Here is a 72,089-nt window from a genome sequence, read left to right as displayed (position 1 = left end):
CATGTCCAATCCCTTCACCAAGTTCGGTGCAAATCGGATCAGTAGTTTTTGTGTAATCATGCTGACAAACAAACAAACAGGTGATCCTTCTTGGTGGAGGTAACAACGTCAATGAATTTGTCATTATCTTGACATAGCCTATTTTCCATATGGAACACACACACACTGTTTCTTTTTTTTTGTTTGTTTGGGTTTTTTTTTTTTGCCATTTTCTTGTTCTTTTTATCTATTTTCTTTACTCAATAAATTACTTTTTTTTTTCTTTTTTCATGGTTGAGATGTATTATCCTTGACACTTTGCTAATATTGTTCATCTGACATTCATGCCAATATAGAATTGTGAATTGAAAAATCGAAAAATTGAGTGAGGGGCAGTACAATGCAGGTTCCACATAGAGATTGTATAATAATCATAATCATAATAATAATAATCATCATATTAATTGTAGCAGTGGGTGTTGAGCAGGATCATGGGTGCAGCAGGTGGTTTGCAGTCACAGATCCAGACTCTGCAGCACCAGGAGCAGAAATATCGGCAGAAAGCGACAGGAAGAGAGAGGAGAGAGACGAGAAAGCACCAATCTACAGCAGAGATAAGATGCAGAGTTAGTAACAAGCAATAATGGGATATAAATGCATACGGATGGAGAGAGAGAGGAGGACAGAGGAGCTCAGTGCATCATGGGAAGTCCCCCGGCAGTCTAGGCCTATAGCAGCATAACTAGGGGATAGTTCAAGACGAGCCTAAGCCAGCCTAACTATAAGCTTTATCAAAAAGGAAGGTTTTAAGCCTACTTTTAAATGTGGAGAGGGTGTTTGCCTCTCAGACTCAGACTGGAAGATGGTTCCACAGTAGAGGAGCCTGACAGCTGAGGGCTCTGCCTCCCATTCTATGTCCAGGAGAGTTCACTGTCTTCTGTCCACTTTGATTTTTGAATAAACTCCAGCCTCAGATGACCCTGAACTCCACTTAGCAGGTATAGAAAATGATTAAATAAGCATGTCAGGGGGCCTTTTTATAAAAGCACAATTATGTGCTATTGTTGTCAATAATGACAGCTGAAATGCAATAAGATTTGCACAGGAAGTCTCTGCAAGAGGTTAAGCCTTAGAATTCCACCTTTCCCATCAAAACCATGTCCTGTTTCTCTATTTTATCGTCTGTGTTTGACAGAAAATTCTACAGGTAGTCCAGAGGCAATGCTTGCAGGACACAGGAACTACAGGCAGCTTTACTCTGACTCTCTCCTAACCTCTGTTACTGTCTCACGGGACGAGTACATCTGATTGCTGCTGGTTGGTTGATACTGGATATACATTGGCTAGGCAGATAGAGTTTATTTCTTTTTTTCTTTTTTTGCTGTGGATTTATAATCTTTAAAAGTTTTTTTTCCATCTATCTCTGCTATGCAAAACTTTGTAGGTCTTGCAGGAGACATTTTTAGCTCCTGGAAATTCTCCCCATGATTGTTCTGGAAAATCAAACCATTTTTTATGCTGAATATTCTATTTTTGGATTGATTATTCGTGTACGCCCCACTGATATGCTTATTACTGCATGCACCAAGACTTCCTCAGCTAAGAATAAAAAATGTGGGAAGTTTTCTGATGTGCATTTCTAAAAATAATGGCTCTACATGCAGCTGTATTTTCATTAACCCTGTAAATTTAACATACAGAATGTGATTCAATATGTGACTTGAAATAAGAAAATATCAAAGCCCTTATAACCTATATGTACTGTATAAATGCCTGCCTTAGCTAAATGCTGCAGGTTAATGATGCAAACACCAGCACTAAACAACAACCATATGGAGTTGCAGTGTGTGTGTATTATTACCCTTATGTCTGTATTTCTTTGCCACACTGAGACAAACTGTATTATCGAATCTTGTAAAATTTTTCATTAGTGCTGATGTTGCTGCATACATAAATGGATCATTAGTTATTGTTTGTGTTTTTATCATTATCTCTCAGCACCATTTGCCTGAAGGAAATGTAAATACAGTACATAAACACTTTATCTTTAGTTGGAATGTATTTAAATGTGTTTAATTTGAAGTCTCAAGAAATACTCTTAATTAAGTGTTTCTCTGTTTTATCAATTGTTAATATTGACATTGAAATCTATATAAAAATTAGTATACAACTTAACAAATCTTAATGTGCTTTAAAATCAACTTAACCACACATGAAACATGTGAACTCCAATAGAGTAAAAAGCTGAGACAGGTGTTAATCTGCTGAGCTGAGCTAGTACTGTACCTTGTAGCGGTAACTAGTGAAGTGCTTTTTTCTTCATCACAACTAGATTTAGCTGCTGCCTCGTTTAGGTAAGTTGAATGGCAAACTGAATTATCAAGATGCTGATTAATCAGAATTATTATTTCTCCATAACAGAGAACTAGGGAGGAAAAAAAAACAAAGTAAATTAAAGTTAGCTATAAATCAACTGTCTAGCTCTCACTTGAGTGAACAGTTCTAATGTTAGCTGTTTAGTTGACTGTTTCTTTGCGTCGGAGAGTACAGCAAGTGCAACGGCTTGGTTTTTTAGCTAGCTTGTTGTCACTCCATTTTCACATGCTGTTGTCACAAAAGTTACATATTTTTTTGGCAAATTTTCCATGGTAAATACAGATGCCAAAATCTGATTCTGGCCTTAAGTCAATTTTGATCAAATATGTACTATATGTAATATCAATAATAGTCAGTCATATCAGAGAGGAAAATCACAGGACAAACATAAAAGAAAAGAGTACACAGTATACATGTGTCTCATCTCACCTGAGCACATCAAACACGCTGGTTCAAATTCATTTTCCTGCTCATTTTCCTCTTTAGGTAATATATGAAAACACCAGAATAAATCTGAATAGTTGCTGGTCCCAGTCCAATTTCCACAACAGTAAAGGTAAGCAAAATAGATGTAACCACAGGATGACTACCTGGCACATAGACCTGAAAAAATATCAATTCAGTTAGTACAAATTGCGGATGGAGCTTATTTCCTGGACCATTTACAACTTAAAAGTGTGCCATAAAATATTCATAATGCTTGTTTTTCAGAAAGAAAATCTCTCTCCTCAGTTACAGAAGCATTTTTTATGCATGAAATTTGCAAACAAGTTTACCATATATAGCTGCTACATTGGGATGCCATAATTTAGTCCCATTCATCATCCCAACCAGCTAGATGACACGGATGTGGGTGCCGTCATGTCGGGGACATGAACCACTGAGAAAAACTGTTCAAGGTTACTAACGCTTCCTCTGCTCTATTTACTGAGTGACATTTACACAATGTTCTGCCAAGAGGTGAGTTGAAGTGAGCTGCTGAGATGCATCATGCCGTGGTTCAGGTGTCATACTGAGCTACATTATACTGTACTCACTGTATGAGGTACAGCTCAGACATGAATCAATACATAACATTACTTTTTCCTATCAAAATAAAACCTCAGATGATATTTAATTTTTCAGATTCAACTTGTTATTTGGCACACGTCTCTTTCTATGACCTTGTCGTCGGATGCTTTAACAGGAAGTGTTCACTGCTACATCACACTGTTGAAAATCAGTAATAGCATGTTAGCGCACTCCTCTGCTAATATGATGGATAGTCTTCTTAGTCAGATAGGGAAATAGTGCACATAGTTGGATTTTCTTTGGAAAATGTATTGTTTAGTTATGTCCTTCTGAATAAATTAAAAAGACATTGGGCAAAATTGGGTGGCAATTCTCTGTAGGTTCCTTACTATGATCGCCCCCTTTCTCATTATGCATAGTCATTTGATCCATAGTTCATGTAAAAATATTGATTAGTGCAGCTTAAAGTAAAACTCTAAGTTTCGTTGCTAAGATCGCTAATATTGCTGCCATTATACATTTTAATCTATATCAAGTCAAACTGTGACAGATATTTGAACAATCCTCTCTCTCTGTTTGTCTCAAACAAAACTGGCATCCCACTGATACAAGCTGGGAAACACTGCCTTCCTGCATCACATGAAATTCAGAAAGTAAGATGGTGTCCAAATGCTGTTTTGCTTTGACTCACAGAGATTCGACAGAGTCCAGTGTTTTAGTTTTTGTTCCAGAAGTTTTTCAAACCTGCAGGGCAAGAATTAATTTTTGACTTTTACTTTATCCTCCCCGTGGGTAAATTCCGTAAGCACTTTTAGTCAGATTGCTATCAGCTGTCGAGTGAATGGTGTATTAGGCAAGAAATCAGGCAAGTATTAATAGGTTGTGGTGGCAGGTGCATAACTGCACCACAGAAAAGATAATGTTTAAAACCTTGTACACAAACAGACTAGTGTGTTTGTTGATAAGGCTATTTGACAGGAGCCTTATGTTTCAGTTTTATTAAGTTTTGCAAATTAGCTGTTGGTGGTTCACTTACTTACTAGTTAGTATCGAGATGCTCACTGGACAGAGCTATAGAAAGCAGACAGGGGTGATTTCAGGGCTAACTCTCTCATCACATATAAGGTGAACAAAGGTTCAAACTCAAAATATTGCAGGTCCTTAAGCTTGGACATACTTGGAGGAGAAGAGATGAGGAGTTGGAGGTCATGAAAAATGAATCACTTGAGGCTGAGAGGTGTTGATGAAACACAAGGCTCACAGTGATTGGATATTTGAAAACTGAACGTCTCCCTGCAGGGAAAAATTAGGGCAGCTCATGCGTAATGGAGGTGCATCACATGAGGGAAAGTCGATCAGTCACTAGCATGAATCTCTTCCCCTGATTCTGAAAACTCACCAGGTTGAGATTTTACATAATCAAACACAATATCAATAAGCGAGGGGGATAAAAAACAGTGTAAGATAAAGGGACTACTGTGCAAAATCTCTACAAAAATGTCCCTGCAAATGGGTTAAAATGTAATACAAAAGTAGGTAGTAAAGCACCTCACAGTTTCATTAACTGCCCGTTATTTTCCTTAAAAGGGTTGTGACATCAAGTGACTAATGTTTGAGTTATATAGTGATGGAAATTTGGAGGTACTTTTTTGGGTTAATTTTATGGTACTTTATATTTGTACTTTGCTACAATTTATTTGACAGTTTTAGTTCGTAGTTACTTGGTAGAATAACAAATCTGATTCAAACAAACTGTATGATCAGCTTGTAACACATGACGCATTGTCATAGATTAAGTTTAAGGGTTTTTTTTCTGATAATGAATCTGTAAATATGCCTTATCATGATGTCATGGCTAACAGTAACAAACAGTTGCCTATTTACGCATCCAAAAGACAAGGAGCAACATTAAAATTTATTTGAAGTCATATTTTTGGCCACCTGACGAATATAAGTCCAGTATTTACTCTTGTTTTAGCTCTGTTTTGGTCTCCAACAACTCCTAAGAAAAACTGGCTCTTTCACTGCTAATGTGCTCCACTATAATCACTACCTACTTGTTAACGTCGTTTTGGTGATAACAGTGGCCTGTTGGTGGTTGATGAGCGTGTTGAGGCTGAATCAAAACAGTAAAGATGCAGACTGGAAAACTAAAACAAGCTGAAAGACGCTAAAACCCTCTGGAGAACTGAAGGAAACTAAGGGGAAGATGAGATTTGTTTTTCTGCTGTTACTGTGACAACAAGAGACCTCTTTCATGTTACAGTTATTTAATCCTTTGTAAATATATGAAATATTGTTTTGTGTAGTTTTAATTAAAATTTTGAATGCTTAGCTTGCAACAGAGAATTTTTACATTTTAGAATTAACACTTTTGCTCAAATAAAGGATCGTCTTCCACCACTAATTCCTACATTAATAAACATAGTAACTAAAATAACTAAAAATACTGCAATAATATTAATCATCATAATTCCAGACATGATCAGGTCTGGATTGGAATTATATTATTAGTCAAAGATACATGACACCCCTATGAAAAATACCATAAATGACAGTAATAATGTGGTGATTGCATTTTCTAGCCATCCAAATGAGCATTTTATTGCAATCTGACTTGTCATTCAGTATCTAGCTGGTATCACTTAATTTCTAGTTACCGGGAGAGAAAGGGTGACAGCAGATGAGATACTTATAAGCCTGAGTGAGAGGATACCAACTCTGAGACAAGACAAAATCAACTCTAGCAGGCTCAGATTTCACTCCCCAGTCCTGCTGTAGAACTTCCCTTTGCCCCACACCCTGACTGGTGGTCTACTCTCCCTAGAAGTGGGCGCCCAGCTAAGATGACTCCAAAGTCACAATACGTAGTGTTCAGTGACGTAAAAAAGAAGCCCAGACCAACAACTAAATGATTAAAGTAATCATTAGAGCTAGTTAACATCTCTGTTCATTAGTCTAACCATTCGCAAATCATGGTGCATGGTTGCATGGAGGCTGGTGCCCATGGCAGGACATCACGGAGGAAGCAACTGCTCTCCAGACACTCTACAACGCTGCTAAGAAAACTTGCCTTGCCACTGTACCTGCAAGACTGCCCCAAATGTACTTACTGTTTAGTGCTAATTAGTAAATTTTAGTTTGCTAACACATTAGACTAATATGTTGACCTTGGTAAACTTTAAACAACAAACCTTAAACATCAGCCTTTAGCTCAATGCACCACTGTGCCCAAGAACAGCCTTACAGAGCGGCTCTTAGGAGATATTTAAGGGTTTTAGGCCATAAACAGTTAAAGTGGCAATCTCGAAGATTTCAGTTCTGGTTGATTTGGGGACAGCTGTAGTTACTGACTGATAACACCAAATGTAGTTTAATACTACAGAGCACAGAATTCTAGGGACAGCAAAAGAAGTTAGGCAACAATTGGCCTTTTCCCATCATTCTGTGAGCAATTGTGATCTGATTCTATGCTGCACATGGCGTGAGTCAGTGAACAGCATGGCACAGTGAAAGTAGTTGGTTATCTCGCTGAGAAGTTGGAGGTGTGTAGCCTGTCGCCTGCAGGTCTTCATCTAACAGCTCACTGTGGCTGCTCCTTCCATCGCTACCTGTAATGTTTCAAACTGATCTGCTGGAAAACAAAAATGCTGAAAATGACCATTGTCTTGTTTTGTAGATGCATTTGATGAACAACAGCAGTCAGTATTAAGCTCATTGACAAAGACATTACATTTCCTGTGACTGCTTCATAATAATAGTCAGCTTGTGTTTCGCCAGTTAAATGCTTTTAATGTGAAGCTGCAGCAGGAGGAAATTATCTATTTGCATTGACAGTAACTTAATATAGCATTTTTTCTAGGAATGTCGCCACAGTATCCCAGTTTGTAATACTACAAATATATAAATATTGCCATACTTTCATTAGTGGGCCATTGCCTCATTCACCGCAGTCGGTGATGGATAGTGACTTAAAATCTTCAAATTGCCACTATAAATTGCATTTGTCCTAATTTACCAAAGGTAAAATGGATGAAAAGCAGCACTGTTAAATATGACATTTAGTCTCATGCAGTATGGATTTTAAGATATTCCTTTTCAGAGGCACAAAATCTTGTCAGAGGGAATGGGAAATTTATACATAAAGCTGCTGCACCTGATTTATCATCAAAGACTGGCCACTTCAGCAGAGGAAACTGGGTGTGAAATCTAATGTCTGAGAAACGCATGCGTAAAATCTGCTTCACTGTTTTATCAGACCCAAATGAGGAGAGATGCTTAATTCACATTAAAACAGGTGAGATATTGTCACCCACTCACACAAAAAGCTAAGAGGATCATTCGACAACTGCTGTGAAAGTTACACTGAAAGTTTAACTACTTTCTTTTAATAATACTGGTTTTGCTGTCAGATGACTTTTCAGTACATGCCTTTACTTTGTCTTTTCAAAAAATATATTTGCTTCGATTTGAATATCTTCATTATTATGGCCCGATAATAAACAACCTTCCTACATTCAACATCCAGTGGTCATGTTCCTCCTGAGCCGTCAGCAGGTGCATATCGCTGTCTTATCATGTAATGCTTGGCCCTTGTGGAGATTATATTTACTCTCTGCTGCTGTAAGCACCTTTCCTGAAAGATTATATTAATTAAGACCTTATTATGGGCTCTGGTCAGGAGCTGCATGTACCGGTGATTTGTAATAAGGGCAGTGCTGAGGTGAGTCAGCAAAGACTGGCCTGATTACAGCAGCTGGAGCTCAGGAGGAAAACCCTTGGCTCATCCGCAGTAAACAAACACGAGAAGGACACTTCATTAGCTACTTTGTACTTTCTGGGTAGGAAACAGTTTGAGCTCAGAAAGGTGTAATTAGTTATGTAATCCAAGGCATGAGATAATTTGTGTATCTGTGAGATGTTGCAAGAAGAGAAAACACAGAAGAGCCAGTTTGGTTCATAGGAATTAATCTTAATTTTATATTCTTTTGTAGCAAAATGTTTTCACACAGAAACAGTTTTTTTTTCTTGTTTTTTTGCCTAGAACCTCAGGTGAGAATCATGACTATGTCGAGTCAAGTACACATTTAAATGGTGTTATTAGTTAGCAGAGTAGAATGGGATTGCTACATAATGCCACAAGTAGAGACAGCAAGTTAAAGGGCCCGTTCACCCAAATTAAAAAAAATAACATTTTTTTTTTCATTTACCTCTTGTGGAATCTAGCCATCAAGATAGTTTTGGTTTCATTTGTTCAGGTTTTGAGATATCTGTCTTTGTGATTGTCGCCTCCACCTAAGTACAACAGAGTTGGATGGATTTTTTTTTTTGCTCTCCCTTAAGCATTGAAAAATTCAATTTCAAAAATTCTGCAATGTGTCACAAACTACAGAAAAAATTACGGGGGAAATTCTTAGAGATATTAGAGTTAAGTTAGTTTTAAGTTTTGAATTTCTTTTCCCCCTTAACTACATTTCAAAAGTCTTATAAACAGGCGAGTTGAATCATAAACTCAAAATCCCCAATGGATTTTGTGGATACTTCTACCCCTACTGTACTCTGGTAGAGGGTTATATGGATAAAATCCTCACATGGTATAATACATTTTATATAGGAATCTCAATTGGCATTGTGATTTCTGGAAAATCAATTGAAAAGCTATTTATATATAACCAGACAGGGGTGTCTTTTTTGGCCTGTCCACCAAATTGAATACCAGACAAATTGAAGGATGAGGCTGGTGATATTCTGTATTCTTCTTATTAACTACAAATCTTATGAAAAAACCAAAAACAACGACAAAATAATAAAGGTTGCACTCATCCTCAGGTCCTGTAATTTCCTAAAAAAGATGGGCACTGTAGTTTTTAGCAAACATTACTCGAACAAGAGTAAATTGTGCTTTTTTTCGGAACTATTTTCAGCTGCAGTTTAATACACAATTTGTTATATAATACATCATTTTTGGTGTGTGCTGGATTGACTCAAAATAAAGTACAGTTTATGTGCTCATAAAAGTGAAGGAACATGTCACCCAGTGCAACAGTATGGCTCACTGATGTGTTTTTAATAGTTTTTGGACAACAATGGAGCTCTATGGCACAGAAGAATAAGATATATCAGGATACACAGTCAGTAATTGGTATTGGGATCAGTTCATTGGTCTTTTAATGGGATTTGTTGACAAAAAGAAAAATATATAATATTGCCATCCTTATTCTTTAACGTATTTAATTGCACTGATGTAAACATCATATAAATATCCAATATTGCCCTGCTGATTTGCAAAGTTGCCCACAAAGAACTAATACACCCAGACATATTAAAGTGATAGCTCCTATGGCATAAAACATTATGGCAAAATCTTTGATGTTTGAGAAACATTGTCTCATATTGTCAAACTGCACACCCTAACCACATTATATTGAAGTAAAGATAGAAATCTCATAGAGGCACATCTCAGAACCTGGGAAGATAGAACCAAGACTATCTACATGGTGAGTACAACTAGAGGTAAATCAGAAAATCTGCTTTTTTTATAATTTGGATGAATTAACCATTTAAAAACAGCCAGTCCTCCACTTCTCTCTACTTGCTGTATCATGTAAAATACCAATCCAGTGAGCCAACTAACAATGACCAACTTGGTACACCACAGTAAAGCACCTTCTTACTGTTTGCTTCACATGAAAATAAAAGTACTACTGCACGATTTCCCCCCCTTTACATTCTCACCCAGTTATTGTACAAAAAATGCGAATATACAGAACAGTACATCTACGGAATAAACCAATAATTAAAAAAGAATCATGACCACCCCACATTTGAAATGTAACAGAGACCGACAGGGTATTGAGGAAGGCATCAAAATGTGTGGGGGTGTCTTGGTCGATCATTAATCTGAATAGCCACTAATTCAAAGTATTGTACTGCAATGTACAGCCTGGTTAAAGAGAATGAAAGATAAATGATTGCTCTGATGAATCAATTCAGATAATACATTCACCAACAAAGGCTCTTTATTATGCAATCTAGTGAAATTGATTTCCAGAGAGTTCTCAGCTGTGTGGCCCGCAATAAGTTATCTTTCGCCCCTTTTTCTCCACTTCACATCCTCTCCTAAGCAGCATAATGACCTTTATCAGGCTAATAAATGTCTATTTGGACTCATTTTGCTATTTAACCTGGCTAAATGAGTAACTGATGTACTCTCTTGTTTGTGTTGCCTAAAGAGCATTTCAGCCAAATACTACATCCCGCTGTGAGTTTAAGCAAATGATTAAGTGGGCCTGAAGGATTTCAAAGACCATTCACGTTTGGCTACTGTAATATGTGCTGACTGCATCTGAAACCATACCCTGAGCGAACATTGTGTTAACATCAATGGCATTTTAGCCTACAGGGACCACTGTCGCCAGCGCTAACCAACGGGGAGAGTATCAAAACATTCAGAAAGACATTTTGTTGCAGCAGGATTCCAACCTGAGCTGGGAACGTACTGAATTTGATGGGTTAGAGACTAAATAATGATTTGAAGATTTTGCAAACAACTAACGAGTGTTGTGTTTTTTGTTTGTGATCCATCTTGTGCATTTGGATTTGTTGTATTTCCATTCACTTTCATATATAAATAACCTCATATGATACATAACCTGAGGTAGAAATACAAGACTGGCTTGTTATTGTTCAGTGTTACAGAGATCTGGAGAATAGGACTATTATTTGAAAGTGTGTCATGTTGTCAGTTTTTGATTGATTTAAATTTGGCCGAAAGTATTGTAAAATGATGTGAAATGGCCGTATGTGAAGGGACGCTGTAGCCTCTGTGTGTGTGCGTGTGTTCGGTCCTCACTGAAAACTACAACCTCATCACAGAGCTGTACCTCTGCCTACTGATGAATCACCTCAAATAATAAATAGTAAAAATGATAGAAAAACCCAGATGGAAATAAAAATGACTTTGTTTTAATTTTCTATTCACTCCTCTGGTCCTTCTCTCTACTGTTGCAGCATTCCCATTTCATGCTGAAGATCCATGACACTGTGATGCGCACCACAGTTGAGGCAAATCCTCTCGGCGTTCTTTTGTAAAGACGTAGTAAATCCATTTTGAATTTCTCATCTTACTTTTTCCTCCTTTTTCTTGGATATACTCTCACAAGCCCTTTGGATTGGGAATTATTCCATGCGGGCCATATATTTGCACAATCTGAGATTCTGTGTGTTTCAAATGGGAACAATTTTTCAGATAAAGTTAAAGACTGTCAGAGAGTTGAGATCATGGCCAGGAATCTATCGATATGAGTGTCTTTTTGCACATTATTACTGAGACAGTATTCACATGGATGAACTTCATGCAATACCCAAGGGTGGATTACCACCGGGACATCCCTCCCTCTGCACTCGTGTTCCTTTAGTTCCTGATATAGATTTATTGTTTGGCCATGGACCTCACAGTTAGCCCGGCTGTACTCAAACTGTGCTCTCCATCACCCACTCAGAGCTCTCAAAAGTCGGCTTCTCATCCTCACTGTCATCATACTGCAGCAGCATGCCATTAACAGACAGACTGCGTTTAGTCCAGATGTTACTAATCCTGCGAGGATAGGTGCTGCGACACTGTGTGGCCCCCACATGACCCATGTCAAATGAGTGACTCCTCTTGGGCTTACCCTCCTGGGGCAGCCCTAGGAGACGTCCCAGCATGGTGGTGGACTCAGCCCTTCCTAGCAGGGGTTCTTTATCAGATGGGGGAGGAGCCATAGCCACCGTCATCATAGCATTGGAAGTGGTGGAGGGGCCAGAAGTCCCTTGGTTGTCCCTTGCTACCCCTCGCAGCTCTAGTGATGTGAAGGCCCCTAAAAGGTGGTCCAGGTTTGGCCTTGCTTTGGCACCGTGACCGTGCCTCCTGAATTTGCTGCTGGGCAGGGTGCTGCATTCACTGCCCTGTATGCTGTAGCGGATGCCAGCCCCTCTTCCTGTCTGGCTGTCCAATGAATTAGAGGAGGAGGATGAGGAGAGGCTGCTCTGGAGGGATCCACATTTGAACTCTACCATTTCCTCACGCATGACCACCACTGTAGACTTGACCTGAGGTGGGGCACCGTTGAACCTGTTCAACCCCCCATTGGTCTGCGAATATGTGTTGCTCACAGTTGGTAATTTATTAGTCTGGATACCACTGGTCACCTTATAGCGCACCATGAGAATGATGATGAATACCATCAGTGTGGCAACGATGATGCCACCAATGACCAGGATCATGGTGCCCCCCAGGAATCCACTGTGAAGAGACTGGCACTGTGGGTAGTCCTCCCTGGTGATGAACTGGACACAGCCGACAATGTTGGTGGCAGTGAGGGTGGTGGCAGTATCATCCCAGATGGCCAAGACACACAGGTCATACTGCATCCCTGGGACAAGATTTGTGACTATGAAGGCTTTGTTGGTCACGGGAATCATCCTGTATCATGAAATAAAAAAAGAGACAGAAAGAAATAGCATTAAAAATACTGTGGGAGTAAAAGACAAGGTTAGAGAACTGTAGTGTTACAGGCAACACTGGCTTAGCCTGTTATGCTGAGGCAGATCAAAGAAATAGCCAAAACGAAGCATGCTAAGTAGCTATTTATATGCACAAAGTAATTCAGAAAGATTACTACATTGGTTCCAGTATATTCCATTTGACATGCATGAAGCAATAGTAATGAGATAAGTATAGAATGGCCACTTTTTGAATACTGTTTTGGCTAAATGTAATTTCTTGTAGATTCCATTTAATACTCATTAAGTTGTTTCAACTCTTTTATTGTACCATATCTTTAAATATGAGTGATTAATTAAGCCTTGTTGGTTTTGTCTGAAACTGAAAGTCAGTGCTGCAGTATGTTAGTTGTTCAAAATGTACTGCCAATCAATGAGATGCTGTAAGAACCTCTGTTTTTATTGTGTAAACATGCAGTGTTAGAAGCTTTTATCCATCAAACCCATCTGTTTAGAATGTGGCATCGCACAGAATAAGTACTGGAGTATTCACATTATGCTCTGAAAGAGATTTAAATACCCCTGACAGTATTTACACATTTCTTTCCCTATGGTTATGCTGTATGGAAGACCTTTCTAGTAAAAGCTATAGATGTCAATTGGAAAATACATGAAAAGAAGTCTTCTTATTTCTGTCATACTGTCCATATGTCATTACCAAAACACTACTGTTTTAGAACCTTGTACGTGACCTGGCAATGAAACATAATTAAGATATTTAAATTTTACTCTTCAAAACATGAATTTACTTAATTAATGTGTAGTTTCTTGACATGCCGTTTCTTGCAGTGCTTGACTAGTCAAACATACTGCAGTTACACTATGAAACCTTACACAAGCTGATTTGTAAATGCTGTGTTTTGAAGGAGTTAGATCAATACTGTCACCAGCTCTCTCTTAAGTGTAGTTAACTATACTGACCACTTCTTTTCTCAACAGAATGGAACATCATTGAGATGTCAAACTAAAGTTGGTGATTTGCAGACACTGTATGCACAGCCTAATAACCCTACGAATAAAGCTCATATTGGACAAATTCGAACCTTAGAGTTTTTGTTTACTGCCAATGCAGGAAGCATGTACAATACATGTGGTCAGGCAGAAAGTCAGGGTTTGGAGGTTGGGCTGGTGGTAGTGTAGCACGTCTGATTTTCATGTGGGCCGGAGTTTGTCATGTCACAGACCTATGACTAACACTTGCCTTTTCATTAACTGTGATCGAGATGTTTCCTTAAGTTTGAGCTGGATTTAAACTTCTGTGTTAAAAGGTTATGCCTTACCAACTGCAGCTACATGTGATACCTCCAAGGTTAAGCCACAGGCTACACCATAATTGACATGTACCTCCTCAAAAAAGAAACTTCGGGCTTATGGCAGCTACTAAGATAGCATGGGGACCTCAAGAACTGTGATTGGTCAGCATGGGCTGTCTGCATTTTCTCCTAGAAGTTTTCCGATTCAGATTGTTTAGAATGGAGACAACATTAAAGAAGTTGAAGAAAGACTGTCAGGTATCGCCTCTTTTTCAGCAAAACAGCAAAGCCATTACGCTGCAGACCATTGTTGACCGGGATCACCACTCTGTATGAATGAATGAATGTAAGCAAAATGACTACTTGCCTGTAGTCTCCTGCTCAGTAATGAGACATAGCATCATACGTGGATGTAACTGCAGTTTTATATGTACATGTGTAGCCAATTATCACTCTGTAAATCCAAGAATGTAAACACAGTTATTGTGGAGAATATAATTAAAGCATAAAACAGCCTGGTTATGTATGATAAAGCCTCTAGCGTTGCAGTAAGGATATCAACTAGTAAAAATCTGACGCTCAACCATGATTCGAAACCTACGCCATATCTATGGTGGGAGTCCTGTTAAGCCTTTTCCTCGTCTACAGATCCAACTTTAATTAACCACTTAACCAGAGTTTTAATTACTAAATGCAAACCATATCCAAACCTTAACCTACTGTTTTATTTGCCTAAATTGAAACATACCTTAGCCATAGTTTATTTAACTAAACCATACTGTTGTTGCCAAGTGCTGGTATTGTTGAAAGTTTTTTTTTTTTTTCTCATTTTCGTCTTGCAATGAAATTGTGTATGCATCAGTTTTCCTTTGATTGGACAAGGTTTTTTTGTTTTTTTTGTTTAACAGTATCAGTGCTTCCCAACCAGGGGTATTTGTACACCAGGGGGTATAACTGAATAAATGGTTGAAATGTTCAGCTTCTGCGATACCAAGCGGTAAAAGCTGGACTGCAAATGTGACCAAACCTAATGAAAAAATGACCCAGCCTAAGCATCTACGGTTTTCAGAATACTATGTCTTGTATGAAAAATAAATGTAACAACATTTGTTTTCATACAATCAATAGTTTTAAAATAAATAGAAAAAAACACATTGATGTCATGTTGGTATGAGTTAAAGGGCAACTTTAGTTTATCCGACAGGGCTTTAAGGGTACCTCTGCCAAAAAATGTTGAGAACCACTGCTATATGTATACTACTTAACCTGTAAGTCATGGGGTAACAATCAGTGTATACCGTACGGGATGCAAATGCCCCATGGTGAGTCATAACCTTATTGGTAGTTATCTAAATAGATATCTCAGTCATCCCCCCATTGTTTGCTTGCTGTTCTCCTACAGAACATGCATCCAAAGCTTTGATCCATCTGAAGCGCCTCCACAACAGAGCCCAGACACCACTGGGGCTGTAGTCCATTATTCATCCTTAATTGCCTTTTTCCATAAGCAGGAAGAGGCTGCGTTGCCTCACATGTTTCCTCCCCCACGTGACTGTGATTGATTTTTAATGATGCCATTGCTTGAGCACAGGCAGTGCCCTGGGAAACTGTGTCAGCCAACTACAGCACAGTAGGTGTGCATGTGCAGGCAATGAAGTCATATCAATATTAACTCAAAAACAGTAGTTGGGCTCCCTATGCATGTTATCTTTTCCTTCCAGCTCCTATTTTGTCTTATGACATGCAAAAGCACTGCACAGGCATTATTTTATAAGTTCATATAAATCTATTGCTTTAAGTCAGTTTCTACTGTCTATAAAATATATTCCATGTACCCTGATTATGAAGTAGAAACCATTTTATAGCATCATATCATATGAAAAGTTAAAAGTTAAAAGAGTTAAAAGAGTTAAAACTCAATGTTTTTAACTTAATAGTAACAGGCAAAGCATGAAAGGCAGGCTAAATTAATTATGGTGAGAAAATCACCATCATTAATCACTAATAAGGATGAAGAGGCTATTCACCAAATGAAAACATAACAAAATAATAGGTATTTGTAATAACAGGGATGAGTTTGACAACATCAGGACCGTCATTTAGAATTATCACTTTCCCAGGACATTAATTAGATTTTGCAAAGGCAGAAAAAAATGCAGTTTACCAAGTACACATCAGTGTTATGTTTGCAATTTCGTATGCAACAGAGACAATTCATGAAGCATTTACTCGAATCCAATGTTTCTGTCTCTGGGAAGAAAAAAGGTATTGAAAATTAATATTGTCCTCTTTTCTCTGGCAGGACAATCTGGCACAGAGTGTGCAAGCAAGGAAATCAGATAAACACCTTATTATTGAATTTGCAGGGATGGTGTGTTGGATTCACAATGTTTAAACAAAGTAATATCTTTCTTCATTTCTGTGTAAAGTTCTAATTTCATATTCCCAACTAATAACCAGCCATATTGCCTTCTTATATTCTGTCAATTATCTTTCATTAAATGGCTCTTTCTGGAATGCAGAGTACAGGTACATTGTGCAGGACTATTGCACAGAATAAATTACTAAACAAGTTAATGCTAATTCATGATGAGGTGCTGATACACCATTAATTGACATTGTTAGAGGGAGCACAAAGCTTATATAATACCATCTTTAGCATATTGAGGGTAGTAATTTTCTTAGGCATCCATCAATGTGTTTAGGTGCACTAAGCCGATGGAACCCAAGGGGATAGTGAATTCAAAAGAGGTTTGATATGATGTATAAACATTTACTAGAAATATAGTTGAGTCATCCAATGTTTCTGTCACTGGGAAGAAAAAAAGCTATTGAAAATTCATATTGTCCTCTTTTCTCTGGCATGACAAACTGGCAAAGGGTGTGCAAGCAAGGAAATCAGATAAACACCTTATTATTGAATTTGCAGGGATGGTGAGTTAGATTCACAGTGTTTGAACAAAATAATATGTTTCTTGATTACTGTGTACAGTTCTAATCTCATATTAGCAGCTAATAACCAGCCATATTGCCTTCCCATATTCTGTCAATTACCTTTCATTAAATGGCTCTTGCTGGAATGCAACGTACAGGTACATTACGCAAGACTATTGCGCTGAATAAATTACTGGACAAGTTGCTGCTAAATCATGATGGTAAACCATTAATTGTCATTGTTAGAGGGAACACAAAGCTGATATAACACCATCTTTAGCACATCGAGGGTATTAATTGTCTTAGGAATCCATCAATGTGTTTAGGTGCATTGAGCCAGAGCAACCCAAGGGGATACTGAATTAAAAAATAATGTGATATGATGAATATGGCAAATCCCATAAAATGTTTAAGAGCTGCCAAATAAAATGAATCATATTGATTCGTATACAGGACTCATTAAAAATACATGTGTTTGTTTGTTCTTACAACATAACCCAGTATATCTGGTCCTTTTTAATGTCCCCAATTGCTTTAATGTTAGAGGGCGAGGCTGTTTTCTATATTTCCAGCTCAATTATCTTGGTTTAATGTAACTGCCTTCACTGTCTCATTTGACATAGGAAATTGATTTCACAGAGCCCGAAGATCTCCAGCTGCAGTCTGCAAGCTTACACTTTATGGACTTGAGCAGCTTAAGAGGGATACATTAAAATGAGGGTCTATAATCCTTTTTCTTCTTGGATTTTTAATTAATGGTTCAGGGTGAGGATTTCACTTTGGGCTCATAAAAATGTGAAAGCAGCACCCCCACCAATTGACAATATAAGGAAAAAAGAAAATATTCAAGAAGGATTAGGAAAAATGAATGTTGATCTCCAAGTAACACTTCAAAGAAATTGACTGCCTCAAGTACTCACCCAGCAAACAATTAACAATCAGCTCAAGAAGCTAAGCAGTGGCTATTCTTAAAATTAAAGATTATACCTCTGGCTTAATTTACCACTTTGACCAGAAAGGTTTCAGCTCCTACTTGGATGTAATTGAGTTTCATTAATCATTCTTACCTGTAAATGAGGACTTCATCCTCGGAACAATTGTACTGAAGCTGAAACATTTTGACCTTTGGAGTTGATTTGCTAACAGTCCACTTGACCAGAGCAGAGACGGGAGTCACTTCTGATACAGACACCACTTTCTCTGGCAGAGTTTTAGGTTCCCCTTTACTGATCTTGGTAGAGCTAGTTATGTCCGAAAGCCCAGACTTGGACTGTGTGGTACGGTTTGTACCGTTACTCAGATGGGGGAGTTGAATGATTGATAGCTCAATGGAGGCTGTAGACTCCCCAGCAGCATTAGCAGCTATGCATGTAAAGGTACCATAATCCTTGGATGTGGTGATTGTAATGTCCAAGGTGCCATTTTCATATACCGTCGCTCGGGAGGAGTTGCTAATTAAACGGTCATCAGGAGTAACCCAATGCACAGTTGGCATTGGGTCGCCAACAGCTTTGCAGCGCAAGCTAGCTGTTTGGCCCTCCAGAACAAGCAGCTTGTGCGTATGTTGTGTGATCAAAGGCGGCTCACAAACAAACTCCTCCTCTCGAACAGACCAAAAGTAGCGCCCCTTTAGACTGGCAGGAGAAGCACAGGTTTCCATGTCATCCTCACGTTCGAGCCTTCGAAGCCAAAGCACCTCACAGTTGCAGTGCAATGGGTTTCCACCAAAGCTTAGAGAAAGCGGAGGTGTGTATGGAGTGCTCATCACAACACTGCTCTGGGAGCGTGCAAAGATGGGGTCAGGAGGCAGCTTCTGTAGACGGTTGGAAGTGAGGTCCAAACGAGCCAGTTTGTCCAGATCTGTAAAAGTCCCTTCAGAAATGAAAGAGATGAGATTATGATCCAGACTCATTTGATGGAGGTTGACCATCTTGCGGATGGCTTCCCAAGGCACGCTGCGCAAGTTATTATATGACAAATCCAGATCCTCCAGTGTCACTAACAAGTCATCAAAGGCTGCTTTGGAGATCCGACTCAATTGATTGTTGTTGAGGATTAAGTGCTGCAGATTGACGAGCCCTCGGAGGTCGTCCGGCCCCAGCTCAGTCAACCGGTTACTGTCCAGGTGCAGGGATCTCAGGGTTTCCAGGTCAATGAAAGAGAAAGGCTGGATGGTGCTGATGGTGTTGCGGGACAAGGTTAGATCCACCAGACCTGTCATGTTAGCAAAATCCTGAGTGGTGATCTTGAGGATGAAGTTGCCGCCCAGCCGGAGCTCCACAGTTCGCCGGTCGATGTCCGGTGGGACAAAGAGCAGGCCTTTGGAAGGGCACAGAGTCCCCAGAGACTCAGATAGGTTCTGGCAGACACAGTATTTGGGACATGCATGGACCATCGTAACTGTGGTTCCCAGAAGCAGGAGACTGATAACCACTTTGTCCATGTTAATTCATAGAAAGGGGACCTGCAAAAAAAAAAAGAAAAGAAAAAAAGGGTCCGTTTAAATTTATAAGATCAGTTCAGATTTTACCACTTAAAATATTCTTGGCTGCATGCTGATTTCAGATTCAGCCTCAGTTCAGTGCCTCAGTTCAGTCTTACATTAAAATAAGATAATCCTAACATCCAGAGAAATTTTCACATACTCATCTTATTTTCCCAGAAAATATTAAAAACACCTGTGTGTAGAAGCTCTCGTTAACACAGGTTAGATAAAATTTCATTGTAGTCCTTAGACCATGTAGGCAAAAATTGCCCACTTGATGAGATGTCTGATTATCATCCCTGAGGATGCTTCTCATTAATTTTCTCTATTATGACATTAATTTGCATGTATTTTGCAATGCAAAGAACAGTTAAGAAATCGCATGAGGGCTGTCTGAATGAAGCTAAGGATTAAACAGTGCTAAGAAGCTACTTTTAATGACACATGCTTATAAGCTGTCATTACAAATACACTAACATGCAGGCAGTGGACTGATTCAAGTGTATGGCACATGCATGTGTATGCAATAATTAATTGATGAGTTCTTCATTGGAATAAGACTTGCAAAATTAAAATGACTTCTCTTGGTTTGTATTTTCTATGTGTATTTACACTGTGTTCCTCTTTCTGTATCTTTGTGTACGTCTCCATCCTTTTGTCTGATTTGCTTCCTCTTCTCATTATCTCTGTACTGTTTTGGCAAAAGATAATGCAATTTGGAAAAAAAATATTCCACAAGCCGCAGGTGTTAGACTCATCAGCCTTGGCTGACAAAATCAGCATGCTTCTGTGAACGTCTTAACAGCCCTCACACCTGGCTAAGTCATATGAATGGATGGCCATGCTTGGCTTCATCCAACGAGCTTTTAATTCCCCCAGAGATTTGTATCATTAATTCCTAATACACTCAAAAGCTAAAAATCAATTTCAATCATCTTTTTTTTTTTTTTTTTTACACCGGCAACATTTATTAATGGAAGACTCTGCCTTGTAGTCTGGGTGGTTGTCACTAGAACCAAGGGGCGGGACAGTTGTAATGTTGTAAGGTCAGCCAAATGTTTGTGCTATCATTCATTATTATTCATAAATGTGTGAGATGCTGGTTGAAATGTGAGGACTTCTTATGTCCGACTTTCCTGTAACACCCCATCATGTGCAGACCCTGTTTTTCAATAACTTGTAATTACAAGAAGTAATATGTATAAATGACCTCTCTCCTTTTCACTACCAGTTTGCAATTACATCATGAAGTGGCACTGCATCTGGACTGTGTATTATACTGAGATAATTAGCAAGAAATGTCAGGCAGGGGGAAAAAAAGTAATTAATAGAGACTCTGCAATAATCATTAAAACTGTAGAATTTAATGAATAACGATGGAGAAATTGACATTTTCACAAAGATTATAATAATAAAAAGAGCAAAATTTACGATGGGACCAAATGTGTGCAGTAAACTGTACTATTGTATGGCTTTTTAACACCATTGAAATGCAGTAGTATAATACATTTTTAAAAAAGGGCTCATGTAATTCATTATTTGACATTTTAATGGGAACTAAAAAGAGGAATTATAAAAATAATTTACAAATGAAATATTAATCCATCAATAAAAACTTCAAAATAAAAAGGGGTTTACAAAAATAACATAAAACAGTCAATAAAAACATCATTTAAAAATACATTACTGAATTCATAAATAAAAATGGAATTTAGAAAATCTATTTGAAATCAAATCTCTGATTGACTATCATCAATCGGAGATCTTGACATGCCTATTTTTATGTATAATTAATTATTAATTAATAACATGTTTTATTACTATTTCTGTGACTCTCTTGGACCCCCATACTAGGCCAAATGCAAATATGAAATGAAAGCTATCTAAAAAGCAAAAAGGAACATTTGACAAATATGTAAGTAAGTAAGCAAGTCATACAACAAGTACTTAGAGGCACTAAATTTACCCAGGGAGTTATTTGGCTGAATTTAGCCCTTACAATTCCCAGCTTAAAAGCAAGAATATGTAACTTTCGCTCAACAGCGGTACATTCAAGACATTCTTCAACAAAGCGTAACAGTAGCACAGGTAGAGAGGAGTGACAAACTGCAAATTGATTCAGAAATGTCCTTTACACAGCAGTATCTATGTAAAGTTTGCTACCATTAGCTAACACTTAACACCATTAAGGATTGAGCAGGTTGTAGCTATAAAACCCCTTAGTGTATTGAACTGATAAGGGAGCATTTTACAGCTTATGAATTGTACTTTTCACATTTTGGAGGAACTGTCATGCTTTTAGGTTTATATTCCACTCAGAAAGTGGGAGCTAGGAAGCTTGGCTAACTAGCCTCTAGATCAGCATGCTAATTAGCCTAGCCTTACATTAGCGGTGATATCAAAGACGTCACTTGACATTCATGTAATTATGTAAACACCTACTGGATAATCAGCAGTTCCTTCACAGTCAGTGTTGTCCCACTTTATACAAAGGAGGGGGTCTAGCTAGCTATCTCTCTTTCATTGGTCTAATTGTAGCGATAACAAGTGACTAGACCAGGAAAACTCAACAAGTGCAACGAGTAGTCCTGTAACCGCATCATGTACATTGCACGCTGGTTTTTGATCACAACAGAGACTAATGTATAGAGTAACATTAGGAGTGCTCAAACCACTAACGAGACACTGACTAAGCAACAGCTAAACTAGAATATAACTGCTAGAAGACTAATATAGGGAGTGCTGTTACTGCAGAAAAATAAGAATGTAAATCTCTTCCTTTTTAGTAATTACAATTTTTACTAAAACAGTACACAAGTCAAAAGAAACACCAAATGCAAATACTAATTTCTTAAGAAAAATTCATTTTAATTTCACTTTGACTTATAAGGTGTGACAGAAAAATGTAAACTGCAACCATTAACATTCACAGACATTGTGAATGTTAACATTGGTTGTCATGTTTCTGAGCAGCCTGTTAGATTGAAATTGAATCAGCGCTGCAGAAAACTCTGTGAAAAAGGGGTTTATTTAAGCCAAATAATTGCAGGCCTGATCCATACTGTGCTGACCCTATCAGCACTCTGGAGCAAATCCCCACAAGGCCTCATGCTGAGAGCTGTCATTGATGACAGACAGTTTTTATCGCATGGGCTCGTTTTAATGGACAGCATCTAGAAACACAAAATGAAAAGCGCTGCAAACCCAGAAGAAGCAGCCTTTTAAAATTTTCTTTTGATCTTCTTTTCCCCTGAAAAGGGACAATTTTGGGTGGGGTAAGCATTTTCAAATACATGGGAAAATATACAAATGTGCAGAAATGCACAGTGCTGGCTGGGTTCACTTGAAAAGTTCAGTATAATTTCCAATCTTGCAACAGTTTCCCATTAAAGTGAGTGTCAGTGCGAGGAGTATTGTGGTTACTGGGCAGAAAAAACCTGGCTGAGGAGAGGCAGAGGTGACATTTGGGGGACAGAAGAGGTTCAATCACAAAGAGATGAGAACCGTGGATGATGTTCAAGGACCAGGTTCATTTACTCGTGGCCTTTACCAAGCATGCAACACCATCTACTATTCAATGTAAGGGACAAAGATGCTGCTGAAATACCGGAAGGCATGCATTCTATAGACTTCCATGGTGCATTAGGGCGATGACATACAGAACTGTGAAATTTATTTTTAACTTATTTGAATGGTTGTGACCCTGTAGCCTCTTTAGTGATTACTGTGCCTTCCGCAATCTCCTCTGTGGAAAATACAGCAAGGTTATTGGGCTTTTTTTTTTTTTTCCATTTATAGCAATTTATGCAGAAGTACTACTTATGAAAGTTTTTATGAAAAATTTAACAAGATTTAGCTTTATATATCATTTATTGTGTTCCCAGCATATGATAGCAACTGAACATAGGCTAAATCCCTTCCATAACAGCAAATGTCCAATAATAGCAACTGTAACTAGGCACAGCCGGCCTGACAAGATTTTTCCACACGCTGAAGCAGTGTGCATGGGGTTCTAGTTAGAGTGATACTTGATATCGAAAGAGTATGGTGTCTTCGTTTTTAATCAATCCAAAAACACAAGAGAAACAATGTAAGGAATGTTGTTGTAAGGAATTAATCAGTGTGTTTGTCTACTCTAACATTAACTGCAATCATTCGCATGTCCGGCCATATACTACATACACTAGAAATGCCAATGTGGTGTAATGACACAAAAAGCAGAGGAGCACATCATTAGCTAAGATTTTTACACCTTTTACACAGCCTTATTCAAGCAAGTCACAGTTACTGTTGATTCGTTCGCTAGCTACAACTGTTACAATTTACAGTTCTAAGTTCAGCTGGGAAAAATTCAACGGTTGCCGGCAACAAAAGAGAAGCCTGCTTTTATCTACCTCTGTATGAAGACAGAGACCCACTGTTTCAAAAGATAAGAATGCTGATGGTAAATTTGCCATAGAAGTATTATAGTATACAACAGATGTAATGAGGAGAACTGGAAAAGCTTGATGAATGTAGCAATTAATAATTGATTCATAGGTGAAGATCTCAGAGGAGGCTTTTGTCATGGAACATTAGTATTTATTTGCATGTGAAGATAGTACAAAGACTGCAGCTACTGTTTTTACATTTATTGTATAAGTTATTTTTTTATGTCTCTCAACACAGTATTTTACTAAGTTTTGAATCATCTACATACTGTTGAATAATAGATTTGATCCGAACAGATTATACAACACAGTAAACCATAAAATAAATGCAAATGAGCAAACAGGATGTTCAAACTGTTTTTCTTGATTTTGGCAGCAACTTTGTTTATTTGCATTCATGCCTTTTGTGCTTTTGTACTTGACTGTGTAGAGCTTGTCACAAAAAGAATGATAGGCATTCAGTGCAGAGTTGTCACATTTCTTCTTACTTAAACTACATAGCATAAAATGTACTGTTGTTCCTCCTGTGAAAGTAAAAGCACATCACTTTCTCAGCAGAGCAGGAAGAGAAAATACCTCATTTGGTATTTAGAAGAGCAAATATACAAGTTTTCAAGAATTGGCCATTTTTCAATCACTTGTGATGATATCACTATCAGTCAAAGGTGCTGTCATCAATCAAATGGAAATAAACATAAAAAAGAGTAAACAGACATTTATTTATATTACACATCTATGGAGTATCAATCATAAGTATTCTCCAACAGAATTGAAATTCAAGCTTCTTATTCTCTTTTTCAAATGCAAATATTATTCTACAAGTGTAACAATAACTTATGATTCCTTAGTTGAATATTTTTTTCATTGTGGGTTTCATTGGAGATTAGAGGTCACACGCTGGTGTCTTTTCTTTGCAGGCTTTGCAGGCATGAGAAAGCGACGTCGTGAGTAATAAAGACTGTTAATGTCTTTAAAAGCTTTATGATATGGAATGATTTATCACCATTAAAAAAGTCGTAGGAAGACAACAAACCTTTCTCATTGCCACTCAACATTTTAAGCAATGTTGGAGTTGCTGACTTAAGGTCCACACATCAATCCCCACACAAGTTTTTACAGATTTTATTAATGTATTATAAGTGAATATTATACACATGAGTATTGAGAAACTCTACATTACCGTGATCAATTTTTTCTTTGTCAATTTCCTGAAAGGGAATATGTATTTATGGAACTGATTTCCTGTCAGTAGGAACAGAGCAGGCATATCTTATTGACTGTTGATGGACATTGATTGGTCAACTACTCTAATGCGACCAGTGAGTTGGTGTTTGTTTTAAACCAGTGTGCATAATAGCATATGTAAATTTGGATCTTCTGTGCCATGTACAGTAGACCGGCTCTATGTCAGCCACTAAAACCAAACAATCAATCAGAAAGATTACTAAAAACCATTGCATTTTTTATTCTATTTTCCATTTGTTTGTGATTGTAGAACTGTTTAAGGATTTCTCATTTTTTCCGTGAATAAAAGAACATATTGCACATTCCATGTTTTATACTGCATAAAGACTGTTGTTTGTTTGGACTTTAAAGACTTGAAGTCGGATTTGTAATAGGCAATGCAGAGGAGCAGCATAACATAAACATTGATATGTTAAACATATTAACTGGCCTATATTTAGGGCACCCTGGCAGTCAAGGGGGTAAGGCACTGACAATGAACAAAGTCTCAGGCTTGAGTCCACCTGGAGCCATTTGTTGCATCTCATCCCTATCTCTCTCCCCGTCATTTCCTGTCCTTTTGCCACTTTCGACTCTATAATAAAGCCAAAAAAACCCCACTATCTTTTACTATAAATAAACTATTGTATAGATTAATTGAAAATCATGTTCTTAATTACTGTAAGAACAGGTGAACATTGGATTTTGAGATTTTTAGGAGGTCCTAAGAGTCCTGAAGCTCCACGTTAGAGATAGTCCTCTCCAATGAAAGAACTGGTCATTTGTTTAAATGCCTCGAACAATGTTTCAGATTGAGGCAATGTGAATAACGACTGTTCTTGTCAAAAGTTACAACTGTGTTTTGTTAGGAAATGTCATTTTTGCCAGGGTTGTGTTCCCCTGCATTGTTTTTCTAGCATAGGAAGCGCTATATTTATATACTGCACACAAACTTTAGGGAGGTGGTGAGCATAGATGGTGGGCGTACAAAATGCAGGACTTTAACACCGAAGTCCAGGGTTTACATCCTGAGTCCTGCGTGTAGTTAGGTTTAGGCATCAAAAGTGCTTTGGTTAAGGTTATTAAAACATTGTGGTGTTGGTTGGATGTTGATAAAATGAATGTGTCTTGTGCTGCAAGTCAGTGTTGCCTTTTTCACTATTTAACCGAGACCACAATCTTTCCCTATCCTTAACAACCTTAGTTTTATTATTAGTCTCATTATTATTATAAATCTGTAAATCATATGTGGAACCTGTATTGTGCTATATTCTCATTTCTCCCTCCTGCAACAGTCAGTGTTTTATTTCTTTTAACCATGGCATCAATGTTTCCAAAACCTTAACTTTTGCTTGCCGGGCTGATCAGAAAACAGTCATATGAATCATTTTTTGCAACATTCAGATACATTTTAGAAAGTATTGACAAACAACCAATATTGGGGTTTAGGTTTAAGAACTTCTTGGAACACTCAGGCAAGAATGATAGTGAGATAGTTCAAAAGCAAGGTGTGTTTTGTTAGTGGGAGTCTGTTGTACAAGGGTAACCTTCACACGAACATACCTGCACAGTTGAGTGGACATCTGTTAGACAAAAAGTCTACTACATGTAGTGTGGGCCCTGAGGGAGAAGACAGTCATTCTGAGGGCTTCTTCTTCCCTTGGCACTAACAAAGCAGCACCTTCTATTAATCAGTCTCTGGCATTAATGTGAAAATGTCATGTCATGTAGACTCCAGTGAATTGTTCGGATCTTTCAGTGTCCAAAATCACAAACTGAGGCGGCGACAGTAACGGAAGCCCTAATCCTGCTCACTATGGTCATTTCAACTGAGATCTGCCCTTGTGGCCTCAGTGATATTTGCAGTTGTCAGCTGTATTCAGTGGCGTAATCTTGCAACACACACTGAGGGAGTGAAATACGCTATTGCCTTCACCTAAACAACATCAAGTGAGCACTGAGCTGGGGGAGCTAGACCCACCAACATTACATCTTTGTCTTTCCTCTGCTATGCTTCGATAAAACGTGTCACAGGATGACAGCTTGGTAAACCTGAATGGGCTGTGTGCAGTCCGCTGATGTCATGACTTGTATCATATGCGAGTGCTGACGCTCAAAGTGGTAACAGCAGTTATCTCTCCGTGCTATTTGGAGGAGCCAGCACGTATAAAGTTGCCTTGAGCAGCTTTAAACTGAAAAACTGCTTTTTTTTCTTTCATATGATTCAACTAAAATTTGGCATCTTTGCATCTTTAGGAAAGTACATGTTAAAGTAAATGTAAGTGGGAAATTGCTTGTAGGATTTATAAACTGAATATTGCCAACATGGAAAATCTTGACAAAAAAAATGGAGATTGTCAGAGTGAAAAATGAAGGCAGCACAGTGTGGCTGAAACCTGACGAGAACCAAAGTAATCTTTCTGTTCAATCAAATATACCCACACACATTGCACAGAATCATTTGTGTCTGCTCGATCAGAAAAGACTACCTGAATGGCTCTACCTTTCTAGAACAGCCACAGCCAGCTATTAAGGATTGCATCAACCAGCTGTGAGCTTGTCTCGCCGATACCTTTGCTGACAAGCTTCTCAGAAACTATGAAATAGATGCAGACTTTTATCAGTTTGTACACTATAAGATAACTCAACCTTCGCCTGCTCAAGGAGACTTGTACATAGGACAGGCTGTATACAAGCATAGCTTCATCAGAGTTTTTACTGGTGATTATAGAGATAGAATCTGTAATTCTGAGGGTTGCTCAGATAAACTGATGTTACTACTACTATGATTTACTTTGAAGTTTCATCACTGCCTACTGTGTTCTGGGTAGTATATAGACAGGTCATTATCAAGACTATAACACTAGTCTGCTTTTTAGCCCCTTACTCCTGTGCAACCAAGGTGCTGTGGTTCAGCACGATGGTCAGCACTTTTCTCTTCTCACAAGAGAAGAGATGCAGAGTGGAAGGACTTATTTCAGGGGCCCAGGGTTGCAGAAGTAAAGGAAAATTCATTTTCTGCACATAGTAAAAAAAATGGTGATAGTGAAGGTGAACATGGCAAACATTACTGCTAAACATCAGCATGTTAGTATTTTCATTGCAGACATGTCAGCATGCTTATGTTGGCATTTAGCTTAAAGCACCCCTCTGACAAAGTACAGCCTCACAAAGCCACTAGCATGGCTGTGGACATTTCGGGGCACATAGAATCCAAAGAAGGGCAAATGTCTCTCTAATTTAGCAACCTGGGGAGATTACATTCTACAGATAACCCAGAAAAAAGACTACAACCACACTAGGTGATGAGCAGACACAATGTTGGCCATTTTCATCGTCTTAGTTTAACAAGTTAGCATTCTAACATTTTCTAATTAGCACTAAAATGTAAAATATCAAAATGATTGAAAATGATTTATTATGGTGTCTGGTCAGAATTTTCTCTTACTGTGTTTTTTCAAGAATGCTATTAAAAGAAAAAAAAAGAAAAATAGGAATTTACAGCATAGAAAGATGGTTCATGAACCACCAGATCCTTTCAGTTTACAAATCCATAGTCACCCGCCTGTCATATGCAGACAGTTTGATGTTTTTGTAGCCTAATTTAGATGGCTAACTATTCAGCTTTCATTGGCACTCAAGACTTTATTACTCAGTTGGAGGTTGCAAACTCAAAACTGGCAGCACTGCATTTTCTTTGTGTTTCTCTGCCTTTTGTTAAAGTCAGACTTCATTCAGATGCATCCATGGTCTGTGTATGATGTAATATAACTGAAAGAGCCAAAATGTCCACAATGTTTCGCTATCAAAGAGAACCCACAATAATCAAAATCTATAATCACCCTTCAGTTTGCTGGTAAATACACTTTGTCTTTGACAGTCCTATAGCCTTTTTCTGCAGCCCATTTGCTAGTCTTAATATGGTTGAGTGGGTCTGTGCAAGTTGCCCTTTTAATTTTGTCTGCACTTTTTAACAAGAGAACTTGATGAAACTGTGGCCACAGTTATATTTTTTGAGGATTAACTTATCTTATCATGACGAAACTGAACATTTGCCTCGTAGTTTTCGCCCTCAGCTTTAGGATCTCCACTTAAAATCTGACCGAGTTTTCATAGGAGTCAGTGAGTGAGCTGTTGTCTACAACTTGAGCCCCATTATTTAGCCTATATTTGTTTATATTCTGGCAAATTCTCACAACTAAAAATATGCTGGGTAAGCTATTAGCAGTTCCTGTTGTACTGTACCCATTGATGTACAGACAACTTCCAATAGATTTCTTTGATTCTGAATAAAAATTTCAAATGTGATGATTCTGAGGCAAGTTCTGGAATGTTTTTTGTTCTCTGATTTTGTAAGCAGATTTATGGACAATTATTAGTGATGGACATCAGAGGTAATAATGATTCACTTGAAATTGTAGGATACACTTAATCTAAAAGTATGTGTACCAAGTTTACGTATTCTGATTTACTTAAGTTATAACTCCAATCAGGCCTCCATGAACTGTGTGTCAAAGCCACCGCTACGGCTGCCATGGTTGACCGTGTCGATGATGCTTTTACAACACAAACATGCACTTGTCCCGTTCACCTCATGCAGGATCTCTGCCTCACGTCAGCTATTCTGAATAAGTTACTAAATTTTCTGAATGAGATCAACTTAAATATTGACAGCAGATACTTTCACTCTTGTTTTGAACTACCATCACAAACATATTGGAGTTTCCATATTTCAGAAGGCAAACACAGACCTTTCCTCAGCTTCCGTTTCAGTGCAATATTTACATGTTTGCAGTGTCTGAACAGGCATCTTTTCAATATATCCTATAATTTGCATGGTATGAGAGGGAATGTGTGAGAATTATGTATGAACTAATAATTAACACTTTGTTTCATTGTTTATCTGTAATGTTTTCATTAATCACATGAGACGGCTGTTCCTTTAACAAGCCGTTATGGAGGGAAAGGTCAGACATAGGAGACTGTGCACCCTCTTCATTCTAGTTTACCTTTTTCTTGTGCTAATTACATACATGCCTCTGACATCCAGCTGCAAACACACATTGTCACACACGCTGATTAATCGCATCACACTTCACAACCCTGCTTGGTATTTGATAAAAGCCTCCCCTGCATAATAATGTAGCTGAGAACAGGATCAAATTAATTGATGCTGCTTGAGGCCAGGAGTTAAGAAATGACATTGTTCTTTCTTCTTTTTTTTTTCAACAAATGCCGACCTAATTAACCTTTATCGCATTAAACTGTGTCTATTTATCTTTGTTGTTTTGCCTGGCATAATATTTAGCTTGTTGTCCCTGAATGCACCTCATTCATGTAAGCAATGCTTCTTATCAATTTTCTGCTGAAATTACACCAATGATTTGTAAAGCTATTTAGAATGGAAGTGTTAAGGTCAGAGAAGGGATTTGGGGATGCTAGTGGCCTTCAGATGAAAACATAAATAAGTAAAAATAAAAAGAAGTTAATAATTTATAAAAAAAATTAAGACACAATTGGCAAAATCTAAGGTTAATAGCATAGTAAGAAGAAGCTTCATCGTGATGATATTACAATGTGGACTGGCAGTCTGAGATGTCTGGGATTTGAGCTTAATTCGTATTCAGCAGCAAATGTGCCAGTGGAGGTAAGCTGAATCATCTGAGCTGAGCAGGTTGCACTGAATAGTCAGGGATATTCTGCAGTAAAGATGTGCCAGAAGCATGATTAAGTCATGGATCCTGCAGATGGAGAATCAGGCTTTGACAGGGTTTTATTGTCTTTTCAACCACTATAATGGTGCAGGTTGCCCAAACCATCTGGAGTTCTTTTCAAACGTCGACGAAACACTTGACGTAACTCTACCTCGATAATGTAATTAGCCAGAGCTGGATTTTAAATCACTGATGGTCATTGACATTTCACTATAGTCACGCTAAGGTTTTTGCATGTTTTATTTATCAGATAATTTCACTGAATGCTAGTTTGACTGTTAGCAGGTACTAATGGTAGTCCATTGATATCACATTACAGCGTGTGTGTAGCTTTGCTGTTGCAACAAATTGGCTGTCAACACTTGTAACTGATAGCATGGAGAAAACAAGCTAACAGAAGGGGAAAAAAGTTTTAGTATCTGCCAGTTCCTCACAACAAACTACGGTGTAACTGCTACTGACACTAAGGAATGAATATGATAATTGAAAACTACATGGAGCCTATTCTCTTTTCTACTTAAATTCATAGACAGTATCACATATGGTAGCTTCACCTCATAGTGAGAAGAGCATTTATTTATGATACTTGTAAAAACGTCATAGCTTTCACTTTACACTATTACAAGTAAACAAATAATGGAATGGTGAAAAACAAGGCTTGACTGCCCTGGGTGCCATATCCCAACAGGGCCCCCATAAGGGTCAGATTTACTATGAAAATGGCTTTTTGCAAACGTGTGCTGCAGTTTTCATTGAGTCTTCATCCACAACCTAAGTATACTCAGCATCTGACTTAAAAAGTCAACAGCGCATTACATAGTCAGCTCCTGCACTGCGTCTGGTTCTGAACCTCCAAGAAGGACGGCTCACAGGCCACTTCAATGATCGGATTTCTATATGATCAAAAGCTCGAAAACAAAATTATAACAAGGTTATCTTGATTATAAAATATTTACTTACCTGAGAAAAAAAATGGCGCCATTAATCAAAATATTACTAAAAAATAAAAAATATGTTATGATAGCTTACATCAAATTTGTAATACATTAAGAGGCAATAAACACATTCATTGCAACAAAAAGGTGATTAAGTAGAAGACAAAGTGACAGACAAAGTAAATGCAGCCAGACTCTCACTTAAATGTCTGAAGTGTTCATTAATAATATGTTAATTGATAATTGCCCAGTGGCTTTGGTAATGTGTTTTAGTTATAAATGAGCCTATACTTAATGCAAATTTATTTCCGCTACTACAACCTTACTTGTGGCTCTTGTAAAGCCCATGTACGCCACAGAATTGACAATAGCAAATAGCTCAACCTCAGTAAATACAGCGAAACGCATAATCGTCTTCCGTTAACATCTCTCCTCCTACTGTTTGCACAATCCTCCCTTAAATGCATATGCAAGGAGGAGTGAGATGCACACTGCAGACACTCACACAAATGACATGCACACTGCGACTCCAGCCTGCTGTGACTGTTTGATACATGCAGTCAGTACATGTGTTTTAGACCGAAAGTGTCAAACAGGTGCAAAGGCCTTAGTAAATCTAGCCCTGGGTTAACTGATGTTTCTTAATTTGATTAAGTACAAATTTGTTGGAGACTTTGCACCATAAAAGTACAAGATCAAGAAAGGCAGCTCCTGCATTAGTAGCTACTGTAATACTGAGACCTTATACACAGGTCCTGTGTTAAAACAATGTAGTTTAAAGAGCTTTAATATTTAATTTTATATTGTGCTCACATGGTGCTATTGCCTGCTAAAGTTTTGTTTAATGACAGTTACCACAAGCTGGGGGCCAGGTATTACGCAACCACGGAGTAACGATTGCTTCATGGATCTCTGAGAAAGTTAATAAGGCTGCCATGTATAGTCTGTTGTGTGTAGATTACTAAACTTCATCACAGGTATGAAGTAATATACACACCACAAATAGGGAAATATTTGCATAAGGATGGCTTAAGAGGTTTGTTCGGCCATGGTGAACAAAAATGCGTGTCAAGCAAGGTGCTTGGTTGTTCATCTTAACCAGGACTCAGATTCCAAATGGAGATGAAAACAAACGTAAATGTGCAACATACAAATATAAGAGACACCCATGTGTAAATTGGCTGTCAACACTATAAACGCTGCCTACATGTAGCCCAAAGATGTATGATTCCAGTTTTATCCACAGCCTTTTCCATCTATAGTGGTGAAGGCCAACCATTTTAAGTTAGCAATGAAAACAACAATAGCCTAGTTTACTGATAGGGCTACACAGTATGCACTGCAAATACTGAAAAAGTTGAATTCAAACAGATCATATAAGAATGAATATTTAATATTTTCTCATTATTTGAAAAGGGGTTCTGTCACATCAGAAAGTGCAACTGAACCAGGGACATATTAAAGTGTCAGAAACTTTAGCCCACGAAACAAACTTATCCTGGTTCCCTGTAGTTCCTCCAAATCGCGAGTAAGGTTTCTGACTGCCGAAAAAAGGTTCATGGGTTGTTAGAAAGTTCCTGTGTTGGACAATGGTTATTTAAAGACAGATAAATCATAAATAACCTTTGCTGAGGCACTCAAGTAACCAGCAAAAAGTATAAGACAGGAGAAAAATGTAGAGATGACACAAATCGAGTTTAAAGATGACCACATATAGTTCCAGCAGTGAATATGCTCCTGTATCCTTCACATAGTACTGCTCACAACCCCTGAGGCAAGTCATAGGTTCTTCACCATATCAGACATAAATGGGTAATTGATAATTCATTGTCTACAACTTATTCCTTTGCTAACTTTATCCAACCAAAGCATCTCACTAGTGTCTATTATTTCTTTAATATTTGGTTGGCTCCCTGCCCGGCACAGTGCATCGCTCCCTACTGTTGAACTTTCCGGCCGGAGCCTCTGAACCTTTCAAGCGTGAGATTGAGCAAAGGGTGAAATTACAGGGCAAGGATTGAGCACGTGTGTTTTTTCTCTGTATGTGTTCTTGTGTGCTGTCTAACAGGATTTATTTATTTATTTTACACGTATCAAAGATGGCATTTGGTCAAGAATATTTAAGCATATTTTGGGCTTTTATGCCTTTGTTTTGACAATGGATAGTATAAAGATGACAGTAAATGACACCCAACAAAACATATTTTTAAGTGGCTTAATTATTTTATTTCAAAAGCTACCATAAATGACTAGCACAAAGGACACGGGAAGTAACATAAGTCATGTTTGGCCAGCTATAGTTATGGTCAAAATTACTGGCACCCCTGAATTTCAAGTACCCTAAGAATATCTTCAGAAATACATGCAAATTAACCAATTTACTATAATCAGAATATTTTAATTAAATGTTCAAACCTACTGATCAAAAGAAAACAAAAAATAACAAAACAAAACTTGCATAATACTGAAATAATACAAGAACAAAATGTACCCAGGACACAGTTACTTGGACCCTTCTCTAACATTTGGTTGTGGCCCCTTCGGCAAAAATGGCAGCCTCAAAACATTACTTGTAGCCATTTAGAAGCTTCCTGCACCTGCCTGCTGGTAGTTTCTGCCACTCTTCCATTGCTACGTGTTCAAGCTCTTAAGTTTGGGAGTTCTTTTTACAATCGCAGGTTTCAGCTCTCTCCAAAGGTTTTCAGTGGTTATTTAGGTCAGGACTCATTTCTGGCCAGTTCAAAACAGCTCATCTTTTCCTTTTCAAACATTCTTGTGTGCTTGCTGGATGTATGCTTTGGGTTGCTGTCCTGCTGAAAGACCCAAGACCTAGAACCCAGTTTTCTGACACTGGGTAACACATTTTGATCCAAAATGACCTTGGTAATCTTCTGATTTCAACATTCCTGTGATACATTCAATGCCTCCAGTACCAGAGGCAGCAAAGGAGCCCCACAGCATGATTGAACCTCCACCTTGTTTTACAGTGAGTAAGGTGCTCTTTTCCTCATGGGTTTCATATCATCGTCTATAAAAAAAACTCATGCACTGCACTCCCAAAGAGCTCTACTTTGGTATCTGAACATTATCCCAGAAGACTATGGCTTATCTACAAAAGTTTTAGCAAACATTAGTCTTGCCTTTTTGTGCCTTTCTCTCAATAGTTGTGTCCTCCTTGGTCTTCGCCCATGGAGCCCTACTTGGCTTAGTGTGTGGTGTATGGTATGGGCTGAAACCACCACTCCAAACTGCTCCAGCTTAGCCTGAAGCTCTTTAGATGTCTTTCATGGTGTTTTTTCTACAACCTGCATCAACCTTCGCAGACTTCTCCCATTGAGTTTCTTCTTAGTGACACGTCCTGGAAGCATCTTAACAATTTTATGACTACGAAACTTCTTGATAATATTACAAACTGCTGAAACAGGGATTTCAAGATATTTGAAGATTTCCATGTAGCCATGGGAATTGTTATGTTTTTTGATTATAGCATTTCTGATGCTCTCAGATAATTCTGTTGTCTTCTTAATTGTGAAAAAGAAACTGGAAACAATAAGCCCCTTTTATGCAGTAAGACCATCAGGTCATATGAACACAGAAAATTAAGCACTGGTGAGTCTTATTTGGTTTTTTATTTTGTTTGAGGAACTAATTTAAATTCATCAAAAGGGTGCCAATAATTGTGCCAAGCATACATTTTATGTCTGTATTTTTTTTTATTTGACTATATGAAAGCATTTTGTTGCTGTTGTTCAGTAACTTTAGACATTTTATTCAATTTTCTGATTATACAAAATTGGTTCAATTGCATGTGTTTTTGTAGATATTCTAAGTTCTGTACTTAAAATTCATTCATTTTGACCAGGACTGTGATAAGCTCCTTTACAGAGGTGGACTCGAGTCACAAAACTTAGATTTGATTCAGGGGTGCCAATAATTTGACCAGGACTGTATATGAACATTCTTAGTGGTTTGTGTGGCAAGCAAGCGCCTATAGACAAACTCCCCTATTAATGCTCTTTTTAACTTTATTATAGAAAGATATGATATCACTAATAAATACAGCCATTGAACCCCAAACAAGGAGATAGTGTTGTGAAGATACATAACTGAATACGTGAACAAATGATTTCATTCTTTGTATTAGTGCAGTACAAAAAAAAGACAATCTTCAGCACAGAGTGATTAAAATTGAGCATATTGAGCAAGACAAAAATCACTAACCACAGACTCCACTAGTGACAAGCTTAGAAAATGCCAAAGGGTTTTATGAATTGGGAGGATGATTATAGCAATTAGGTGTGTCTGGCTCTTTCCCAAGAGTCACATTTGGAATTAATTGCAGAATAACAAATAATATTAGCCCTTATATCCCGCCCCAACACCCCCAGGTCAATCACAGAATTAAGCTAGCTACAAGGTATAACATGGGACATATTTTGATTAAGAAGGGGCATGTATGCTATTCAACAAAGCAGGCCTAGGAATCAAATTAATACACTGATGATACACTTGAAGTATTTATTCTCTGAGGTAAGCAATTAATTCCATAACTTCCTGGAAAGAGATTTTTTGTGTGAAAATCTGGAGCCTGTAGCTCAGATTATCTATTCACATTAGTAAGGGAAGTCCACACTTTGCCTGGAGCCTGTTCCAACTAGAAATACCAGAAACTGAAGCAGCGTCAGGAAGATCTAGACTCTCCAAGGGCACCATCAAAGTCTATGTATTTGTAATAGTAAGGTTTAGCCATACCTTTTTTAACCTCTGAGACAGTTTGAGATAAATAGGAAAATCCTGAAACTGCAGTAAGAAATGTTTTTTTTTTTATATTAAAAATTGATAAAATGACTGTATGTAATGTGGAAGCAATGATAAATTGACTGTATGCCACCTGCCCAGCATCAGCTTGTTGCCAACAGTTACCAACCACCTAGCGAACATAGTGGACCATTTAGCAGCTAAAGAGGCAGGAGTTGGTGGAGACCAAAAAGAGCTAAAGGGAGGGTACTGGATTTGGCCAGAAGTATGACTTCAAATAACTGCTAGTGCTGCTGTGTGTCTGTTAGATATGTAAATATGTACTGGATGCTATCATGTTCGCCATATAAACTTTATGTCATGATAATATGTGAGCTTTGTTGAGTTCTGCCCCCAAGTGGCTAAAAAAATAAATAAATAAATTAAGTTTAGCCGTGTATTTTTTCACCTTAAAGCTGAACTTATTAATATCTTTATATAAACAGAGGACCAAATGACTATGTGTAATATTAGTCATTCATAGTGACTAACCCACAGAGATTTATAAACTGTGTTGTTCCCCTCAGCTCTACCAAACTTTAGTCTCTTTTAGCTTACTGTTTTGGTTTTCCAGCCTGCAACCTATGCTGTAATCAACCTATTTTCCAGCCACAGCATGCAGCTCATATTAGCAGAAAAGCTCATACCATACACTGCACACTCACCAGTACCAGTTAGTCATATTGTTAGCAACTACATGGTGAACATAGGGGAGCATTTAGCAGCTAAAGAGCCTGGTATCAGATCTCAGAAGTTAGTAGGGATTAAAACAGAGCTATAAAGAGAGTAAATATTGGACTTAGATTCATCAGGTTGAAAGAAATGCGTCTCCAGTGCTCTGTGTCTGTTGGGTATCTTTAAATGGGCAAAGGTTTGCAAGGTTTTTGTTAGCTTGATTATAACCAAGTTTATATGGTAGTATTTCATAAGTCGTGTTTTCAGTTTGTTCTGCTTTCGCCAAGTGGAAAGACAATCAGTTAATGCAGCTTTAAGTTTTGGTACAGCATGTGACAAAAATTATCACAAAAGCGCAGGTAATGACATACCCTTGTATATAGACGTTGCTTACTGGAGGGCACATGTGGTCACTACGTTAACTTTATGGTCTGAGTCTATTGTAAAATACTTTTTCTACAAGGTCCTTCAGAGACAGGAAAAAAACCTTGCCCGATGGTCTCCCTGGACGACAGAAAAAAAAAAAAAAATTAAAAACATTTCAGAAGGAATAGCATACTCGCTCTCTTATCAGAAGCTGCCAGATGCCAGCCCACAACACCATCCCACACACAGCCTGAAGGTGCACTGCAACATGAAGCCATCGCATTGTGGAGGGAGAACGAGGGAGAGTGAGATACAGTAAAAAGGGAGGAAGAGGGAAAAAGACACGTACAGCCTAGGAACATTCGGAAAGAAAAGTGGATCACCGTGCGGAGGAGGGTCAATTGCAGCAGAGGGAGGCCAGAAAAAAGTAGCATGCGTCAAAGACCAATCACCTTTTTTTCCCCAGCCATGCCTGATAGGCTTAAGAGGAGAGAAAGGAGAAAAAAGTTTAGCTGTTTTCTGAAAGAGCGTGATCTGTAACAGTGAAAAAGAAGAAAAAAAAAAGTGGTTTATGATGGTTCCCATGGCAGCTTTGTGGCAACAGTAAAGATGATGCAAATCACTTGTGAATAACAATCTCCATCCATCACCCTTGTTACAGCTCCAACGTAGAGCACAGGCCCAGCAGCAAAGCCACTCATGCACACATTGTATGCAAAAGCCTACAGGCTGTCTTTCACTGTGGGTGGAATCTTTCTAAATTTTACATGTGGAAAGCATAAAACCTTTTACCAGACTTAGATACTCTGTCTGATCAAGCCATCTGTGTTTAGATTTTGAAAATTTTGTTTCACATTCGCATGTGTTCTGCCCAAAGACAACTATCTGTGATGACATTCACATGTACGCACACTTGACTGATGCACCAGCGTACACACTCATACACATATGATGGCTGGCAGCTGCTCACTGCTTTAACTTCTTTTTCAGGCTGCCAATGAAAGCTGATTACCAGCACCAGTCATCCTCCAAACAAACAGCAAAGAGCCAACAGAGCATGTAAGCATAACAATTGACTTTGAGAGAAAGACAGAGCGACAGGGTCATACAAGAAACCATCACGAAAAGCACTGTGCCTTATATAAAAAGCAGAAATCTGGAACGGAAAATCAAATAAAAGGAGGGAGAACGTAATGTGGGTCGAAGGCAAGAAATTGAACTGGTTGAACCATCAGTCTAGGGCTGATTAATGATAATTTGTTTATAAACTGTCAGAAAATTCTAAGTGGCTAAAGTGATGTGATATCTTTTTTGTCAGACCAACACTCCAAACCCAAACATATTCAATTTACAATGACATATGATACACAAATCAGCAAAGAAGCTGGAAAAGTACATATTGCATTTTTGATTGACAAAAGTCCTCCTTGATGATGAATTTTCTGTTAGTTGAGTAATCTATTAAAGGTCCCATATTTTACACTTTTCCAGTGTTTTATTTGGAGTTTTGATATCCATAAGAGGATATATTTCTGGTTTTAAGTGCCAAATACCATCTCAGTATAGTTTTACATCTCCTCTCTCACACTTCTCTCTGGAGCTCTAGCAAGAACAGCACTTTGTGTTTGTCACTGAGCCTCTCTTCTGAATGGAAAGTGCAAATGGCGATGGTCACTGCCGAAGAAAATGTTGAGCAGTCAGCGCTGAAATTACCCAAACAGATGGTCAAATTTGGACTAAAATGCTCTGACATTTCAGAAAAAATAAACTTTAGCCACTGGTCTCTAACATTACTATCCTTGGTAAGGCTGTGCAATGATATATTGGCTTCCTGACATCCAACGATTGTGCGGACTTTCCTCTTTTAGCTTACCCACTCAACGATGGAATTACCACTAACAAAAAATAGGTTGGTTGTGGCTGTGCTAGGGGCATGGCAGGCAGTGACTGTATAGTTGTGACATCACATCCTTACACTACAGTTTCTGATTTTTGCCTGTATGCATTTCTTCGAACCTACCAGTTCAGTCATACAGTGGCTGTTTAGACTGTATAAACATGGAGTTCAAAAACACTCCAGCCTTTAAAGAAAGCCTTTTTGCAAAGAAACAAAATTTTGCTTAACACATCTTAAATGACGAGTTTAACATTTTGGGAAATACAAATTTACTATCTTGAAGAGAGTTCATTACGAAGATTGATACCGCATGTCTGCTATATGTAAGGCTACAGGGTTAGCTTAGCTTAGCTTAAAGAGTCAAAGCAGGGGGAAACAGCCTCTGTCTGAAGAATACAAAATTTGCCAACCAGGACCTCTAAAGCTCATTAATCGCCAGCAGTGCCTTAATGCACAGGTCTACCTGGGCTTGAGCCCCAGGCCTGCGACAAAACAAGGGCCTCATGAGACATGATCTTGGTCTTCTCAGGCCCCTGGTTGGTTGGATGCCTTACCGTGACAGGCTTGTCATCATCATACAAAATGCTCCGCCACACTTATACTGGAGGGAAGGTACTAACCATGCACATAACTTTACTCATGGTGCAAAATGCATTCTTTCACAACAGCGAACTGTAAACTACTAGAAATATTGTAGAAACAGTAAAACCAATGACCAGGGCCAAATCAGCAGCTACAGCAGAGAAGAAGATGTTATTTGATTTGATGCACCGCCCAACAACCATGGCACGTGTCCCAAATCATACACACCTGCCATGTTGCGTGACCAACAAGTGCAGGCTGGGTCTCGCTACACGCTAGATGGATCTTTCAGCTGGGATTTCTACGTTCACTTCTACCGTGAGTGAGGTGTGCACCACTTTTCTGATGTTTTTGATAATTCCTATTGTGACTGCAGAGCTCATTCAGCCCAGTGTTTGGAAAACTTGGAGGAGCATAGTGAGACCAGAGAGCCTGAATGGACTGGTTACATTTTACATTGAGAATGGAAGCAGAGAAGCTGGATTTAGGGCAGATTGTGGAGTACTTTGCAGTGCAAAGTCTCACAGAGTCACGTTCAGACATGTGTGTGCAACAAATGACTTACTGTTGTAACTCACTGTACAGAGGAGAGCATTACTACTGCATTGCCTGTCAATACAGCGTTTTGTCTGTTTGTTGGCTGCAGCCCCTCTGGAGTTTATGTTGTTTATAACATACGCATTTTCTGCTGCATTATTCTGCTGTAACTTCTATCAGAACTGGCAGGCTATTTGCTTTTGCCTTGACACCAAAATGTCCGTAGCCTGGGGCCCTACAGTAATATCAAGGCACCCATTTAATCAGTAATATCCTGGGTTTTTTTGTTTCGTTAAGTTTTATTTTTGTTTATATCCGTCCAAAAACTGAAGTGTACCTTGAGATTTACGGCAAGACTATTTCTTCTACAGGCGCAGTTAACTGAGAACTGTTGACAAATATAAATTTAACCCAGGTCTGTCCGCAGACTGAGAGAAAGCTAAAAGAGACAGTGTCAGATATGATACAGAGTAATTAGTTTCCATTTGCACTCTGCGAATGCTCATGCAAGCAAGATGTGTCTGTTTATGCAGAAGACTTTCCATATGGAGGACTGTTATATAATTCATAGATCTTATGCTTCCTGAATGAGAAACAAGCAGCTTTGAAATACCCCTCGTATACAGTGTGCCTTTTCACAAAATGGCTGACAGGAAGAAGTCATTGAGGAGAAATATGACCAGGACACGGATACACAATGGGAAGGGAATATGAAGGGCACAAAACCAATCAGTGGACTGCCAGACAGCTTTTTGTCAAACAGGAACATGTCTGATTTGAGGCTTCCCTTGTGAACAGAATGCAGTATGTTTCAAATTAGTGTGAAGATGAGCTGATAGAGAAGATTCAAATCAAATCAGAATAATCTGCATGTGATTCAGTCAGCCGATATTTCGGTTACAATAATAGGATTAACTTTTGTTTCCTACTCAATACGTTATTTGCATTCAAAGCCTGATAAGGGTCCCTTTTAATTAGTTTCAGAAATTTTGATAATAAAAGAACTCAAAGTCACGTATGGTTAAAGCAAGCAGTGATTTGGAGATACTGAATGTTCCTTTTGATGTGAGATTCACTTTACTGCATATTCAGGAGGGGTATATGGTCCATTAAGGGCACTGGGGCGCCACCCCTCCTACAATTCAAAATGTGTAATACATATTTAAATTTTTAAAAAAAGTTTGTTATTGTTGTGTCGTGTGTCTGTTTGTATAAATTTCTTTTGTTACTCTCACATAAATCATATATAAGTGGAGAAAAGTGCGATGACAAATGAAAAAGCATCGCCTTCAATCTTTATCTGTGTGCTGAAGGGTGTACTTTTCTCTGCCCGACAGCGGTATATGTGTAAGATGGGTTTCTTCTGGTGGACCCTGATCTGTTGACACTGCACGCTGAAAATAAGTGGATCTGGGGCGGAAAATTTTACACCCAAGAAATTTTTCCACTTTTCCACTCAATTGGGTGGCTTTAGGATAGATTATCTTTGTAAAAATGAGCTTGGTTGGGTTGACAGATTTTTTGGCCTGGTTTGTCACAGTGTGGACATTTTCTTATTTTTTTCAATACTTATTCCTTTTTGGCTAATAATGACATTATCGAACCAACATGGCAACACCGCAAAGGCGGGCGGGAGCATCTGATTGACCAAGCTGGTCAACCAACCAGACGTACCTGCCGATTTCTAGCTGTCAGATCAGCCAGTGGCAACAATGGCAAATATAGATAAACAATTTGCTGAAAATAGCATTTATTCATGCTCAAAATTCCATTCCATTCAGCCAGAGCTAGCGAGTGGTATTAATGGAAACCGTGGCTTTCTGGATGTACTAAAAGGCATGCAAGTTTGGAAAGACAAGGTCAGCTGTTACACACTGTCCAGGTTCATACAGTGAAATTGTTTGGAGCAAAGCAGCCGTCATCCTAATACATCCTGAGGAGCTCCTGAAAGCGCTGACGGAGCATCAGCACTTTCTGAAAAAATAAAAATTAAATGTTTTTTTTTGTTTGTTTTTTTTTAAACAAGGAAGCATTGTTCTCACAAACAATGATGACAATAACAATTATTATCATTGTTATTATAAGGCTAATGCTGATTCCTTATTAGGTAACATTTACCCCCTGAAGGCAGCCAAAACATACACGGATCATTGTGGTACTGTGGTGATACTTGCAAAGTGAAAGCAGTTGCTAAGTGGCCACCAAAAGATTATTTTTGAAACTTTTAGAAACTTATCCACCAGCCGCTCCCTGCTACACTGTACGTTTCATTCTCATGGCCAAAATACACAGCAGCACCTACCCAAGGCTGTAACCCCACCCACTGGTAAAATCACACCACGCCACTGATATTCAGTAAACATCCCTATCACAGAACATCTGCTCTGTCTGCTCTCCTTGTCCTACTACTCGCCCAAAGACAGGAAAAAGATCTCCCATCAGCAGAGGCTTGTACAACAAAGGCAGCTGGTAATTTATAGTTCTTACTGACCCTCTTTGGTGCACGTTGAGGCCACTGAAATATTACACTAAAGCTCAGTGGTAGAGTCCTGCTTTCCGGTTTACCAGGAAATCTCTTGTTTTTTAGTCTTCCTTTGGGGTTGTGATTGGACCAGAAAGCAGAACCACTCAAAGATGAACACCAGTGTAGGAGTAGGTAAGCATTTTACTGAATATTCCAGCTAAGGCTGTAGCGCACAGCCTTGAGTCTGGTGTCGATATGTTTTCGTGATCGTCTCGGACTTGTCTGGGCGTTTTTTTGTTTGTTTGTTTTTTCTAATTCAGACTTATCTAAAGCATTACCCTCTCCCATTGAAATCTTCAGTCTGAACCATTTTCTGTAAGTTTTGACATTTTGTGCCCAACCTGCCTTCAGCTCTCATGATGTTGCAGTAGTCAATATGAGAGACAAAACAACAGAGGAGATGAGGAGCACACTTCTAAACTCCTGCCTCAAAAGACAGGTTTAGAAAATGGCTGTAATCTCGGGTGTTGTTGTCAGCTGTAGCATGTGTAGCATGCTCAGATCACCAGAAAAATTGCATGTAGAGCAACACTACCAGCAGGATAGAAAACAATTGGTCATTTCCTCATCCTAGAGTGATAGTGTTTAAGACTTGTTGCACTTCTCCTAAGTAGCCAAAAAATAACTGAATGCAGCTTAATTCAATTTAATTAATTATCTAACCAATCTTAAAATAATGTTTGCCTATTAACAAATCAAGCAGACGCAGAGCAACATTAGCATTGTTTGGCAGCAACAAAACTCAAAACTTGGACAATCTGATGAATGTACACCTAATGTTCTCTCTCTTTTTAGCTCTGTTGATGGAATTCTCCACCAACCCCTGAGAAAAATACCTGGCTCTTTAGAAGATAAATGCTCCACTATTCATTGTTCAGCAGCTAGTCTGCTGTTTGTGTCTGAGCAGGTATGTACATTAAAGTTTGCTGTCCGTGAAACCAAAACAATGAGCCGAGGGACACTAAAGGGCTTTGTATAGCTGAGGGAAACTGTAGAGCTCGGTGATAATTCTCTTTGGGTTTGTCACTATGAGCAACCCTATTCACATTATTCATAGTAACTTTTTCCATTGGTATTATAAAAGTATTTTTTTAAAATATTATTTAAACCGCACAGTAGGTGCACTGATTATTGATGGCTACTATATACAGTACCCACATATTGCATCTAAATGTTGTAATATTCATCTTCCGAGTAACAACACGGGGCAGAGGTTGTCCCATGCCCTTATGCATACAAAGTGGTATTACAATTATTATTGTACATCAAAATTCTGTTTTAGGACCTTTGTTGCAGAGTTCATAGTGCTCACAGCAACTTGATAGGCTCTGTGGTCATTGGGATTGCTGTAATGACATCAGATATCCAGTCACTGGAACCCATTGATTGAAACACAACAGTAAAGAATGTGAGAAAAAGGAATGCAAGTACTGTCAAACTCAGCCTGGTGGGTCTGCAGGCTCCTGAAATCCATTTATCGATCCTTGCTGGCTGCTCAGTGCTTCCTTTGTCATAGTAAGATCCTCAGAGGGACATCACTGATGCACTTTATTTCAAAAATCATAAACTTTTGCATTCAGTCCACCAAAGAAAAAACAGGTGAAGCTGTTGTGTTCTGTACTCTATTTCTCTTGTAATTTCAAATTTTACTCTTTGAAGGAGTAGTTAAAGTCTTTAAGAATGTAATGACGATGCATGCAATGTTAAGATGTATATTAATGGTTGGCACAGAACTGTTTTTTCAATTTTGTATCCCCATTCAGTCTAGCAGGATTTTTGATTACTCCTATCTGCTGCCTCTGATGTAATATCATCCCACAGGCTCTCACAGTACAATGATGCCGGTCACTCCCACTGTAACTATGTTTTTTTTTTTTTTTGAGAAAATAAAACTCATGTAGGCCTCACAGATTTTGCCTGAGGAAGTGGGAACTAAACATTGATAAAATCATCATGCACTGTATACGTGTTTCTCTAATAGTTTATGTTATTTCCCATAGCAACAAACACAGAGCAGATGCTGAAAGGTCAGTGAACTATGGCAGTAACTATGATGCTGTGGTATTTTAAAGTAAAATAAGACAGGATCGAGTAGGAAGGTTAATGATTTTTAACAGGAGGCAGGCAGATTTTCCATCATGACATGCAGCAATTACAACCACAAAAACACGTTACTTCCTGGCTTTTACCTATTGTGCATTAGCTCACAGCAGCACCTACTGGTATGATGTAGAGTGGAACAACAACAGCGGTTTCTTTACCTTATGTTTTGAAGGGATCATTTTTGTTCAGAAGCGATCTTGACCGAGGGCCCAGTCTCAAAAAAAATCTGTGTAGATTTACAACAAAAAAATCTGCGCATGCACAAAGACAGAAACATGCATTTCTTTCGTCCAATCTATAAAGTTGTGTGTACAAATTGTTCTGTTTTATAAATCTTATTCATTTTGAAAATGGATGCACATGCACTATTGCAGGTTTAACCTAGCAGGAATAGGCAGAGTAAGATGATTGATTTTTCTCTTAAGAATGTGGTCATGCTGTACAGATTGCATTTACAAATGGCTAAGATGTGATCACAAACCAATTGCAATCCAGGCACCATGCATTCTGAATATTAAAAAAAAATAATCTGAAAAGGGGCTTAAAGTACATCTACCGTATGCTTACTTCCTCATTGAGAAATTCTGGATCTACGAATATTCTAATATACAATTGTTTGAGCCAGAGTTGGACCCAGAGGAGTTTTTTGTGCAGCAAATTCGGCAATTAGCATCTCTTATTTGTTTATTTTTTTTTGTTTATGTAGTTTGTTAGCCTGTTAGCTTGTAACTGGTAGTGGCTGTCACTGTCAATATAACATCCTAATTTTTACTTGGACTGACCAACACCAAATCGACATTCTACATATGCTGTATTCTAAAATGGGCTATTGTACCATCATATTTCATCCTGCACTTATCCAGCAATGACAACGCTGATGGCTGCATCCTGCACCAACAACATTTATGTTGGGTTCTACAGCGGCTGTGAGATAAAGTAAAGCAACCAGTAATTTAACCTTTCTAAATGGATCAAGACAGCATACCTGACAATTGTACACTTTGACCGACAGAAAAATGCCTTCACATTATAAGAACCTGTTTTCCACTAAGCTTCAAATCCAAGCCATTAAAAAAAAAAAAAATCCAGTTATACCTTTTCTTTTACTCCATCAATCACTTCGATAACAGGCTTTTCAAATGCTCAATTTTCTTGCTGCATACTTGTGAAAAACACATTCTCGAGGCTAACAGAGGACACTGCACCGATGAATCCTTCTAAAAACATTTCCAAGGCATGAAGATAATGCTTTTGTCATGATGCAATGGGAGGCAATGCAGGATTCCTATCCACATACTTGTCCACAATAGGTTTCTGATGTTGTAATAAAAGTGAAACAGCTAATCACAGAGGGGAGACAGGTAAGGAAAAAATGAAGTAAGGTTCACAACATGAAAACACAAACAGATGGAGGAGGAAAATTGATTTCCTTCTACAGGTGAGATTTAAAAAACAGCGTCACAATAGAGCTAGACGAGATTTTTGTTGGCAAGGCTGAGCTCCTCTGCTTTCTGATTCAGCTCTGTGTTCACTTGCAAGACTACTTCTTTTCCCTACACAGTGGAAGCGGGCAAGCAAAACAGACAAAAGCACATGGTAACTGGTGCAGCTTTTTAACAGCATTAGTTGAGCTCTATTAGGTTTGTCACATCAAATTGAGCTGGGACAGAAAACTTGCACTGGTTTAGTGCAGATCAATGCGCTCCTTTCTAAGGAATTGTGCATTATTCGCAATAAGCATCAGAGGTGTCCTACTTTGCAATGCTTCATATAAGCTTGTTAAGCTAAGGGGCTCTGTTGTGGAGGAGTTTCAGTTGTGGCCGAAACTACTTAATTATCATGTGAAATTATTCAACAAAAACACAAAGTAATCCAAAGTTAATAAGCAATTAAAGAAAAATATTTGTTGTTCTACTTGAATGCTATTGATAATAATGGCCATCTGCAGTGATGGAAACAACCTGTCACTGATCCATTAAGATTATCTGATGTATCTGAGCTGATGAACTAAACTAAGACTGGGGTTGTGACTTCTCCATCACTGGGCTGAGGGATCGCTGCTGGGCTCAAAGTAAAAAATCAAAGTGGGAGATTTTTGATTCATACTTATGTAACGCATGAATATATCACACTGCCTGGTGCGTATAGTTAATGTCAGCTTGCAACATAAAAATGTCATAATACATAGAACCATTGCGTGGGAGTGTTTACAAAATACCTGCATCATGTTCTCAGCACCTCCGCAGACTCAGTGATTTAAAGATGTGTGGGCATGATTGCAACGGGGGCTCAGTTTAAATACCTCACTGGCTTCTCCAGGTTAGAGGTAAATTACAGTCAGGCCATTATAGATATAATTTTGCCTAATTACTGCTTTGTAATTATGATAATTACACACACTGTTAAACATAAGACCTGATTTTGGTCTCACAACTGCAGCTCTGCATTTTCAAAATGGCACTACTTGAAGCTGCACTAACCAATATTTTCACATCAACAATTGCCCACGACTATGGGTAATTTGAAAGGGGTCGCTCATAGCGACCAAAGAAAATTATCAACCAACTAAGCAGTTCCCCTCAGCTACAAGGAGCATTTTATCCTCTCTCAGTCCCCTGTTTTGGTTTTCTGATCCACATCATTTATAGCATACAAGCCTTGATAATGGTTTCTGATAACATGGTTAAACATTGTTCAAATAAGATTTTTTTTTTTTTTTTTAACTTTGTTTGTCTGACTTTTACTTATGGTAAAAAAGCCCAACATATCAGTATGTTATGTTATTGCACTTTCATGGGGGTTGGGATTTGCCAGAGACTGGTAAATTGACTGTTACGTGTAAAATTGCCAGATAACACAAAAAAATATGATGTTTGTTGCATACCACTCCCCTATTGTTTTTTCAGACATTTTTCTAAAATCACTGACCATGCAACAAAGCGGAAATGCCCCCACAAGTAATCTTGAATCAATTCCAGTGTATAAACTACACTGGAATTTATCAGCATTCCTGTAAAGACATGATTTTGAATCACCACTTCCAACTTTGTCCAAACTTTAAAGCAGTCCTGATATGGAGCAGCCCTACTGTCTTTGAGCATTCTTCTTGCTCTTGCAGAGACTCACAGATTTTTATTGTGTGGATCTCAGACATGGGAAATGTTCAAGGCTATAGAGCAACTCGAATTAATGTAGTAATGAGTGAGAAGGCATAAACAAGTGTTACACCCACCCACAGTCCTCACCAATTTAGTGTGTAGCCTATTCATCTTCATAAAGCAAAGACAAGTGCTGTGTGGGTTTGCTGAGTTTTGTATCTCGATAATTAGATCTATACTTGTATGGTGTACTGCAAAAAAAAAAAAAAAAATCCCAGTTAGTCAATTAATCTAGTGCTAAGCATTAAAATCTTCACTGATATACTGTATCTGCCAGTGGGGTAAGAATTTGCTTGTTCTCAATGCAAATCATCTTCTCTTGTTTGAAGATAAGGACACACACCCACTAGCAAATTATATACGAGTAAAAAATAACATTTTTTTGGAGAACAAGAGCCCTGCTAAAAAGGATATTTTTTTTAATATTTTGTGTGCTAAACATCTCTATGTAGCGCAATATCTCTGAAAATCATAAAGCATAACATTGTGCAGATCAGAACATTTTCCATGGTGCCAGTGAACTAGAAAGAGCTTCTAAGCCTGATATAGATACTGTAATTGGTTGATCTCTGGTGTGTTACAAGATGGTGGAAATTCTGAAACCTTAAAGCAGAAAAAAGGAAAAGGTTTGAAAAGGGCCATGTTGGTGCAGCCACTCAATGACAGGCTAGGTGAATAAAGAAATAAATCAAACAATAATTGAGAGGGAAAGCTCTGACTTGTTATGTGTTTTTATATGCATGATATATGTTTTTCTAGTCTTTCTGGCATATCAAGCAGTGGTCCATATTGTGTTTGATCTAACATTATACATGCTGTTGAAAGTGTAAAGTTGAGGCTCGAAGGGGTACCACTGTAATGGATATAATCATTTTAAAGAGTGTCTTTATAGGAGCTGAAGGTAGTAAAAAAAGAAAAAAAAATGAACAAATGAAGCATGCCAAGGAGAGATAAAAACTATGATGTGTCAGTCTATTAACATTCAGAGCCAACGCCATAACTTTACCGCTTTGAAAAGCGTCTGGTGACTCTCAAACGCAACTATGGTTTAATGACTGAAGTAACAACAACAACAAATTATATCTAAAAGATGGTTTGGTTTATGATAAGGAGAATGTGTGTGGTTGATGGAACACAAACAGCTGAGAATGATTTTTTTTTTTTTTGGTGAGAGTCTGTTTTAATCACTGTCACCACATTGTCTCAGATAATCCAAGCCTTGTAGAGACAAATCCATCCATAGACAAAAGTAAAATAAAATATATTTATGTATATGTGAAAAGTCTAATACTGAATTTACTACTTGGTAATCTAAAATAATTTTGAGGTTGTATCTTGGTTTAATTTTTACTGATCTAAATTTCTAATATTCAGAGTTTCAGAGCAAACATTATAAAACCAATGTGGCTATTTTAAATAGCTTAGCTGCAATTAAGGTTTAAAACTAGCTTAAATATCATGGTCTCTTAGACCCCATTGCTGTGTTCTCAGAAGCTGTGGTCTTAAACTGTATCGGTGGTTTAGTCTTAGTCCAGCTGCTGTGTCCTGTAGCAATTACATATGTCACTAGAAGTGATCACATCTGAGGTTTAAGCACAAAAACTACTTGTGCAAAGTTAGGGACCTTCATGGTCATGGTTAAAAGAAACCAGAGGCTGACAGTGGGTAGAAAATGGCTCCCCCCACAACCATCTGTTATCAATTTATCAACACCTACATGATAACAAATGAGCCCTCTCCATAGCAACTGAGTAAACTATCCACTGATGAGACTGTGAGATGTGATTTAAAGGTAATAGTGTAGAACTATGACTTATGCAAAAGAATACGAATATATTACATGTTCATAAATAAATGCAAATGAACCAATTTTGTATAAACAGAATATTTTAATAAAATGCCCAAGGTTACTCAATAAAAGAAAAAAAAACTCATAATAGTGAAATAATACAAAAACAAAATGTACCCCAGACACAATTATTGGCACCCTTCAATAACATTTGGTTGCAGAACCTTTAGCAACAATGAAAGCCTCTAATTGTTTCCTGTAGCTCTCCAGCTCTCTCCAGTGGTTTCAGAGTTATTTAAGTCAGGACTCATTGCTGGTCAGTTTAAAACAGCTTTTTTTTTTTTTTTTTTTTCAAACCCTTCTTTTGTGCTGCTGGATGTGTGGTTTTGGTCATTGTCCTGCTGGAAGACCCAAGACCTTTGCCTCAAACCTATTATTCTGACACTGGGTAACACATTTCACTCTAAAACATGTCATTAATCTTCTGATTTCATCCTTTGATGCATTCAATTCCTCCGTTACCAGAGGCAGCAAAAACCCCCCACAGCGTGATAGAAACTCTGCTATGTTTTACTGTAGGTAGGGTGTTCTTTTCCTTGTGGCTTACCTATGAAAGTTTTTGCAAACAGTCTTGCATTTTTGTGCCTCTCTTTCAGTAGTACTCTCCTCCTTGGCCTTGGCCCATGGAGCTCTACTTGGTTCAGCTTGCAGTTTATCGTACAGGGTGAAACCACCACTTCAGATTGCTCCATCTCAGCCTGAAGCTCTTTAGATGTCTTGCATTGTGTTTTTTCTACAACCCGCATCAACCTTCGCAGACTTCTCCCATTGAGTTTCTTCTTTGCGCCATGTCCTGGAAGCGTTTTACAGTTTTATGACTGCGAATCTTCTTAATAACATTACAAACTGCTGTGAAACAGGGATTTCAAGATCTTTGGCGATTTCCATGTAGCCTTGGGAATTGTTATATTTTGTGATAATAGCATTTCTGATGCTCTCAGATGACTCTCTTGTCTCCGACATTGTGAAAAAGAAACTGGAAACAATAAGCCCCTTTTTATGCAGTAAAACCATCATTTATTGGTTAATTCAGGTCATGTGAACACTGAAAATTAAGCACAGGTGAGTCTTATTTGTTTTTTTATTTTGTTTGAGGAACTAATTTAAATTCATCAAAAGGGTGCCATTTGACTATATGAAAGCATTTTGTTGTTGTTGTTCTGTAACTTTAGACATTTTATTGAATAATCTGACTATACAAAATTGGTTGAATTGCATGGATATTGCATGTATTTCTGATGATATTCTAAATTCTGTACTGAAAATTCATTCATTTTGTCCAGGACTTTATTTGAACTGTGATAAGATCTTTTACAGAGGTGGAGTCAAGTTACAAAACCTAGATTTGATTTTCCTCTTTGAATTTCAGGGTTGCTGGTTAACCAACCTGTGTTCAAACTGTTGAGTTAATACTCAATGTATAAGATTATCCTGGTATCAGATTAGACGTGGCTCCTGCAAATCTGTGGAGAAATGAAACCCTACTCTGTCACTGCAGGCCTTGAGCGATGCGCTAAACAAAAATAGAGGTGGGACAAAGTCATTGTAGAAAGTCACTAAGTTTCAAGTATTAACAGTACGGAGTCAGGTCCCAAAGTAATGACCAAGTCAAGACCAACAAGTCTCAAGCGAATTCAAGTCCAAAAATCCTTCTTTGACCACAGAATTGATCAATGGGTGGTGATTTTGGTCTGTCAGTCAGTCACTTCACCACTTTGGTCCAGGATGAAATATCTCAACAACTGCTGGATGGATTACCATGAAATCTGGTGAAGACATTTATGTCACCTTCAGGAATAACTGTAATAACTTAACTCTTAACTCCCTTAACTTTTCATGTAGTACCATCGTCAGGTGGTCAAAGTTTCAGTTTGTCCAACACTTTTGTTTATGATTAAACTAATGGCATTCCCATCAGCCTGAGCTGTGTTTTATGTCAAAAGCTAATTAGGAAATGCTCACTTGCTAAACTAATACAGTGAATATGGTAAACATCATACCTGCTGAACATCAGCATGTTAGCATTGTCACTGTGGGCATGTTAGCATGCTGACATCAGCATACACTGTATTTCTAAGCACTGTCTACAGCCTCAAAGACTTGCTAGCATGGCTGTAGAATCTGAGTCTTTTTAATCTTTGGTGTTAGAGGATATGAAGTCATTCTAAGTCAAAAGTCTCAAGTGTCAAAATCTAGTGTCATCTAGTTTCAAGTTTATTTAGATTATAACCAATCACGGTATTAACGATAATGACTTTTTTTTCATTCACTCATAACAGGATATTCATAATAATGACACTTAAGCAAGCTAGCCAAGTAGTCTATTATAATACATTCATACTGGTTTGTTAAATGCAATTCATGACAAAAGAAGGGATCTTGCACGCTATCCAACAGTCAGAACTACAACATTTTATGAAGAAACTCAGGAAGATCCTTGTTAGATCATTAAAACACTGATGAGTTCCACAGATATCCACATTCGATGGGTATTTGCAATTTTACAAAGTTAATTTGGCTAAGTTGCATTTTAGGGAGACAAAATATTCTACCTTTGTGTAAATTTTAAGTCAATCCGGGGAGTCATACTTTATCCGCTCAGTCCCAAGTTACTTCCAAGTGTGCATTCATGACACACTTTTCAAAAAAAATAAAAATAAAAAAATAAATAAAAGCTACAGTTCATTCCTCTTGCCCCCTGTCTTAGATGTTTGGAGTGATTTTTCCTACACTGAAAACCACCAGTGACATACTGGATGACTATTTCAGCACAGTTTATATTGTTCTCAGTGAAAGTGGATCCCATAGCAACTCCAGCAGGTGACTTCTCTCTCTGTATCTTTGATTACGATTCTTTCATCTTTTGTAGGCCTGAAAGTGGCAAACAATTGCTGCATGGCATGATATATGACATTCCATCTCAGCAGCGTATGAAAAATAAATTAGATTTCCCTACACCATTTTCTGATCACCCCCCACACACACACACACACACACACACACACACCCCACCACCACCGACCCTTCCTACATCACACCTGCCTCTCTTCCTGCCCAGGCAAGCAGCACCTTGGCTGTGAAACACAAACACCGAGGGTGTTATCAAGTGTGTTACAGAGGGTTTGTTCAAACTCTAGATTGTTTATCTCTGTTCTTTGGCTCTTTCTAGTAATGCCATTCAAACCACGATTACCCCAAATAAGACCACTTACAGTAAAAACGTTCATTGCATACTATGATGTCATTTGCCAGAAGTAAGAACATAATTAACTTAAGCTGTAGACACAAACATAAAAGGTGTGATTTTACAGAAATAAATTCAACATTTTGGGAAATATGCTTATTCACTGTCTTTCTGTAAAAAAGAGAATTTATTAGGAGTTACCTATATGAACTATTTCTTGATGAACAACCGTAGTCCTTCTGTGCAGAATCTCTGCCTATAGTACTGGTTACCATGTATGATCAGTTAGCACAAGTTTTGGTTTTAGTCTCTGTACTGGAACAATGGTACCAGACCTGGCAACCATACTGTGACAAAGTAAGTTGGGCTGGTATGCTTCACACACAGTAATACTACCTGGCTTTTCCTCAATACGGAGCTATTTTTTTAAAACCTGCACTAAGTGATTTCTGGCCACTTGGGGCAATGGAAACAAGCTGTATACACAATACTGAAATATCATCACATATCAAGTTGATACAGTGAACTTGGTAGAAAGCAGTTCCTAATTTATATACCAGTGAATACGAAGCAACATAAGCATTCATTTGGAGTCATGTTCGTATCCACCTGCTGAAACACAATATTCACTCTCCTTTTAGCTCTATTTATCATCTCCACCAACTTCTGAGGGAAATATCTCGCTCTTTAGCTGCTAAATGTTCCAGCAGTGTTGCAACTGAGTTTCCCTCCAAAGAGTGCTGAGTGACAAATCTAAAGACTTTCTGGGTAGACCTTAACTCCTCCTCGTCTTGAAGAGAGTCCCAATCGTTTCTCAGTGAAAATGTTCTCATGTGGCTGTGGCTCTCTGGACTGACTGTGATCAGTGAGTAGCGGAGAGCAGCAGCCTCTTCAGTCAACCAATCAGCCACCAGACACATATCTGAATATGTCACAGACATGAAACTTTTTTTTTTCTTAAACCATTTTAGCAATTGCAAGTTATTAAAGGAGAAAATTAAGGGTACATATGTACTATATAAACATAGCCGAAACCCATTGTAGGCTATAACTGTATTACCAAATGAGGTGAAATGTCTCCTAAACCTGTTGCAACATTAGTGTTTCATGGCCAAACAGATCATCAAAACACATACATACACAAAGTCATTGGAATGCAGTATATATTGGACAGTTGTTCACAGGCCTTGGTTTTCTACTAATTGTGCAGAGTAAATCTTAAATACCCGAGATAAAAAAGCAATAAAGCAATAAAAAATGTAGATGTTATCTAAATATAACACAGAGCCCTGTCACACTAAGCATGCCCAGTAATATTAAAGTTAACATCTACATTGTATGTGCAAAATGTTTTCATTAAGATATCAGAGTTGAAGAATCATGGTATGAAGGGGGGAACTAATTGAAACAAAGCATGATGGATTTCCAGAGACATTCCTAGGAGGAAAGCAACTTCATTATTGAGTCTAAGCTTGTCGGATCTCCTTACAGCAGGTCAAAAATGATTTCTCAAGCTTTCACTCACTGTGGTCTAAAAATATATCTCCAGCTTTGTTTTATGTTGTCAGCCTCAGGGTCAGCCTTTCACCAGCATCAGATGTTAATGAAAAAAAGGGACGTACCTCCTCCACCTCATAAAAGATGCTTTTATGAATCATATAGGAGACATTCTATTTTAAAGTGCTACACATTATATGAATATGTCCATATATAGTAATCACGTAACAGTGATATATTGGATTCATCCCATTCAAACCTGCATTATATTAAAAAAATGTATCTTAGTGTCAAAATAACATCTTGAATTGATTTTTTAAGTACTGTACACTCCAAGCTAGACATATTTTAGATCAAAATAAATCCCCCACAACCTGAATTCAAGCATTGCTTTGTTTTGTAAAGGGCTTACGAAGACTGAGGCTAAACTGGTAAAAGGAGTGCACAAACAAGTAGAAGTTTTCAAGTGCAAAATTATCAAGTAGCACATTTATTCTGCATAAACTCATAATATATTCACTGTTTCGTCACATTTTAATGACCTTGAAAATCCTCCTTAGTGAACATTCGTAAAGCATCATAAGCATGAAAGCACTCTTTTGATCATGTTAAATCCGTCTGATGCAGGAGATTCAAAGTGTGTGTCAAGAAAAGCGGACCGCTTCCATTGAGTCTCCAAATTGACAATTGCTTTACATTAGTGATATCATCACTAGCAGTTGAAGTCTCATTTTGAGCCAGTTATCAGCTGAGAGGTCTGCTATGATCACAGTGTCAAACCCATCATCATCATCATCATCATTTTCACAAGCTGCTGCACTTGCAACCTAGTGCGAACTCATACATTTAATGTTAATTAGTGTTAAATAGTATTTCTTTCACATTCATAGGAGGGATATATGGGTTTAATGAAAAGCGCCAATAGCTGCTGAGTGGATCCCGTGATGAAACTGTTTAGTCAACGTCTGTTTTCAAGGTCAAGACCAAACTTTCAATCTCAGCTAGTAAGGAGACTGTCCTACTTTAAAAAAAAAAAACAACCATAGGTTGTCTGTGCAAGCAGCATATAATGAACCATAGTTACATTTTATTTTTAGGCAACCTCTAGCCGCCATAGTAGTTATGATGGGAGCAAAGGAGGAGGTCAGGTGATGTAGTATAAAGAGCAACAAAGCCCATGTTAGGAGGAGGTTGGGGTGGATGGAGTGGTTGTTTCCCGTGTGAAACTGATAATCGGCATTGTTTTCTTTTTTTTGTATTCATGACTGTTCCACAATTTTAACCATGTGTTTATTAATGTTACCATGACGACAAAGGTCCTAGCTCCTAAAGAGAGTAATTATGCCTGCTGCTGGTATGCTCCTATGGGTCGTATCGAAAGGTATGCACAAGCATTTAGGTTGTAGGACTTGTTGCTATTAAAGTCAAGTCATGTCAGGTCATTTTCTTTATACAGCCTGAAATCACATGTTTTCTTGAAAAGGCTTTACAGTCTGTACAGTATATGACACACTATCTTTAGACCCTTGATTCTGATATGGAAAACTCCGCCAAAAAACCCTATAATGGGAAAAAGTAGAGGAACATCAGTCTGCCTCTTGGGTAGTTCTTAGAGAAACTGCAGTATATACCTACAAAATGCGGTGCCTTAGCTTTTCTTATCCATTTAACTAGTTTGTTAATGAAAATAAAGTTCATTTTATTGTTATTTGTAGTCCATAACTAGTTTCTGTGCTTAACTAAGTTTCTATTAATAGAATACAATTAAAATCAATCTTCAAATCAGTATAATACATTAATTTACAATTTGATACAGTTAAATTTGATTTAAAAGTAATTTAACCACCAAATCACATGAAATTCTCTAGAGTCCGGTGAGATGGTTACTGCCGAGATCTGCTAAACTAGCTACCTGAAGTGGGAGTTTAGCTGTTTTTTTTTCTTCTTCATCATGAATTAATTTAAATGCAGCCTTATTTAATTATTTTGAATAAATTGAATAACCAAAATATCAATTCATCCAAAAGAATCATTTTCATTTATAGATAACAACTAGTAGAAAATAACTAAACTTTTGTTTTAGCTGCTAAATTTCATAAGCTTGCTTTTAATTAATTTAGCCCTCATACTTTAGTTATCTAGTTAGCTGTCTTTCAAAAAAACAGGTTTTCAAGCAATGTCATCAATGAGATGCGCTTGCAGGCAGGGGCAGAAAACCCAAAATAACTAAGGGCTTATGAGGAGATCGACACGAACAGCTTTTTTGTGCCTAAAACTGCATGAATCAAAAACATAATCAGTGGAAAAGGTGAATGGTTTTACACTGAAGGAATAAACACCAGATCTAAGGTAAGAAAGCTGACACTGTTACTGTCTGTTCATGGCTTTTTAATTGATAACACTAATGTTTGTCAGGCTCTGTTTGGTTGGAAAATGGGTCACTTGTTATGCTGATCATTTCGAGAAAAAAATAATATAAACAGGCAGAGTCTCCTTCATGATCCTGGGTGGCTGATATGTAATACTGATTAAATCCTGTAGTGACACAGCTTGTCAGGAGCAATGACTGTATATAAAGATGGACGACGCGTCTCCCCCTGCTCCCGCCGTACAAAAATTAAGCCAAAATATCATGAATACGGGCGATGCCAACCTGCGCTGAAAACATCATTTGGAGCCAGGGTCTGCGCAGTAGTGATTGGAGCATCGAGCTATGGTATCGAGGTCTGCAAGTATGCAATGTAAAGGTGTGTTTCACATATAAATTCACTTCTAAGCAGTAATGTTATAGGTTTCTTGCAAGATGCTTTATTTCAGGACGGTGAAAAATACCCATATATAAGATATTATAACATGATGGAAACAGGCTTTCTACCTCACTAGAGCACGGGTAGCCTCGATTGTTTGTAAACGCGAAAACCATCCATGGAAGAGAGTAAGAGCGGGACAAGTCCTACGGCTCACATTTTACTCTGGAGTGCCCGAGTGCAGTAACCACAGCCTGGGCAGCAATAAAAAACCAGAATGCAGTAACTACAAAGCCAAAGTTTAGGCTTTGATTATAGGTCTGTTTTGTAGTTACTGCAAATTTAAAAAAACTGCTGTTATGGAAACTATATTTTTCTCTGGCATAATTTGTTTTATTATTCAGAAAGTCAGATAGAGGTTATAACTTACTTTTGACCCAATATGCAGTTACTACGTTTTACTTTTATTGGGCAGTATTGTGTCAACATAGGTTTTTCAGCAGCATTGTCACAGTTTACACTCAAAAACTGTCCATTCATCGATTTAGATTTCACACAAATCAAAGTCTCAGTCTTTAGTCTCACGGTCTATTTGAATAGGCATGTGTGAAAAATATGGACATTTCATAAGTAAATCATAATATTTGGACACAATATAATGTTACAAATGAATATTTAGCGCAGAGTCAACAGTATTCATGACACAATTTGGATACCCTCTGACAAGACAGCCAACAAGTAGGAGGAGTAGGTCAGCTATTTTATGTTTGGATCAACTCATCATTTCCTGCTGTGGATTACCCCTTTTGTTCTGAAGCCTTGTGAATGAAAGCCGAAATATTTTGCCAAAGTTTTTATAAACACAATAATCATACTACCAATAACATCGTTCATTGTGATGTCACTTGAGCAATTTTGTCATACTCCTCCAGAGTCTGAGGTAACATTATACAGTTGTTTTCACAGGTGATTTTCATTACACACCTTATTGAAATTGACCGACATTTAAAACTGATGGACTATATATCTCCTAAATCATCCAATACCATAATTTCCTCTGATGCTACCTGCCTGGTAACTATCCATGAATTCAAACTCCATACCTCCAGTTTGTAGACATTATATGCTAAATTAGTGGTCTCCAAAGCCAAGCTAAGATAACCTTGATGACATCATGAGGGTTATTTTTCAAACTTAGAAATGCTCCCCCAAAACCTCAGAAAATATTAAACAAGTGTTTTCGCAAGCTAAGTAGTGCTAATGATGAGCAAAAGGACTGTTGTGTGCAAAACTGGTGAAGGGTCCTTTTAACTTACTTTGAATATGAAGTTAGTGTACTGAACCCGAAAAAAGTATTTTCATCCCGGAGGTTGTTACCAAACCCATATATACTGTTAATTTTTCAACTAGCAATTGCATACACTATCTGAACTCAAATGACTAAATATCATGGTAATGGTAGGTCAGAAGTTGTGAGGGAATAGAGTGCATTTAAGTGCATTTAATTCACTTTTTTACCAGCAAAGAGACAAGCTACAGATGCAGGCATGTGCATACTGTGCAATCAGCATGGAAACGTTTTGTGAGTACTGTGATAAAATACATATGTGGGAAGTGCTATTAGCCTATTTGATTTATTTGTGTTCTCCGCTGCAGTAAGGAATTTAAATGAAGGTAGAGAAAAAAAATTGCAGGCAGGGCTTTTATTATAAGGTGACCTGACTGATTTCTATATGTCATGTGGCAAATTCGGTTTTTCACAATGTTTGTAGATCTACTAATTCATGCAAAAACTACACAGTGTTTAATCTTCCAAATATTACACATCACACCTGGCTGGGAGATAAAAGCCACTTTTATACAGCCTGTTCAAGGGGGGAATATTGCACCTTTATTCCGCCGAGCCGTTCTGTATACAAGGTATTACCAAGGAATGGGGGGGCATTGTTGCTCCATTGGTTCAGTATAAACAAGCAACAATGAGGGGTCTTCTTGATGGCAATATAGCAGGATCTCTGTCTAAAAGGTTCAAAAGAGAGTATAAGAAGAATTTACCAACTAAATCCACAAATCTGGTGTTCAAGTTTATCGCCGTCCTTTGAGGTTTCCGTATCTTATCGTGTTACAAATCCTCTGATCAGTGAATATCCTGCCAAGGCCTGAGGTTGCTTTGTATGTGCTTTGATGAGAAAGGTCAAGGACCTTTCAGGGGTAATTTGGCTTGAAACTTTTTCAATGATAAACAGAAAAAAAAAACAAAGAGTCAAAAAGGAAAATCCTATATCATCCTTACCTATAATGTGTGGTACTGTGCCATATGGTCCCTCAGAAATACTTCAAGGCCACACATTCACACTCAAAGAGCAAGATGAACAATCAGCCTATAGAAAGAAAATAAAAGAGAAAACTGTTAAGAGCCCATTTTCTACAGTTATCTCTATTTTCTTTGTGGAAAGATGTTACTTCCCACTATCATGTTGGAGGTAAAGTGAAAATCCACAGAGAAGAATCATATGAGGTCATATGTGATGTATTTCTAACGATTAATATTGCGTTGAATAACACAGCATGCATTGAAATGGCCTAAATGAAGAATCACACTACATATTGTACAAATTTGACCTCTGTGACAACATGAATAACACATTTAACTCTGCACTGTGACATGGTCTGAAACAAGGCCATCTGACACATCCTATACCGCACTTGTGTGCTTCTACACACATATCTGCAGTGAGCCAATCTGCTAAACCATGAAACCTTGTACAATTCAGGCGTTGCTATTATGATTTATAAGGAATTATCTCTTCCTCAAACAAAAGCCTATAAAAATCTCCCTAAAGAACAGTGTAGGAGGGAAGGGAGATTAGATTGGTTTATGGAAAATTATTGAAATGGAGCACAGCAGGGTTTTTGTGCAGGGCCCCGGCTCCCAAGTGACATTATAATCTCGGCAATGACTGAACGTACATTATTCGTATCTTTTCTCTCATTTTTGTGGCCAGTCATCACTACAAGCTGTTTGCCTTTGTAAAGACACAGTCTGAGTGCTGTATTGTTTGTTTGCTTTGCCAGTATGTGTGGGAGTAAGAGTATGGGTGTTCATGTGTAGTTGTCCAAATATGTTTGTGCTCAGCTTCATGTGTAAACAACTGAAAAGGATGCTCAGTTTCAAAGTCACACATGTACAAATGGTTGTTTTTTACATGCAGGAAGGAAAAATGCCATCATCTGTTCACAAAGGAGAAGAAGCATATGGTCCCTTAGAGTGATAAGAGTGTGAGGATATATGGTAGTCTGAAAATGCAGCCCTTTTGTATTCAGTATTGAGGGAATGAAAGACAGCGCGCCCCTCTTTTCTTCCTCCATTGATAGTAAACATTTTTATATTCCACTCAGTTATCATCCTTTGAGGTGTTTGTATGCTGCTTCTCTCATGAATTTGCCCTTCCACACAAGAACGACATGATCCAGCCTTTCTAGTCGATGCTGCTGTTAATTGACTCTTTTATTCATTTTTACACACTCACATTATGGTTCCCTCCATGCCTGTCTCCAGCTACTCATGACACACCCCATTCTCTTGGTTTGGAACCATTGCCACGTCTTCCTACTCACCCTCCCTCTTCAGTCCCTCATGATCTGACAGAGGATGTCTTTCTGATGAGTGGAAAACTTGCAAACACACCCCCAATGGTGCTTTGATTTCTGGGGCAGATCTTGCTCATTAAGACTGTTCTGTCGACCAGGGTACCCTACAAAAGAACAATGTAAGCTTCCGTTTTTAGCAGGTCCCCCAGCTGGGTTTATGCTGTCAATCAAATTGTTAACAATGGCAACACAGGATGCACTGCATGTTCGCCTAAAAGAATTTACCTCAAACCTTTTCTGACCGGAATATTAAGCTAAAATTATCTGAGAAGGTGGATGGTGGGTTAATGCTGGTCACCTGAGATTTGTCCATTCATGAAGTCATTATTAGCTTTTAAGGCACAGCAGCCAGAGAATCCAGATAAAAGGACCCACTGTCATTAGCTGTCTTCAAATTGACACACAAAAAACACTGCTGTGGTTCACATCCAAGCTAGCAAAATGACAGAGGGAACTGAAACTTTACAAGATGCCAAGAGAGCGCTGTTTCATTATAACAACACAACAAGCCTATTAAGAAAATTCATAATGTGCTTTGAAATTGGTTTGTCTGTCTTTCTTTGTGACAGGCAGCATCCCTCTGATTCTTATGTGGTTCATTTACGAATATGAACTTAATCTAAATGTAAAATCAGCTGCTTGATAATATGGTGGTTTAAATCTCTTTAAGGGTTTCCTAAGCAGCTCAGAACCAGCCTGTATAGGATGAGGTGAAAGGACAGGTTCGCAATTTTTCAAGTCTGTCTTAAAACAATAGTCAGGCACCTATAAGAACATTTAAACAGGTTTTACTCACTGTAATTATTCCTCCGGTTCATACCAGCCATTAAAAGATCCCTTTCTAATACGCTTTCACGGTAAGTGATGGGGTGCAAAATCCACAATATTCATTCTGTGCAAAAATGTATTTCAAAGTTTATCTGCAGTTAATTTGATGCTTCAAAAGTCCAATTTAGACAAATCAAGTGGGTATCTTTCAAAGTTACATTTTTTAAAATATGTGAAATTCCCCTGTCCCTGGACAGTGTTTCTGTGTTGAGCTGCAGTGGAGGGACAGTTACAAAAATTGTGAATTTTATAATAAAAAGGCTGTCACTTTGCGAGATAATCATTTGATTTGACAAACTCAAACTGCTGAAAAGTCAAATTTCATGCAAATAAACTGTTGAATTCATGTCTGCACATTATCTGCACGTTATTTTAATGGCCAGTGTGATTGGGAGGAAAAACTACAGTTTGCAAAAGCAGTTGTATTGTTCATATACGACTGTTGTTTCAGGATAGACCTGAAACAACTGTGAAACTATCTTTTATAGAGGACAAGACACAGATGTTGCAGGGGTCAACCATATTACAAAGGCCTGTTCCGTGTACATAATTTGCCAGTAAAACCAATATTTTGAGGTTGTTTTTGACAATGACCCCGAGTTATGAGCACATCTGTTGGAAATGAAAGGAAATCATATTTATTTTGGTATCAACACAAACATGTCTTCCATTAAATGAGGATGTTTGCGAATGTTTTAAGGTTATTTATAAGATAAACTCTTAAATTGGCTTGCTAAATCTAACTCAGTGTTGCATTGTATTAAATGAATAAATCAAATTCCGTTTGTTTCCCTCTACAATTCACTTACAAGAGTTCAGGCCTGGCAGAATATAATGCCTTCTCTGAAAATAGGATGAGCACAAATTGCAAATTGTTAAAGACTGTACTTAAACGTTTGACTCATGTCAAACTTCAGACGTGTCCTGATGATTGGCTTTACCTTAGAAACCAGGAAGCACAGGGAGTCTTATATGATGTTTCAGCATATGTGAAAATACTGAGACTTCTTATTTGTTTACCAGATCAGTTTAACTTGTGGCAGAAACACAACAATATAATTTGAAATACGGGAAAAAGCGGGTAAATGCCTTTACACTTAAAAAGCTAACACTGGTAATATTCTATTTTTTTATTTAACATTTCCCATATAAAGACCAAAACCAGCAATGAATTAATCCTACTAACAAGTAATGTCTGTGCATCCAAAGCCTGATATAGTTTGTTCCTCATGATGAACATTCCACACATCGTTTAGCCTTAGATACTCACGACCACCAAAAGTATATTAATCCACTGTTGAAAATAGTCGGTAACAAACACTATTTCCCTCTGTTTGTGTAACATTTGCTAAGAATTACAGTTCCCAGCAGTTTTGAGATATTACTCGGCTGTTGACTCATTCATTGCAAAAATGACCTTATTTTAAAATAGGGAACAATAGTGAAGAAGAAAATTGCAGAAAAACAAGTCAAAGAAAAATATTGATTTTTCTGTTACTGTTTGTTACTTTTTTTTTCAAAATGTGTTTGTCCGTTGTTTTGGTTTGTAGGCAATTTGTTTTCCATTTCATAATCAGCTTGTCCATTCTCTGGGGGAAGGTGTGTCCCAGTACTGCAGTCTTAGGGTTCATTTTCAGGGATACCTCCAAAACATTTATGAAAAGAGAGACCTCAGGACCCAAGGTCCTTCCTCCAGCAGGCTCGTGTTGGCTCCAAATTTACTACATTTTTACCATTCACTTTGGGGTTAAAAAATATCTGTTGATAATTCTTCATTGGTATTTGCAGTGACATGGGCATTCTTATATAAATTCTTATATATTTCTTCATGTTTCTTTTTCACTATGGTTTCCAAGCTCAGACTGCATAATGTTGTCTTGGCCTTTTTTAAAGATGAAACTAAATATTTGTGACCTGTTATTTTAAATATTTACGACTTCAGTAGAAATCAAAAGGTGTGGGACTGACTGCCACTCACAGCGTAGGGTTGTCAGAAATTCTTGCAACATAAACTAACACATTGTCGGTTTTGGTCTTTCCATGAGATTTGTTGAGAATAAGAAAAATATAGAGTAATGCCAGTCTTATCCTTTAAACACCAATCATAAATAGCTTTTTGGTAGAAATTAAACTTCCGGTATTCAGGCTATAAAGCAAATAAATGAAAATAATTAACTAATATTTAGGTCCAAAAAAAAAAACCAAAAAAAAAAAACAGCAATGCACAGACTACTATGAAATAGAATTAGGCAGAGTATTAGATTGGAAGAAACCTTGCAGTTGTTAGAGCAAAATTATTAAATTACGGTCATCATTCCCTTTAGTATCATACCTCCGCATACTGAGCATTAAAGAACTGAATAAAAAGGGTCAAGTTATATCTACCATTCAGAAATTTGTATTAGTAGAATACCAGTGTTTTTGAGAGGCAAGGGAGTGATGCAACTAAAGAAAGGGCCTGACTAATTTATTCTGCTTTTCTTTGGGTACAGTGGTAAGGCTACAACCTCTCAGATATGTTCAGGATGTCTGAAAAAAATTACATTAAAACCACTTCAGCCATCACTCAGCACAAAAAGGGGTCAAAGGTCGTGAAGCCCACGATTTAGATCAAGGTTAGAGTATTTTTTTTTACTTCAAAGTACACTTATACCATTTCTACTCCCCTAGTCATTGTAAGTGACTTATTCAGTATGTATCAGTCATGAGGCTGTAAACAAAAGCCTCTGGCAGCTGGCAAGCATTTTGCATTCTGGCTCAAACTAAAAAACCCTTCACACTGTGACCACACTATGTTGGTATTTTATTCAGTCCGCACTTCAATTTCCCTTCAACTCAATAGTCAGTTTACACCAAAGACGTTACAATACATGCTGTCATCCATATTATGAATCACCGAGTCATTAGCAACTGGCTCTCACTCAGCTTCAAAAGCAGAAAGAGAAACTGCACACAAATGCCTCCTCCGCAGGCCTCCTCGGACATTACATGCATGTTCAAGTTGTTAGTGGGCATGAGCCAACAGACACACTGGGGTCTCAATGACAAGCCAAGTTCTCCCCTGCAACAACGTCCCACATTGCACTTCCCGTGGAGAAGTGTAATCACATTTTCTGCAAGGGTGGTTCTAGAGCCCCTGAGAAAAGAGTTTATCGAATTCACAGACATTGTCTTACGCAGTCGGTGTGGTATCCCTCCATATCTGCGGCAACTTAAATCCTGCCAGTGGAGTTTAAAGAGCTTCAAGGCTAGGAAACACAAACACAAACACATACACACACACACACACACACACACACACACACACACACACACACAGTTGTCATTACGCTGGGAGTGCTATAGACAACATACAGAATTATTAAATTATAAGGAAGATGAAGGATGCGTACTACATGGCATTTGTACATTTTTTTAATAGTAGCAGTAGATCTAGTTTTGTATCCTTGAAGCAAAAATCTGCCTAAATTTATTCTGTTTTTCTACTGTCACTAAGTGACGTATTGTGATTATACCTAATCCATATACAATCGTAAATCCTTTTATCCATTTTACTTGTCATATGGTTTTATTTTTGTACTTTTAGGAATTGTGATTTTAGTTTCTCTAAATGGTGTCTGTGGTATTTTAGTTATAAGTGGTTTAGCAATTGAATATTTCATTTCCATAAAGTTGGGGGATTTGCAAGAGACAGATTAACAAGACCAAGAGTCTATAGCCATGCTAGTGGCTCTGGGAGGTTGTAGATAGGCACAGCAGCGTTTGAAACCCAATGCTAATGTTGCACCTTGCTCTCACAATGGCAATGTGAACATGCTGACACTTAGCTGATATAATGTTTACCATGCTCATCATCTTAGTTTAAATTGTTAACCTGCTAGCATTTCCTAATTAGCAGTTACCACAAAGTACAGTTGAGGCTGATGGGATGGTCTTTCATTTTGCAAGTAACTGCTCATATTAGTCCAAAATATTGGAGAAATTAAATGTTGAGATGATAGTGGCATTACAGGAGACGTCATGGGATCATCAAAGATAATTGGTTATTATAGTTCCATCCTATGGGGACATGAATGTCTCTGCCAAATGTAATGCCAATCCATCCAGCAGTTGAGAAATTCACTCAGAACCACAAATAAGATTCCCTGTGAACCTTGTGGAGCCAGAGGAAAATGGATAAACAAAGTCAATATGTTACATCCTCTGGGGACCATGAATATTTACATGAAAGTTTGTACCAAGATATCAAGCAGATGTTGAGATACTTTACAGGACTAGTAAAAATTCTGGTCTGCTGGTGGCACTAGATAGACACTCAGGGGATCGTTAAAATCAGCAGGATTCATCCTCTGGGAATCATGAATATCTGTATAAATATTTTTGGCAATCCATCCAATAGTATTTGAGATAGTTAAGTCTGGACAAAAGTAGAGTGACTGACCAACCTTGAGATTCCTGGAGCCACGCCTCCCGCGTGGCTGAAAAAGAATGAAACCAAAGCAGCATAGGCCGAGAAATCTTTTCTTTAGTCACTAGTATGGGTTAAGCTCCAAAGACACTGGATCCTATATACTTCCAATAAGGCAACACAGTAATGTTTGTTGTTAAACCCCACTGCCTGGTAAATACCCACATCATTTAAACTCCAGACCTCCAGTTTGTACTACAGGCTTTTCATTAAGAATATACATTTATAGTCTCCAAGTCAAAGCTGAGCTAACCCCGATGACATCACTAGTTTCATTTTGTCAGACTTTGGAAAACTCCCTCCAGAGCCACAGAAGACATTATACAACTTTTCACAAATGCTGAATGGCATTTCCAATGATGACTAAACTAAAATCAATTGAGTAAGGAAAATGCTAATAAAAACTAGAATTACCGCCTCACGGTTGTATGCCTCCACCAACCAGTCAAGTTGAAGTTTACCTCCATGTCTGTCGGAACTCATATAATACATGTAGTAAAAACTTTGAAGGAGTTTAATAAAAAGGTATTAAGTGTATTTTAACATAATTAGAGTATGAATTCTTGAGGTATGGCCAGAAACGTGTTTTGTGAGGTCACAGTGACCTTTACCTTTTACCACCAAATTTTAATCAGTTCTTACTTGAGTCCAATTGGACGTTTTTGCGAAATTTTAAGAAGTTCCCTAAAAGCTTTCCTGAGATTTCACATTCATGAGAATTGGGCAGACGGATGGATAGACAACTTGAAAACATAATGTCGCTGGCACGGAGGCATAAAAACCTTATCACCAGACAAGAATGTCAGTACTGAGCTATTCTACAAAAAGTCTGGTTTCATTTTTTTTAATTGTTTTTCTTTTTTCTTTTTACTTCTTTTTACTTTACTTTTCATAATTTTTATAATTCTGTCTTTCTTCAAAATGTGCACTTGTCAACCATCCTTTTCCTGAGAGGACAGTTCGAAGTCATTTTTTGAATGTGTTCAAGGGGGCATGTTCAAGTTGCTCTTTATCTGGTAACAGTTGAGTTGCTTCTTGAAACAAAATTTGTAGCTGCCAGGGGAAAAAAAAATATTCTCAGTGGATTCTTGGTAACAAATTAAAGCAAAAACCTTTCAATGAAGGAGTTAAGAAAAGTAACAAATGTTGATTTTTTCCACACTGGGCACAAGGTCTCACTTATGTTGGGTTTTAAGTCTACAGCCTCCATCATTCATACATTATAGCTCTAGTAGTGGGCTAAGAAGTTCATTGGTCTGCTTAAAACTACAAATTATGTCATCCCTGACTTCTAAGAATGGATGAGTACAAGTTTGTTTACTTGAGAGTTTTAGATGAGACAAGCGACTGGCCATCTGGAGTTTTTTTCACTGGGATGTTGGTGGATATGTGGGCCAGCAGTGAGCCAAGCATTAAATTAAATAATGTCCAACGGTGGTTTTGGCGGGTGTACTGTGCATCCCTAGTCCATTTTTCTACCCCCAGGTCATGATATTTTGGTACACATTACCTTCTAGACACTAAGTACATAGTAATATACAATATGAGTGTGTAAATGTAAAAATTAAATGTAGTGTAAAATTGAAAATAAAAAAAGTAAGAGACCGAACACAACGTAGGACTGAGAATTTGAAGGGGGAAAAAAACATCCCTAAGGCAGAAGTGGCCAGACGCCACAAACTGATTCATTCATTTGGCAGGACAGCAACTTCTGTCAGTGCAACATTTCTCCTAACATCAATATACAGCTGCATATTGTCATTACTGCATCTAAGTGCTCTGTTCTCCTGTCTTCAAATGTCTGTAAGATTTATCTCTTCCAGGTGAAAGGTAACCCAACAAAGATCTGGAGCTTTAGAAAAACAGCCACCTATATATGCATTTAAATTTGGCAAGTGCCCTCAGCAGTAAAGGATCACCAACCACATCAGCTTGAAGAGAAGATGTAAAGACCCCTGCAGCTAAGCACTTAAAACATGCTAACAAGGCTAACACCTTTCTGCTGGAATATTAATCTATGATGAGACTAGAAAATGCTACAAGGGCATAATACCAATAAATCATAAAATATTAGTTTAATGTATATTAAACATCCGTATAACATCCGTATAGGAACAAACTAACCAACGGTCAAAAAACAGAAAATAAAGTAAATAAGGGACATAGTGCCAATTTATCATAAATAAACAGCAACATCCATATGATTTAGAAAGTCTAAAAAATGTTAGACGAGACTTTAAGTATAGGACCACCTTGTGTCATATATGCATGTGTTTTTTCATCCAAAAACCACACTATCCAAGGTATAACTTTAGAAGTCTGTCTCTAAATGGCACGACTATGATAAACCAATGAGGCCAAATTCAGACCAACTGAACAGAGCCTTCTCATTCATGTCAATGAGACCATTGTGTTGGTTCAGCTGCGTTGCTCAGGAGCATCTAACAAAAAGTGGAACCTGGCTCAACTTTGGCGACAGCATAGTCCAATATTATTTGGTTTTGTTAAATTGATCTGTTTTACATCCAAGTATTGCTGAATATTGTCTTTTTCTTCTCTTTCAAGGGCTGTCAAAAATGTTGACAAAAACTGTGACACTGAAAACCAGATAAAGTAGTAAATCTGAATAAATAACATGTCAGTGGAAAAGCAAGTTTATGCACATAAGCATGAATGTAGAAAGGCACTGGTGCATAGGATTAAGTTATATTGTTATGTTGGGAGTTATAATACAAATCCTCCCATGCATATCATTAAAATAGAAGGAGGTGAGATTTAATGAGCGATGGAGATTTGTTAGAAACCCTACACAAGATATTTGGGGTTATGCAGTTGTCACTGTCAAAATATCGACAGGGCTTAATAATAGGAAATATTTTCTTTAATATCAATAATACCTCAAGATTTGACATTAATAGGGCAGACGTAATGGTTACCTTGCCAGCAACTTATGTCATGAATGCCATTTTTGTCAGTAGGTGTTATTTCTTTTCTTTGTGATGTGATGTATCTTGTTCATGTTTTTACTTTTCTGGGTGAGACTAAAGACAATTTTCCTGCATCAGCTGGACAATGAAGTTTATTCTCTTCTATTCTGTTCTATTCTATTCAACAACAGGAGAAAAGGTGTGGTTAAATATGTCAAAGGATTGTGATGACACAGTTTGTGCAACAACATTGGTGGCTTTGTTATTAGATCCTTTATCAAAAAGGAATTAACTAACACCACAGGTTGAGGTCTCTGACCCCACCAGTGATGTTAGCTGGTAATGATAGGTCCCAGTTTAGATTTTTTTTTGTCCACCCTCACGAATTCCTACCTCAAGACGTGCGCATAATCATAGAAATACACACACGAGTACTAAAAGGCATATTGGATTTTGCTTCAGGGTCTTACTGAAAACTAATAGAATGAAATACATACACATTGTTACATGTATTTTGTTTTCATGTATGAATTTAGTGTTGCACAGTTCAATGAAAAAAATATGTTAAAGAAAATGACAGTTATTTAGGTTTTTGTTTTTAATAACATAATTGTATTTCATTGTGAATAAACTTTTCCATGCCACATTAAAATCAAATCAAAGTGGGTAGGTCTACTAAATTTCGGTGTTAAGGGCATACTAAATACAAATCACTGTCATTAGTTTTCATGAAGAAGTGCAAGGGAGCTTTTTATTTTTGAAAAGGAGACGCAATGTCCATGTCAGAATGAAAATCATCAAATGTCCAATTACAGCCTGGGGGCGGGACCTTGGGCAGGGCTTTTGGTGCAGGTAAAATTTACTTGCACGGTGTGACCAAATGCAAGAGGGGGCAGGAAATAGCGCAGGTAAGTTTGTAAACATAAACTGCTGGAGCTAGCATGGCTAGTTGGCTAACAACAGTAGTCCACAAAGTTGTACATTATACAAGCATTTTATTGTCAGTAACGTCTGTCACTGTCCTTGCAGCAACTGCAGCCAAACAGCATCATTCCTTCTCTGCTGCTCATATTATTTTGCCCTGCAGCTATAAAACAGGATTATAAACAAATAATATTTCCTGAATGAGAGGCTAGTCCCACCCACTCTCAAAAAACATGGAGAAGCTCACAATTGTGTGTGTCAAAGTTCAATCATATTCACTGCACTCTATAGTAAAAATTAGGTTGCTTTCACACACAGACAGTGTCTCACATTAAAACAATTTCCTGTTTTAAGCTGACCTGGGGGACAACACCTATTGAATCTACATTTATTTACATTAGTGATTCAGATCACATATATAACTAATACAACAAAATTTTAACTCGCCACAGCCATCTATCCCACAGGAAACACTGTTATTGTGAAAGGCTGTCTGTCATGGCTTCCATCAGCAACACTAGTACCCACCCAGGGTCATGCCCCCAAGCTATGCCTATGTGACAGGCATGGCCAACAACATTACAACTATTGGAATATTATAAAAAATTATAGGGTAACAATTTCTCGGTCAGGCTGGATGATATCTTGTTATTAAATACAAATGGCCCAAAAATACCTTTTTTCTTTACCTTTGGCACATGACAATGAAAAAAAAATCCTTAAAAAATACATTCTACATAAGCACTGGCTTGAATGACACAAGAACATTTTTTTTAACAGGTTGTGAACCACTCTGCATTTTGTCATTGGAATTAAAACATTTTAACTCCACAATACTAGATGTTAACTTGACAGGTAAGACAGTCTTATTCTTAGTTTAGCAACCATGGTCTTTTTAATTTATCCAATTAGATCCCATAACGGAACATGTAATATTTTAATTAAAATGTAAAAATAAAAAATAAAAACATAAGTTGGAGTTAAAAAGGTTTTCACACAACAAAGATGAGATGCTACATTTTATGTAGTGTATGAATAAAACGAGTTGAGTAATGTTTAGCTGTTATCACTCAGGACACCCCTGGTTCTTCACTTTAATACCTTGTCAGACACATTAACCCCCCCCACTGGTACAGTATTACACACCCACTTCCCTACCCCTCTTGGATTAAAAAAAAAAAAAAAAAAAAATCGTAACTACAAGTCATTTATAAATAGAACGCCCCATCACTCAGAGCATACTTCTGATAGAGAGCCAACACTGCTCAACTTTGTGATTCAGTCTCACAGTGGATGATCTGTATCCTTCAAAACATTCTCACGCTGCCTGTCAGTGGAGCTTTAGCACAGTTTGTCAGAGAAAGTTATACGACTGGATGGGCGTGCTGCATCTTCAGGATTCTGAGATGCAGGTTAGACCCCGACATCGCAGCTACCAATTGGTTTCAGTTGTTGCCAGGATGAATCAGAAAGGATTTTAATAAGGAAATC

The 72,089-nt window shown here is 37.9% G+C and overlaps 1 protein-coding gene across 1 annotated transcript; it reads right to left on the bottom strand.

Annotated features, from left to right (window-relative positions):
- Positions 1-11,835: 11,835 nt before the first annotated feature.
- LOC120795610 (leucine-rich repeat and fibronectin type-III domain-containing protein 2) lies at positions 11,836-60,135 on the bottom strand. The gene is made up of 3 exons (XM_040137669.1): positions 60,094-60,135; positions 18,164-19,560; positions 11,836-12,829 (listed from the first exon to the last, which is right to left on the bottom strand). The coding sequence occupies exons 2-3, from the start codon at positions 19,537-19,539 to the stop codon at positions 11,839-11,841; spliced, it is 2,367 nt and encodes a 788-aa protein (XP_039993603.1). The 5' UTR covers positions 19,540-19,560; positions 60,094-60,135; the 3' UTR covers positions 11,836-11,838.
- Positions 60,136-72,089: the final 11,954 nt, after the last annotated feature.

The sequence above is a fragment of the Xiphias gladius genome, chromosome 10 (assembly GCF_016859285.1).
Source record: "Xiphias gladius isolate SHS-SW01 ecotype Sanya breed wild chromosome 10, ASM1685928v1, whole genome shotgun sequence".
NCBI classification, from domain to species: Eukaryota; Metazoa; Chordata; class Actinopteri; order Istiophoriformes; family Xiphiidae; genus Xiphias; species Xiphias gladius.
Note: the sequence above shows the minus strand (reverse complement) of the source record. Positions and strands in the feature narration are given on the sequence as shown.

Coding starts and splice junctions, on each gene's coding strand:
- LOC120795610 (XM_040137669.1), bottom strand. CDS start 19,539: ATGGACAAAGTGGTTATCAGTCTCCTGCTTCTGGGAACCACAGTTACG. Junction 12,830..18,163: donor GATGAAGTCCTCATTTACAG/GTAAGAATGATT, acceptor TTCATGATACAG/GATGATTCCCGTGACCAACA.